Source organism: Meriones unguiculatus, chromosome 15 (assembly GCF_030254825.1).
Source record: "Meriones unguiculatus strain TT.TT164.6M chromosome 15, Bangor_MerUng_6.1, whole genome shotgun sequence".
NCBI lineage: Eukaryota > Metazoa > Chordata > Mammalia > Rodentia > Muridae > Meriones > Meriones unguiculatus.
The window spans coordinates 1380533-1438388 of NC_083362.1; the positions used below are offsets into that span (position 1 = coordinate 1380533).

Sequence of the window (57856 nt, forward strand, 5' to 3'; positions counted from 1 at the left end):
CGCGATGGCGGCAGAGACCACAGGCCTTTCTCTGCGGCACCCTACCCTCTTTGCCTCACACTGGAATGTCCATGAGCCTTTCCATCCCCAGCAACAGTTAAATTATCTCCGTTCGCCAAGGCCTGACCCTAACCCCACAGCCTTCTTGTAAGTTTTTAAACGGTGTTGGCAGGCACGGCCTGACTGCAGAGATAAAGCGCACAATCGCGTTCTGTCCCGGCAGTGTGAGAACACTGGTGATCGCAGCGTCCCGGGGCGGGGGCTGGGCAGAGGCTCTCGACAGTCGCTGGTTGAGAGAAAATCCCACATTCAAGTTAACTTCCTTCTCTGGGGCTTTGGCTCTGTGATGGCAGCAGAGACTCTTAAGACGCCTCTGGCCTGTCTAGGTTTGTATCACTTTCGTTTGTTCCAAGATGGGTTTTCTGTGAAGCCCTGGCTGCCCTGGACCTTGCTCTGTGGTCCAGGCTGGCCAGACTCCCGAGCCTCCGCCTCCCGAGCCAGCAGAGAACACTCTGCTGTAGTCGGTGATTTCCTTTCCCATGTGGGTGGCAGGGATTGAACTCAGGGACTCTGGCTTGGCAGAAGGCTGATGCCCTCTGAACACTCCTGCCTGCCCTGGTGGCAAGAATCTCTTCAGGACACTACATGAGCGAGCAGACGGTGGATGGTGTTTTGGGTGACATGAGCAATGGTATGGACACATGAGGAACTGGACCGGCTGCGGAGTGAGAGGAGAAGTCGCAGCCCTGAATCATGATTCGGGCAGGAAAGGCAGAGGAGAGCCGGGAGAGGCCAGAGCGGAAGGACAGAGCTCTGTAAGGACAGGGTGGGAGAATCTGAAGCAGTTCTGAATGGCAGCGGGGCACTCACCAAGGATGCTTAATGACCAAATGTGTGACGTGGGGGCTGGCAAAAGAGACTCTGGGCTGGCTCAGAGCAACGGGCCTTGCCATCCAGCCTGATGCTGGGTCCTAGGACCAAGGTGGGGTAAGGAGCAACTCCCTCAAGCTGCCCTTTGACCTCACACTGATGCCGCAGGGTGGTGTCACCCACTTACATGCAGACGTAATAAATAAACAATGAAAAATAAATAAATCGTATTAAAAATAATACCTGCCGGGCGCAGTGGTGCACGCCTGTGATCCCAGCACCTGGGGATTACAGAGGCAGGCAGATCTCTGTGAGTTCCAGGCCAGCCTGGCCCACACATCGAGTCCAGACGGCCGGGGCTACGCAGAGAAACGCTGTCTTGTTGCTCTTGCAGGGTCCCGTTCTCAGCACCCAAACGGCGGCTCACAGGCGTCTGTGACACCAGTTCTCCAGCATCCATCGCCCTCTTCTGACCTCCATGGACACCATGGACATGTGGTAAGCAGAAATATATGCAGATGCAACACCAATGTGTGTAAAATAAATAATTTTAAAGAACCAAATATTTATTTACTTAGTGTACTTTTATTGGTGATGTCATGGATCAGACTGTGAACCTTGTGCAAGCTAAGTAAGCTTTGTACCACTGACCCCTCACTGGGGGATTCTAGGCAGGTGACCACTGAGCCACACCCCAGCCCCTCACTGGGGGTTTCTAGGCAGGTATCTACCACTGAGCCACACCCCAGCTCCTCACTGGGTGATTCTAGGCAGGTGACCACTGAGCCACACCCAGCCCCTCACTGGGGGATTCTAGGCAGGGGCTCCACCATTGAGCCACACCCAGCCCCTCACTAGGGGATTCTAGGCAGGGACTCCACCACTGAGCCACATGCTTCTTTCTTAGTGTTTAGCTTCAGGCTTTACTTTCCAGGCCTGCAAAGTAAGATATATATAACTAAACACTGAGAATTTACTTTGGTTTTTAAACATGAGCAAAATAGTCTTACGATTCAAAATCCAAAACTTGTGAAGTCTATATTGTGGGAGATCTCTCGCCTTACCCCAATTTCAGTTTACAGATGGTTGCTTTCTTACATTTTACCTCCTACTCCTTACTCCAAGGAGAGATAAGTCATGAGATTTTTTCATGAATGAACATAAGCAAATGCGCAACTTTTAGACCAACAGCTCTTGGAATTCATTTTCTTTTTACTGTTAACTTATCTTGGAAATTATTCTGCAGCAGTCCTTGCAAGTTTCCTCGCTCTTTTTCATAGTCGTCTAGTGCTGTATGGGCATTCTGGAAGTTCTTGACATTTTGCATATATGTAACAGTAACCTGGGGCACTGATTTTAGTTACCTCCTTTTCTTGTCTTGTCTTTTTTTTTTTTAAGACAGGGTTTCTCTGTGTGGCCCTGGCTGTCCTGGACTCACTTTGTAGACCAGGGTGGCCTTGAACTCACAGAGGTCGGCCTGCCCCTGCCTCCTCAGTGCTGGGGTCACAGGTGTGCGCCCTCACTACCGGGTTAGAATTCTCTGTCTTGCTCTTGTCCTGTGTGTTTCCTTGAGACCCAGGCTGATCTTGAGCTGGTTATACAGCTAAAGACGACACTGAACTTCTGATCTTTCTGCCTCTCCCTCCCCACTTGCTGAGCCACCACAGCAGGCTGCTGAGCCCCTTTTCTCATCTGTTTTACTGTTACGTTTTATTTATTTAGGTGAATGGGCATTTTGTGTGCATGTGTGGCCGTGGCAGTGGGTACTTGGAACGTTTGGGTCCTGAACTCGGGTCCTCTGGGAGAGTAGCCAGTGCTCTTAACTGCTGAGCCACCTCATCAGCCCCATTGTACTTTTACCTATGTGGATGTGGGTTTCAGAGGTGCCAGATTCCCTAAGGCTGCAGTTACAGGGGTTGTGAGCTGCCTGATACCGGTACTGCGAGTTCATGTCTGGTCCTCTGGAAGAGCGGCCAGCACTCTTCACCTGACGCATCTCACCAGCCCCTGGATCTCTTACATTAGAAGGGGTTTGTGATCTCCATAAAGATAGTTGTGTTGGCAAAAACAATAACAAAACCACAATTGCATTTCAGTGAATTTGCACTTCCATTAATCTCTTATTTACATGTATTTAAGCTTTTCTCTGTGTATATAGGAAACATATAATTTATCGCTTCCATAATTGATGCCTGTGTACCATAGGCCCCAGTGTGGGCCGGCACTCACTAGTTTCCTCCTCCTGCTCTACCCCCATCGAAAGGAAGTGGCACCGGAGTTGTTGCTGGAGAAATTGGAGGTGGGAATACACAGAGGTGGCCTTGTCTCCACAGCCTTTGCTGTCACGGTAAGCATGACTCAGCCATGTGCTCATTACATCTCTCTTCCCTTTGACAAAGCACCTTAAGGAAGAAGGGTTCGATTTGGCTCGCGAGTTGATACAGTTCCCCAGGATGGCAGCAGCTCCAGGCAAGCTGGTCAGGTGGCATCCACACCGGAAGCAGAGAGAGGGGTGCTGGGTTGGCTTTCCCTACCTCTGCAGTCCAGGACCAGCCTTGGGAATGGGGCCACCCACGGGTGGGTCTTTCATCTCCATTATCCTAACCTAGAGACTCCCTCATGGATGTGGGCAGGGAAGAACCACCCAGGTGATTCTAGATCCTGGTTTTTTTCTGTTTGGTTTGGTTTTTTGTTTGTTCCTTTGTTTGTTTCAAGGGAGGCTTTTTCTGTGTAGCCCTGGCTGTCCTGGCCTCTCTTTGTAGACCAGGCTGGCCTCCAACTCAGGGGAATCCAACTGCCTCTGCCTTGCCAGTGCTGGGATTGAAGGCGTGTGCCACCAGCCAGGCTGATTCTCGATCGATCGTGTGGAATCAACATGGACCCTCACAGCCAAGCTGAGCCAAGCACACTTTCAGGATGTATACACTGGTTTCAGCTCTGCAGCCAATGCTAATGTCCTACGTCAGACTCAAGATGCCCCGGCCACACCTGAAGGATTTCCTGAGAGAATGTTGAAGGCGTTTCACGGAAAAGGGAGCTAGTTTAGACCGCACAAATTTTCTTAAGCCCAATGTCAGACACCAAAGGAAGTACAGTATGGGGCAGCGGAGACAGCTCGGTCAATAGAGCCATGCAAGCGGGAGCACTGTGTTTGAGCCCCACGTTCATTCAGAAAGCCTGGCAGTGCACGCCCACAGGCCTGGCACTGAGGAGGTGAAGACAGGAGGACCGCCACATCCCCAGCCAACAAAGTAGAGTTAGCTTCACCTGATCCCAGATTTGTTAGAATTAGAGACTCAGCTCCAACAAACAGTGCGTAAAGGAACTGACGCTCGGCGAGCGACTGCAGAGGTTGTGCCATAAAGGAAGCGGTGCTGGGCCCTGGGGTTTCCCAGTGCTGGCCGAGTGCCTCACTTCCTTTCCTTGTCGCTGTGACAAAATAACCCAACAGAAGTACCTTGAGGGCGAAGGGAAGGGGTTAATCTGGGCGCACAGCCTGAGGTACAGCCGCTGTTGCCGGGAGCCAAGGCAGCAGGAGCTTGAAGCAGATGGTAAACAGAGTCACAGCCAGGGAGAAGGCGGCAAGAGGTCCTGTGCTCAGCTCACTTTCTCCTACAAGAAATACTGCATAATTCCATCTAGTTAGTGGGTAAGCTTACTACGAGTGCAGAGATGCACACTCGAAGGTCAGAGGGCAGCCTGCAGGAGTCAGCTTCTCTCTGTCTCTAATTGTCTTTGTCTCTGTCTCTCTGTCTGTCTCTTTGGTTCTTTGAGACAGGGTTTCTCTGTGTAGCCCTGGCTGTCCTAGACTCACTCTATAGACCAGGCTGGCCTGGAACTCACAGATCCGCCTCTCTCTGCCTCCCGAGTGAGTGCTGGGATCACAGGTGTGCATGTGGGCCTAAAGGACCTCAGACTTGTCAATAAAACACCTTTATCCGTTAAGCCAATGGTTCTCAAACTGAGGGTCTTGACCCCCCACGAGGGTGGGTCGCATATCAGACATCCTTCATATCAGATAGCTGCATTACTATTCCCAGCAGGAGCAAAATCAGAGTTATGAAGGCGCAACGAGGTATCTTTGGAGGTCACCATGGCTGGAGGCCCCAGCAGGAGGCTGGCAGCGTTAGGAAGGTTGAGGACCACCTCATTAGGCTCACCAGCCCTCCACTTTCCTCTTCCTACAGTCCGAGATGCCTGGGGGATGGAACCTCCCACAGTGGGAGGAGGTCTCCACCGCCTCAGCTAACCGAAGGGAGCTAATCCCCACAGACTGCCCGGGGGCTCACCTAAGCAAGATAACCCTCACTGTGGTTATGTCAGGGGTGGCTGTACACAGGCAGATGAGCACGCCCAGCAAGCCAGAGGCCCTGGCTGGCAGTCTGTCCCGAAAAATAAGGGGAAGGGGAAGCGGTCGCCAGCACCCTTCCTTAACAAGGAGCTCGGTGGCTTGTGGGCGGCAGCAGATATGAAGTCTGAAGGACACTGGCGGATCCGGAAGGCGCTGGAGGCGGGGGAGGGAGGAGGGTACAGCCCAAACACCACGCTCACAGATGGAATTGCTGAAGAATTTATAACGCGGTGAATACGACGGGAGGCAGGAGAAGCAGCTCGGCAGCTAAGAGCACTGGCTGCTCTCGCAGAGGACCGGGCTTTTGGACCCCATGTGGCTGGGCACGACTCCAGGTTCACGGATCTGGTGCTCTCTTCCGACCCTTGACACTGCGCACACATGGTACGCTTACAGACACGCCGGGCAAACTCCTCAGATAAAAACAAGTAGATAACCAACATGGAAAGCTGTTAAAGACGCCTGTGCGCTCTCTCTCTCTCTCTCTCTCTCTCTCTCTCTCTCACACACACACACACACACACACACACACACACGCACACGCGAGGATGGGCGTAGGTGGTACTTTCACTGCGCTGTCTTGGGTCACCCATTCAGGGGAAAGCCAGCCCCGCCACATTGCGGGGACTTTTCAGACAGCCCGGGGAGAGGGCCACCCAGGAGGAGCCAGAGCCAGTCCCAACAGCCAGTCCCAGCCTGCTTGCCAGGTGAGTGAGCAAGTCATCGCTGAGCGGCCAAGCTGACCTCAGCCCTGTCGCCTCAGGACTTCTAGCTGGGCCTCAGACACCTCGGAGCAGGCCGATCCCAGCGCGCCCGGTGTGCGTTCCCAGCCCACAGGACCGTGAGACAGTCAGCGAGAGCTGTCATTTCAAAATGACTGCACCAAGCTTCGAAGCCGCTTGTGGTGCAGTGAAGATAAGTGACACAAAGAGAGCGGATGTGCGCTCAGCGCCGAGGGTGCCCAGAGAATAGGCACTTAGCTTAATTCCGAGGGTCTGGCAGGCTTCCTGTGCTTTGTGTGTTGCTAGGGACTTTTGTAGGCTAAGCAGTGAATCTACTGCTTAGTCACATACACACCTCCAGCCCCTCACTGACGAGTCTGGAGTCCAGGCAGTGGGGGCTGGGGGTGTGTAGCCCATGATACAGAACCTGCTTAGAACCCACCAGCAAGGGGCTGGGGTGTGGCTCAGTGGTTACAGCACCTGCCTAGAGTCCCCCAGTGAGGGGCTGGGGTGTGGCTCAGTGGTAGAGCCCCTGCCTAGAATCCCCCAGTGAGGGGCTGGGGTGTGGCTCAGTGGTCACCTGTCTAGAGTCCCCCAGTGAAGGGCTGGAGTGTGGCTCAGTGGTAGAGCCCCTGCCTAGACTCCCCCAGTGAGGGGCTGGGGTGTGGCTCAGTGGTCACCTGTCTAGAGTCCCCCAGTGAAGGGCTGGGGTGTGGCTCAGTGGTAGAGCCCCTGCCTAGAATCCCCCAGTGAGGGGCTGGGTGTGGCTCAGTGGTAAAGCACCTGCCTAGAATCCCCCAGTGAGGGGCTGGGTGTGGCTCAGTGGTCACCTGCCTAGAATCCCCCAGTGAGGGGCTGGGTGTGGCTCAGTGGTAAAGCACCTGCCTAGAATCCCCCAGTGAGGAACTGGGGTGTGGCTCAGTGGTAGAGCCCCTGCCTAGAGTCCCCCAGTGGGGGGTGGGGGGTGGCTCAGTGGTAGAGCCCCTGCCTAGAATCGCCCAGTGAGGGGTGGACTGTGGCTCAGTGGGCGCTCACTGTACCTGACGGGTACACAACCATCCTCAGCATGAGAGGGTGTGAGAAAGTCTCCTAGCAAGAACAAGGTAACAAGCTTTCTGCCAGTAGGAGCTGAAGATGTGATGTTGACCTTCTGGATGGGATCCGACTCCAGCCCAGAGGACACGGCACAGCTAAGGCCAGGGGATTCGACGAGCTGAATGAGACCTTCCCTGTCCTCTCCCTCGTTCACTCCCCTTCTCCACTCTGGGACCCCCACGCTTTGCTGCACTCCGGAGGGTGACTGACGGCGCCCTCTGGAAGAAGAACCTGGGACAAGGGTGTTGACATATAAATGGGAGCTGAAGGTCGAATCAGCTTTGGTTCTTTGGGCTCCAAATCAGACAGGAAACGAAACAACAAAGACAAAGTGACCTTGGAGGAAGGAGGAGCAAAACCAGAAGAAACTCTTTAAAAAATTAATATTGTTGCTTGCTGGGTTAGATAAGAATAGATGTTTTCTCCACGAAGCCAGTACCAAGAGCCACGGAAAAGAAGCATCAGAGAGCAGAAAGGGCTCTCGAAATTGGAAGTGTGGGCTTTTCTTTTTTCTTTTCTTCCTTCCTTTTTTTTCCTTTTCAGACAGGGTTTCTCTGTGTAGCCCTGGCTGTCTTTTGTAGACCAGGCTGGCCTTGAACTCACAGCGATCCTCCTGCCTTTGCCTCCCTGTGTGCTGGGATCACAGGCATGCACCACTGGGCAGGGCTCGGAAGTGGAGTGTTAAGAGTGAAGGAGCCAGGGTGCGGGGTTTGGTGTGAAAGGATGCTTGCTGGATGCATCTCCAGCCACTGTGTGCAAGGCCTCGAGTGTCTGAGTGCACCTGTAACTTCATCACTGTGAGGGGCAGACGCAGGAGGACTGCAGAGACACGCTGACGGCCAGCCAAGCTGTAGGCTCTGGGAGACCCTGGCTCAAGGGAATTCGGCAGACACTGAGAGAGCAGGACGCCTGATGTCTTCCTCTGGCCTCTATGCTCATGCGTATACCAAATGCGCCCACACTCACTCACTCACACACACACATACAAGCAAGCACACATGTACACACACAGTGAGTAGTAGTTTTAGAAGCCATGTGGGTGCCGGGAAATGAACCTGAGTCCTCGCAAAAAGAATGTGGTCTTAACCACGGAGCCATCTCTCTAGCCCTGGATTGTTTTTTTTTTGTTGTTGTTGTTTTTTTTTTAATAAGATTGCTCCTCCAGAAGACCCAGGTTCCATTCCCAGCATCCACATGCGGCTTATAGCATCTGTAACTTCAGTTTATAGCACCCTCTTGTAGCCTCAGCTGACCCCAGGCTTACATGGTACTCAGACATAAAAGAAAAACACCCACATGCATGAAATAAAAAATTTTAAGTGCAGGGGTCTGGGGTAATAGCTCAGTTAGAAAGGTGCTTGTAGTTAGGTGCAGTGGCATAGGAGCAGAGGCAGAGGCCAGCGAGTTCTCCCAGCTCAAGGTAGAAAGCTTCATTAAGAGGAAATTATACAAGACGGGCAGCCTAGAGCATCACACACACACACACACACACACACACCACAATGCATCATAACAGAACATATGCTCTACACAGTGAATTCCAGGCCAGCCATGGCCACACAGTGAGACCCTGTTGGCCCTGTCTCAGAAAGGAAATAATGAAAGGAAAGTGCTTTCCAGTAAGCACAAGAGCCACAGCTCTGTCCTCAGAACTCGTGGAAAAAAAAAAAAAAAAGCTGAGTTTATTCAGCAGTGGTGGCTCACGCCTGTAATCCCACGCTCGGGAGGCAGAGGCAGGGGGGCTCTGTGAGTTCCAGGACAGCCTGGTCTGCAGAGCGCGTTCTAGCACAGCCAGGGCTCCACGGAGAAGCCCTGTCTCCTTGGTAAGGTCTGGAATGCACCTGAGGCTGACTCCTGTCGTCCACGGCCATGTGCACAGATGTCCACACATGCAAACGTGCATACGGAAGCACAAGAATCCCACACACAGATAGACATGCAAAAAAAAAAAAAAAAAAGCAACAATTCCAGGAAAAGAACGCACAAGAGCAAAAATATAACCATAGTCGAGTACACGGATCAGTTGTAAATAACAGAAGACTATAACCGTAACAATAACACAGGCAGCTCATGCCTCTAACCCTGCTGGGAAGATGACACAGGAGGATTGCTGCAAGTCTGAGGCCAGCCTAGACTACAGGCCGAGACTCTGCACACGCACACGCACGCACACACACACTAATATTGTATATGCGCAGTAGTGTGTTATTGCTTAGTCAGGAAGAAGAATGAAATCACGTTGCTGAAGGGAAAGCAGAGGGAACTGGGCAGCAAGTTAATTAGGAAAGACAAGTGTTGCTCCGGCCAGGGGCACTGGTGACTCCGGCCGGGTGACCGGAGCTTGGTTCCCAGAACTCTCGTCAAGGTGGAAAGAAAACTGACTCCTCGGAGCTTCCCTCTGACCTCCACATGCGGTGATGGCCTTCACACACACACAATTTTATAAAATTCTTATTAAAGAAAGACAAATATTGCGTGTTTTCTCTTCTTTGTGCAATCTGGACTTTCAAAGGCACCAAGTCCCTCGAGCCTTTCTTTTTTGTTGTTGTTTTTCATTTTTAAAATACTTTATTTATTCACTTTGCATGCTGACTGCATGATTGCAGCCCTTCTCTCCTCGAGCCTCCCCTCCCCCCGCAGAGAAGGGGGAGGCCCCACGGGTACCAGCCTGCCCTGCTGCAGGACTGGGTGAACCCTCCCCCTCTGAGGCCAGACAAGGCGGCCCGGCTAGGGGAACAGGGTCCAGGGGGAGGCATCGCAGTCAGAGAGCCCGCTCCTCAGGAAGAGCACGCTGAGCACTGGTCACGTACGCAAGTGCGGGGCCTAGCACCAGTCTGTGAGCCTCATGGCCCTCAAGTATTTCTCTGCAACAAAAACTCAAGGCTGTCAGGTAGGTAGTGAGTTCAAGGCCTGCCTGAGCTACACGTGAGTCCAAAACAACACAAGACATTTTTAAAGATGGTCAGTTTTGGACACTGACCACTCCTGGTGGGGAAATCATTCACTGGCATTTGATTAGCAAAACCTTGGAACTGCAGCTTTAAGATTTTCTTTTTCCTTTTGAGACAAGATCTGCTGTAGCCCAGGCTCCTCTGGAACGTGCCAGGTTCAAAGCAGCTGGGGGCGGCCTGAACTTCTGGTCCTTCTGCGTCAGGCCGGCGCTTCCTCTCCTGCCTGGGTTTTGTTGTTGTTTGTTTGTTATTAAATCAGTCTTAGCTGGGTGGTGATGGCACACGCCTTTACTCCCAGCACTCAACAGTTAGAGGCAGATGGATCTCTGAGTTCGAGGTCAGTCTGGTCTACAGAGCAAGTTCCAGGACAGCCAGAGATACAGAAATACCCTGTCTTTAAAACAAACCAACAAGCAAAACAGAGTAATGATGTAGCCCTGACTGGCCTGGAATCCAGCTGTGTAGACCAGGCTGCCCTCAAACTCCAGCCTGCTTCTGTCTCTTCTTCTTTTAATTTTACTTGATTTTATTATTTTTGGTTTTTGAGTCAGGGTTTCTCTGTGTAGCCCTGGCTGTCCTGGAACTCACTCTGTAGACCAGGCTGGCTTCAAAGTCACAGAGATCCTCCTGCCTCCGCCTCCGGAGTGCTAGGACCACAGGCCATCACTTCAGGGCTCTCTGTCTGTTCTTGAGTGCGGGGATCAAATCCAAGGTCACATAAAGGCCCACAATGCTCCCCACCACCTGAACCACATCCCAGCCCTCTGGGAGCTTTCCTGGAGGCTGTCCTCGAACTTGTAGTAACCCTCCTGCCTCAGTCCCTGGGTGCTGGGATTGTGAGCCAGCACACTCTGCTTCTCAGCCTGTTAGTCGTGAAGTGGTGTGAGCGCGCGCAGACATCTCCCGCACCTGTGAGTGCTTAAACGGCGCCTTCCTGATAGCTGGCACGGTGACGCGGTCCGTGAGTTTAGTCAGAAGCTCGGGGCCCAGAGGCTTCAACACTACTGCATTGCAGGCCAGCTGAGCATTCATTGTTCTGTTTCGTTTCACATTTTTATTGGGGTGGGGGGAGGGAGGGAGACAGACAGTGGTGATGGGCCCCTGTGGATCTGAGTACAAGCCCAGGGGTCAGCCCTCTCTTTGCAAGAGTGGATCCTGGGAATGGAGCCCTAGTTGTTGGGATTTGTAGCAAGCACCCCTACCCACTGAGCCATCTTGCTGGCCCCATTTCCTGTTTTTAAAACCTCGCAGATTACATATAATACTGATATATCAAGAAGCAGATGCACATGGCTGGTGAGGAGGCGCACACCTGTGATCCCATCACTCGGGAGGCAGAGGCAGGCGCATCCCTGTGAGTTCCAGGCCAGCCTGTCTATAAAGCGAGTCCAGGACAGCCAGGGCAGCACAGAGAAACCCTGCCTCAAAAAAAACGAAACAAAGCAAAAACCAACCACACAAAAGAAGCAGATGGCAAACTTGTCACTTAAATAGGGAGGACCCTGACAGCAAGCTGAGGGACTCGGCAAACAGTCGAGTCAGGTCAGAAGTGTGGAGCGGTGGAGCAGGGCCCCGAGGAGGCTGCCAGCACGCTCCGGTTTCCAGCCTGCGCCTCCAACTAAGCTGACAAACACGCACGCGCGCGCGCACACGCACACGCACACGCCGACACACGCACGCACACATGCACACACGCACGCACACACGCACGCACACGCACACACGCACGCACGCACACGCACGCACGCACGCACGCACACACACGCACACGCACACACACGCACACGCACACGAATTCCTCAGCCGGCAGACCAGCAAGAAGGTGCGATCTGGTGGAAATGAGAGCTAGGTGGAGTCCCGGGACGCCCTGTGCTTCTGCACTTTAAATTAAGGGCAGGGCTGATCAAACTGCTTAACGTGTGCAGTGGATAGCGAAGGACGGAGGAGTTATTTGTGGCAAGTACTCAGCCAAGAAATGGAGGGACCAGCTGAGGTTGGAGGACAACGTGATAGCGGAATAAAGGACAGCAGGAAAGGGGCCACGGGGAAGCCGATGACAAGCCCGAGACGCGGCCCAGAATCTGTTTCGTGAACACTGGCTGACTGTTGGCTGCGCCAACACCGCGCCGTGGCCGAGAGGTCAGAGGACGACTTTCTGGAACTGGCCTCTCCTTCCCTCATCTGGTCCCTGGGGACTGAACCGTCAGGCTTGGTGGCAAGCCCCTTTGCTTGCGGAGCCATCTCGAAGGCCCACATCTCAGATTCTTAAACAGAAAGTGAAGGATGCCGGGAGACCAAGAACAGCCCCGCTACAGGAGACCTCCACGTGACGTCAGCTTGCGTTAAAGAGCCCGGACTGGGGTCTCCACAGCTGCGCTCTCCTTCACCTTGGCGAGAGTCGGCTTGGCTGGGTGTGGCTACTCAGCCCAGAGCTTGGGAGGAGGGGACAAGGGCATCAAGAGTTCAAAGCTAGCCTGGGCTACCTGGTGACACTGGGCGTGGTGGCACATGCGTTAACACCGATGATTGGCAGAGGCAGCCTGCTCTACAGTGCGCATTCCAGGTCTCATGAAACAAACAAACAAACGAACAAAACAGAAAAAAAGTAATTTATTACCACTCATTTGGCAATGGCGTGTGTGTGTGTGTGTGTGTGTGTATGTGCTTGCGTGTGCATGTGGGCAGGTGTGCTCGCACATGTGTAACCAACCGTTCATGTATGTACAGAGGGACGAGGGTGTAAGATGGGCTGCATTAATGCTCTCCAGGTTGTTCTCTTGAACAGGGCCTCTCCCTGGATCTCAGCCAGCAACCAGCAAGCCCCAGGAGCCTCTTGTTTCCGCTCGAGCTGGAGTTACAGGTGTGTGTCCACACACGGCTTTTTATGTGGGTTAGGGTTCTACAGGAACTGACCGTAAGTCCCCATGATTGTCAAGTAAGGACTCTTAATCCCTGAGCCATCTATCAGTGGCTCCCAGGCTACTCTCAAGGGCCTTTGTAATATCCTTATAGACTCCCAACATTCTTACATAGTTGAATTAAGTTGTTGTCATTTTTCTCTTAGCTGTTAACTTTCCTTCTAAACAAGGTATATGGGAAACAGAGGACCCAGGACTGTTCAATGAAGAACATTTTTTTTCTTTTCTGGCAGCCCTCAGTAATAGAACTCTACCTTGTACATGATAGGCAAGCACTTTCCACTACCTCACTGGGGAGTTCTAGGCAGGTGACCACTGGGCCACACCCCAGCCCCTCACTGGGGGACTCTAGGCAGGGGCTCCTCAGCTGAGCCACACCCCAGCCCCTCACTGGGGGATTCTAAGCAGGTGACCACTGGGCCACACCCCAGCCCCTCACTGAGGGATTCTAGGCAGGTGACCACTGGGCCACACCCCAGCCCCTCACTGGGGAATTCTAGGCAGGGGCTCTACCACTGAGCCACACCCCAGCCCCTCGCTGGGGGATTCTAGGCAGGTGACCACTGAGCCACACCCAGCCCCTCACTGGGGGATTCTAGGCAGGTGTTCTACCACTGAGCCACACCCCAGCCCCTCGCTGGGGGATTCTAGGCAGGGGCTCTGCCACTGAGCCACACCCCAGCCCCTCGCTGGGGGATTCTAGGCATGGGCTCTTCTACTGAGCACAAACCTAGCTCTTCTAGCATCTGAACAAAATGTCAGTTGTTTATACTGATGTCACCAGTACCTTTGGTTCTGTGCTGGCTGGTGGCAGTGTCCGCTGCATCGTAACAAGATCCCACCCTGCTGCACAGAAAGTGAGTTTTTTCTTAAACTACTGGGAGAAACTTTGTGAGTTGAGGACAGTTCCCCAGGATGTCAGGGACCGGGAAGGAGCCCGCGGCTGCTCTATGCATCCACACATCTGCCATGGACTGCTAACGTCTAGATGGCTCTACAAGGAAGACCCCCGTTTAGGTTAAATCGCTGTCACGTGGCTGTGTTTTGAAGCGGTTAAGCTGACACCCTCGTTAGTCAAGCGTGTATGAGGGAAGGGGAGCTCGGTCTTCCTGGGTGTCCTTTTCAAGGTGTTGCTATTGGCTGGGCAGGACATGGAGGAGGCTGAACCTCTGTAATGACGTCAAGAGCAGATGTGCTGTTTTGGGGTGGGCCTGTTCTTCTGCAGCTTAGGTAAGAGGGCGAAGCTGGAAATACTGGTGTCAGAACCACACATATATGTGTGTGTGTGTGTGTATTTTATAGGATGAGTTTTTAAAGTCTGTGTATGCCATCTACCTTGGGGGTTTTGTGCATCTGTGTGTGCACTGGGCAGGGTGTACCTAGATCTCCTCTGGCCGTCTTCGGTCACCCTCCTCCTCCTCTGAGGGGCAGCTGCTGCAGTGGGCCTCCTTTGTAGGGGGTCTTCCCCACCGAGCCCCATTTGAGGACTTTTGGCCCCTGCTGCGAGTAGCAGAGGCTAGCTTCCCTGCTGCTCTCCTGTATCCACCTCTCCTAACTCCAGAGATCTCTGAGAGTCTGAGGCCAGCCTGATCTACACGGCAAGCTTCAACTCAGGCTGTGCTGTACAGTTATTTTAAAACCTGGGCAGGGACTAGAGAGATATCCACTGATGCTTCTTCATCAGAAGACTTCTGGGGAGGCAAAAATCAGAGACAGGGACTTTCCATTGCTGTGTCTCTTTCAGCTACGGCGGCAGGCTGGGTGGGAAGCCCACGGACATGCAGAGGAGCGTGCCCAGAGCATCAGGAGCTAACCTGTCACGCACTCCGGTTGTTTTCTTGCCTTGGGGTCCTCTCTGCCTCCAAGTAAACTGTAAGACGATCCGAGAGCCGGAGAGACAGCTCAGGGGTTGCGAAGGCTGGCAGCCCTTCTGAAGGGCCTGGGTTCGTGCCCATGTTCAGTGCTTTCTAATTGCCTGTAATTCCAGCTCCGAGGGATGCAGCGCCCTATTCTCTCACCCATGCATACACACACGCACACGCACACGCACATCACTAAATCTTAAAGATGAAAAAGCAAGGCTGCATCCAGAGCCCTGTTGATTCACTTAGCTACAAGGTATGGCGGTGCACATCTGTAATCCCAGCCCGGGGGAGGCGAAGGCAGGAGGAGGACCAAGGCGGGCTTCGGCTGCGCAGCAGGTTGGAGGCCGGTCTGGACCACCGAAGACCTTAATCTCAAACAAAATACACCCCACCCGGGAGGGAGGTGTAAGAAAAGGAAGCTGGGTACGGTGGCTCCCACCTGTCATTCCAGCACTTGGCTGAAGGAGGAGGGTCGTGAGTTCAAGACCATCCTTGGCTACTTAGTGAGTTGGAAGTCAGTCTGGAATATGTGAGAATCTGTCTCAAAAAAAAAAAACCCAAACCAACCAACCAACCAAACAAACAAACCAACAACAACAAAAACAGTGAGAGAAGATGGTTGGTTTTTCCTCCAGATTTCTGCTCACCCAGCCCGACTTTAAAGTACAGAGAAGGGGGAAGAGGAAGTGTTCTCCATTATCTTTTTACTGTTCTGTCTCTGAGGAGATCGACCATGGCAGTTTATGATCCAAATGCAAAATATCTTTTAAGTGACTCGATGAGCCAGGTAAATTCAGATGGGAAGGGGCTGTGAACTAAATAATGCATAGATTTAAAACTTTCCCTCCGAGCCCAACTTTTCCAGGCCCCCCTCCCGCCCGGAGTTTCTGGACTGCGTGCACATCCCGCCCCACCCACCCATGAGCTCTAAGGAAGGAATGCCAAACGGCATCAGGAAGAGTCACCCTCTGGTCAGCGGAAAGTTTTCAGTACGGTGGCAATGCCATCTCTGGAACTTCCGACCTGTGGGTCCTGGCTGCCAGCCACTTTTGGTAAGCAGAGATTGCCCCAGGGTGGGGACAGAGAAGAAATGTGGGCTGGCGGGCCCTGACAACGCGCTGTACACCCTCACAGAGGTGAAGGAGACCTGGAGCCGGGCTCCCAGCTCGCTATGTAGCCAAGGATGGTTTTGAACTCACGACCCTCTCCTTCAGCCTCCAAGTCCTGGAATGGCAGGTGGGAGCCATCTTACCCAGCTGGCACATGCACAGAGGACACCAAAGCCTGAACAGGAAGTGCTGGTGTCTTCTAGCTCCCACTTCCTGTGAGCTGTGAGGTGTTTGAGGAAGCAACCAAGCTCAGGCAGGAATTCCATGTTTTCCACGGCAAGCTGGCCTACCTATTGTGCAAGCCAGGACACTGCGAACAACCCAAGGAGGTGGCTCATTCCTGTAATCCTGGCCTCAGGGAGGTGGAGGCAGGAGGATCTGAGACCCAAGGTCCTCCTCGGTGCACCGGGTGCTCAGCTCCAGCTACAAGAGACTCCGTCCTAAAGCCAAACAGCCCAAAGCTGTCACTCAGGAGTCCAGGCCCCTGCCACTGGGGCTGACAGCCATCAGGTGTTCTCTGCCCTCGCATCCCTCTGTGGCACGGATGCTCCCGCACACACACCCCCGCCCCCCGCCAAGAGTAAATACATAACAGCACAGTCCCAAGTACGGAGGGGCTAGAGAGATGGCTCGGTACAGAAAGTATTTGCTGCGAAGTGTGAGCTTCCAATGCGTGGAAATGTTGCTAAAAATTCCTGTCAGCATGTACCCTTGCCCCTGGGGTCCCAGTGACGGACCCCAGTGAAGGAAATGCGATTCCACCAAGGCTCACTCAGGGGAGCCGGTCAGCTGATCAGGCTTATTACAGAGCCACTGGGGCTGTGGACAAGAGTGCGGGTGGCCTCAAAGCGGGCACCCTGAGCTCGCTGCAGCAACTGTGGTCCCAGCACTCGGAGCAGAGGCTGGCGGATCTCCGAGATCCAGGCCGGGGAGGCTCAGGCCATCAAGGCTACACAGGGAAAGCTGGACTCACAAAATTTGCAGGGCTGGCAAAGGGCTCAACAGCGAAAGGCGCCCCACAAGCCTCGCAACTGAATTTGATCCCTGGAAACCCTGAGAGGAAGAGAGCTGAGGGCCGACTCCACAGAGCTTCCCTCTGACCTCCACACCTGGCACTCAAGGCCCTCCCCACCGCAACACCAACAAATAAATACACGAAGAATGACCTAATTTTGTTTTCGCTGTAAATACACATATGCAGAGAGTTTTCTGCAGTGTACAGTAAACCGTACCTTGTGGGTGGTGGGAATAGATTGTTTTAGTTCTGCTTTTTCAGCGCCTGGGACTTTCCTACTGAACACATACACGGCTTCTGTAAAAATGAAAGATGGTAGGGACTGGAGAGATGGCAGTTAAGAGCACTGTCTGCTCTTCTAGAGGTCCCGAGTTCAATTCCCAGCAGCCACCTGGTGACTCACAACCATCTATAATGGGATCTGATGCCCTCTTCTGTCGTTCAGGCACACATGCAAATAGAGTGCTCACATGTATAAATAAATAAACCTTAAAAGACAACACAGAACAAAAGAAAGATGGTAGCTTCTCGCCAGACACCGAGAGAGGGGTCCCACTGTGCTTAAGCAGGGCGGGAGCCCTGGGTTCAGCGCCCAGCATGGCATGGTGGCTTAGGCTTGTACTCTCAGGACTCAGAAGAGGAAGACAGGAGGATCAGGTGTTCAAAGTCATCCTTGGCTACCCAGCCATTTCGAGTCCAGCCTGGGCTACATCAGACAGTGTAAAAAAAAAAAAAAAAATTCTCTAGGGTTGTCTGGTACAGGAGGGAGGGACTTCTTCGACTCTATCTCCAACCCACATTTTTTTTTCCCCAAAGGAGGGAAAATTTTTTGGCTCGTCATACTGACTTAAAATAAACACTTGTGAAAACTGTGGAAAATTTCCGACAGACTCATTTGCTGACAAACGCTTTCAGCGAACACTCCTGTGCCCATTGTCCACCCTCCCTGGATCACTCCCGGGTGCCCTGGGCATCTTCCTCTTCCCATTTTATTTTGAAGCAAATGCCTCGTGCAAGTCATTTTGTTCACGCTTCGGCACCCCCGTAGGATGGTGGATTCTTACGGACACACAGCCACGACACGCCGTCACGCACCAAAAGCAACAAAGTCACTAAATGCCATCAAACACCCCGACCACTGGGCGGTCCAAGCTATCTCACGGACGCAATATGCGAACTTTTTTCTCCTTTGGTCTTTGGGAAAAGTTTATTAAAGGTCTCTACAGAGCAATAGCTAGCCCCAGACGCATCTGGCAGGGCCCTATTTAAAAGTAGGGGACACAGCTGGGCAGCGGTGGCACACACCTGTGATCCCAGCACCCTGTGGGGCAGAGGCAGGAGGAGTTCTGTGGGTTCCAGGCCAGCCTGGTCTACGAAGTGAGTTCCAGGACAGCCAAGGCTACACAGAGAAACCCTGTCTTGAAAAACTAAAGGAAGAAAACAAAAGTATGCACATTAAACACGCACACATAGCTTAGAAACACTTTAGATTTGGTCTTTTCATTGTCTCCGTATTTGTTATCTTGTTCTCTTTTATGTATTTTTAACTTACTGAGACACTGTCACCGTGGGTAGCTCAAGCTATCCTAGAACTCACTACACAAAGCAAGCACCAACTCCCAGCATCCTCCCTTCTCAGCCTCCGGAGCGCTGGGATCACAGACATGAGCCTTAACACACAACTCTGAGTTAAGCGTGTGTGTCTGTGTGTGCTTGCACCCAGTGTGTATGGGTGAGTGCAAAAGCTCCTGGAGGCCAGAGGTCACCCGAGGTGCCACCCTCAGGGGCCACTCACCTTGCCTCAGAGCTAGTCTCTTCATGTCCCGGAGCCCACCGGTTCACACAGGCTGGCTGGCCAGCAGGGAGCCCTGGAGTTCTGTCTTCATCTCCTCTGGGTTGAGACCAGAAGTGTGAACCACCACACTAGAGCTTTTTACTGTGGCCTCTAGGGGTCAAACTCCGTGTTTTGTCTGTTTGGTTTTTGACACAGGGTTTCTCTGTGTAGCTCTGGCTGTCCTGGACTCACTATGTAGACCAGGCTGGCCTCAACTTCACAGAGATCCACCTGCCTCTGCCTCCCGGGTGCTGGGATTAAAGGCGTGAGCCACCATTGCCCAGTATTTTAAAATTTTATTTTATGTGTGAGTTCATTTGTCACATGGTGCGTGGGCCATAGTGCTCCTTTGCATGCATGGATGTGTGCCATGACCCAGAGGAAGCCAGAAAATGAATACCAGATCTGCTCGAACTGGAATTACAGTATGGTTGGGAGTCCCCACGGGGTGCTGGGAATTGGACCCTGGCCCTCTGGAAGAGCAGCCAGTGCTCTCACCCACCTGAGCCATCTCGCCGTGCCCCTCCCCCATTAATTTTTATATTAGTTACGTCCCTTTTCTTCGAAGACTTCAAGAGTCACCGTTAAGTACCTGGTGTATTTCCTCCAGACGCTGGCCTTTGTCAAGGCTCACCAAGCTTTCTAGCCTGCTCCTTTCCACCCGCCTTGCCTACAGGTTGGTCCAGAATAGTCACGTCTTCTGCAGTCTACCCAGCAGCTTCCACCGCTTAGTCAGCGCTCCCCGATGAGCTCCGGGGGCCTTTCCTCGTCACTTCAAACGAGGCTGCAGTCGGCGCCCTCATGCATAGCACATCATAGAATCGTTTCCGTAGGACGAACTCGCTGAGATGGTGAGGGCTACAGCCTGCCTTGCCCCTCCCAGCTGGTTATTTGTTTTGAAGCAGTGTCTTGTGTAGCCCAGGCTAGCCTGAAGCTAGCTCTGCAGCAGCTGATGACAGCAGATTCTGATCCTCCTGCCTCTACCTCCTGAGGGTTGGGATCATAAAGACCCTGCAAGAACCAGCCGCTCCCTTCCAAACTGCTTTCTAACAGCCCTGCTCGGGAAGTGCCAGACGCCAGGGTCTCTCTGGGCTCCTTATAATGATGAGTTATTTGATAGCTGAGTTCTGTCCTAGGGCCAGAATGTTCTGATTTTATGTTGGAGCATTCAGGAAGGCAGGTCACCCTTATTCTGCCTCAGAATGTTCTGGTTTCCCCATTATTCTGGAAGAACTTTCAAATTTTATCAAGTTTCCCAAGTAATTCCCTTGGGCTATGGTAAATTCATTTGAAAACTGCCGGGGTTTTTTTATTTTGTTTTTTTCCATACAGAGTTTCTCTATGTAGCCGTGGCTATCCTGGACTTGCTTTGTAGACCAGGCTGGCCTTGGACTCACAGTGATCTGCCTGCCTCCCTGAGTGCTGGGATTACAGGCCTGTGCCACCACGCCTGGCTCAAAACTGCCATGTCTTTTATTAAGCTGTTTACAGACAAGTCAAATCTTACCTTTTAACTTAAAAAAAAAAAAATCTTCTCTCTGTGCATGTGTGTGCATTCATAACACAGTATTCTTGTCAAGCTCAGAGAGCGACTCTGTAGAGTCCATTTTCTCCGTCTGCCTGTTTGTGGGTTCTGGGAACCGAACTTAGCGCCTTAGACTTGGCAGCAAGCACCTTTACCCCTGAGCCATCACAGCGGTTTGTCTGCTTCATTTATTGAAGTTTTACATTTACTCACTTTATTTGTAAATGTATGTTTGCCTGTTTTGTCCTGTGCACACAAGGTCAAAAGAGGATGTCCCGTGCCTGGAGGAGGAGTGACAGGTGCTTGTAAACCTCTGTGAACCATGACGCTGCTAGGAGCCGAACCTGGACTACTCAAGCAAGCGCTGTCTGCCGAGTCAGCTCTCCAGCCTGGTGCTGCTTGAGCAGGGCTTTACTCTCCAGATTCCCTTTTTAAAATGACTTTGCTGGCTGTTGGTTTTATTACTGATCTGATATGGTTCTGTATGTTTGTTATTAAAGTTATTCCCAGACATGTAATTATTTATGTATTTTTTGACACAGGTCTCAAACTCACCACGCGCTCACCCAGGGCTCTGACTTTATCAGGTACCTTCTACCACCTGAACCACAGTCCCATATCATGAGTTGTTTGTTTTTGAGGCAGGGTTTCTCTGTGTAGCCCGGGCTGTCCTGGACTCACTCTGTAAAGCAGGCTGGCCTTGAACTCTGGCTCCCAAGTGCTGGGGTTACAGATGTGTGCCGCCACCACCTGGCCCATATTATTACATTTCTGATGCTGTTATTAATGCACTATTTACATTCACTTGGGCTTTTTCTTTATTCCTGTGTCTGTATGAGTGTGCATACCATAATGTATGTGTGGAGCTCACGTAAAGACCTGGGGAGGTAATTCTGTCCTGGGGATGAAAACCAGGCGCTCAGTCTTGGCAGCAAGGACCTCTACCTGCCAATTATCCACTGAGCCATCTCTCCAGGCTTCCCCGTTTCTTCTCAATGGGGTCTCACATAGCCTGGGCTGGCTCTGAACCAATAACCCTGCCTTGACCTCCTCGGGGCTGATTACAGGAGCGCAGCGCCATAGCCAGCTTCTGTTCGTTTTTCTCAGGGCATAAAAATGTCTACTGCTTGGGACAGGGCGGGTTGCTGCCTTTGTTTTTGGAGACGGGATCTTAGTGGATGGCTCGGGCTGGCCCTGACCTTTGGATCTTCTTCCCTCTGCCTCCCAAAGGTTGGCATTGCAGGGCTGGGCCCACACCATTCCCTATCTCAGCCCTCTCTCAGGCTAGGATTTCTTTCTTTACTCTTTTTTTCCCTCTGTGTAGCCCTGGCTGTCCTGAAACTCACTCTAAACCACAGGGGCCTTGAACTCACAAGGCCAGGGTTAAAGGCCTGTGCCCCTCCACCGCTGTTGATTTATTTCTAACTGGTGTTTTCTTTTTGTTTTTCAAGACAGCGTTTCTCTGTGTAGCCCTGGCTGGCCTTGAGCTCACAGAGAGCCGCCTGCCTCTGCCTCCTTGAGTGCCGGGATCACAGGTGTGCGCCACTGCGCCTGACTTGGTGTTTTCAATCTAAAATTGGTGTTTTCAATCTAAAAACCTGTATAGCACTGTCATTTTTTAAAATAATGTATATAATGCTTCACCATTATTTGTTTATTATTGGTGGCACAAGTGATTGAACCTTCAGGCTTACGCAAACTTAGCCAGGCGCTATGGCTGTCTGCAGACCCTCCCTGGGAGCCCGGGGCCTCTGGGCCTGTCCTGGGAGTCTCCTGGCCTTCCTGCCCGCTTGGGCGACCAGCAGCCCTGTTTCCTCTGTCTACCGCGGCCTGGGGGTAGACGACCAGCAGCCCTGTTTCCTCTGTCTACCGCGGCCTGGGGTTCCGGCTCCCACACGTGTCTAACGCAAACCTCCGAGTCTGAACACACCGCAGGGTCAGCGCACTGCTCGGGAGAGGTCGGAGCTGGGCCCGGCTTGGACCGAGCACTGCAGAGCCGCCTTCACGCCTGCACCCCAGGCGGAGGCAGGCGGTCAGGCCCGAGCTCCGCACTCGTGTGCACACACACGGCTACACACACACACGGCTGCACACACACACACAAAGACACGTAGGCAGTGGACAGCATGACGCGATTCCCACTTACCTGAAACTGCTTTCTCGGTGACAGGCCGCGGGGGCTCCCACCCACCCAGGGCATTGTGGGAAAAGGAGCAAGTGTAAAGACAGAGCACACCCGGGGGAAGAGAAGAAGCCAGCTCTAGGATCATGAGTCTTTTAATATATTATTCTGAAAAGAAAGGAATTTAAAAAAAGTTCCTGACAGCTCTTTTTTAATTATTTAAATAAATACCCCGCTCCCCGCCGCCCGCTCGCTCCCCTCTCCCGGCACCCTCCCGTCCCTGGCTAGACCCTTACCCCAGAACTAAATGACGCGCTGTTTTACAGCAGACCACACCGCTACCGGGCTCTGGGGACCGTGAGCACGGTCACCGCCTGGGCCGCTCGCCGACCGCCCAGAAGGGCCCAGGGTGCCCTCGGGACCGAAATAAATACCAAAATAAATACCCTTCCCCGCTCCCCTGGCTCGTGAGCGCTGCCTGCCTTCCCCGCGTCCCCGCCGACCTGCGGGCCCCACCCCGGCTCCTGCGAACCCGTCCCTCCTTCCCGCGCCCGCCACCCCGGCCCTGGCTGCGGGGCCCGCGCTCGAGCAGACCCGCGCCCCGCGGGCCCCTCTCCCGCCCCTCGGGCTCGGCGGCCCGGGCCGCCCCGCCCCCGCCCGGTGTCCCGCCGCGTCCTCAGATGGCCGTGTCCCACAGGACCGTGTGCTGCCGGCGGCAGGGCGGCGTGCCGGACTTGCGGGGCTCGGGGCCCCGCCGCCAGCTGGGCAGGATGGGCATGCTCTCTTGCTTGCAGAGCCCGCGGTCGGGCCGGTGGCGCGCCTTGATCTCCTTGCACACGCAGCGTTTCCGCTCGATCACCTCCAAGAGCTTGCCGTCGCGCTCCCGGGCCGGCTGGGGCGGTAAGGGCAGAGGCAGCACGGGGTGGGTCTGCGCCGGGAACCCCGGAGAGAGAGAAACACCGAGGGTCAAGGGCCTGTGGCCAAACCCTCCAGCCCCCGCCAGGCCCTGCATCCGTCTTCTCCCAGGCTGCGCAGGCGAGGGGACAGGTTTCCAGCCTGGGCACCCTGAGGAAGGAGCCCTTAGTCCTCCAACAAAACAAAAGGGCAAGAATGCGGGCCGCAGGCCCACGAGGAGGAGCTGGGGTACCGCCGGAAGCGGGAGGGAGATTATTGGGCAGGAGTGAAGAAAGTAAACAAAACGCATAGTATAGGTGTGAAATTATCAGAGAATACATTTAACTTAAAAAAGATCTTCTGGTGCTAGGAATGCTAATAGGGTGCTTGCCCAAATGCCCAGCACCTCCTAGCCCAGGCCTTGAAGCCCCTTCTTAAATCCCAGCATTCCGGAGTCAGAAGTCTAAGGCAGGAAGTTAATAGGTTGGAGCCTAGCTTGATCTACAGCTTGGGAGGCAGAGGCAAGGGGGTCTCTGAGCTCTAGGCCAGCCTGGTCTACAGAGCTCGTCCTACAGCAGGGTTTGTTCCGAAACCCCCTTCCAAAACTTGAAAAGAAACACCAGAACAGAGCAACTAAGCGAAGAAACAAAAGAGAGACTAAACTAGAACCAGGCACGTGGGTTTTCAAATCTGTCCAGGCAGGGGCTCTTTTTCCAAACTGCTAAAGCTGCCCTGGAGACAAGCCACTCCCCAGACTTGCCAGGACCCTGCTTCTGTAAGCTCGGAGCCAAGCCAGAGACCCTCACTGTCCTGCTGGCCTTCCGTCCCCGTTGCCCAAAGGCCGTGCAGGCAGCAATGGTTAGTCCCCAGCCTGACTTTCTCTCTTTCCTTTATTTTTCTGTTCATCTTCCTTCCCTATTTATTTACTAAGACTTTTAGAAAAGCATTTGTTTTGTGTGTGGGCGATGGCCGGAAGACAGCTTATGAGGGTCCCTCTTCCCCTTCCACCACGTGGGTTCTGAGGATCAAACTCAGGTTGCCAGGCTTGGGGCAAGTGCCTTTACCACTAAGCCACTTCACGGTCCGCTTTCTTCTTATGACTTTTCATTTATTTGTGCACGTGTCTAAGAGAGTATGTGCTGTGCGTGCGGACTTGGAGACCAAAAGAGGACGTCTGAACCCCTGGGGCTGGAATTACAGGCAGCTGTGAACTGCCCAGCGTGGGTGCTGGGAATTGAACCTGGTCCTCTGCACGCAACAAGCTCTAAACTGCTCAGCGAGCTCTCCAGCACCCTTTCTTTTCTTGAGACAGGCTGGCCTGGAACTCAGTATTTACTGCAGGGAGGAGGACCTTGAACTTCCACTTCCAATCCTCCTGCCTCCACCTCCCAAGTAGGCATTACAAGTGTGTGCCCTGACCCCTATTAATTATATATATTATAATTATATATGTATATATTTTTTTTTTCAGACAGGGTTTTTCTGGGTAGCCTTGGCTCTGTAGACCAGGCTGGCCTTGGACTCTCAGAGATCTGCCTGCCTCTGCTGGGATCACAGTGGTGCGCCACCGCACCCAGCCTTATTTATTTTAACACCCCTACCTCCCCGGATCACTGAGTTCCAGGGGCCGAGACAGCCTGTCTGTCTCTTCTTTCCATGCCCAAGCCTTCTTTTCTACCCGCTCCTTCAAAGAGAAAACAAATACCGGATCTTACCTGGCTCAGGGCATCCCTGGGCTGGCTGCAGGGCCGAGGGGTATGGAGCGCAGCCTGACGGACTCCAGAGGTGGAGGCAGAGCGGCCCAGGCGGTACCCTCCTGTGAAATCTAGGCCCAAAAACCAGAGATGAGAAGAGAGACCACAGCTGTCCTCCCTCACCTCCCTAAGGAGGCTGAAGGCTAACCTGTCCCCTGCTTCACCAAAAGAAGGGAGGAGGTGGAGGTGCAGTGTTCTAAGCTGGGGAGCCGCTCAGTGGTAGAGCCCCTGCCTAGAGTCCCCCAGTGAGGGGCTGGGTGTGGCTCAGTGGTGTGGCTCCTGCCTAGAATCCCCCAGTGAGGGGCTGGGTGTGGCTCAGTGGTAGAGCTCCTGCCTAGAGTGGCCCAATGAGGGGCTGGGGTGTGGCTCAGTGGTAGAGCCCCTGCCTGGAATTCCCCAGTGAGGGGCTGGGTTGTGGCCCAGTGGCAGAGCCCCTGCCTAGAATCCTCCAGTGAGGGGCTGGGGTGTGGCTCAGTGGCAGAGCCCCTGCCTAGAATCCCCCAGTGAGGGGCTGGGGTGTGGCTCAGTGATAGAGCCCCTGCCTGGAATTCCCCAGTGAGGGGCTGGGTGTGGCTCAGTGGTAGAGCCCCTGCCTAGAATCCCCCAGTGAGGGGCTGGGGTGTGGCTCAGTGGTAGAGCCCCTGCCTAGAATCCCCCAGTGAGGGGCTGGGGTGTGGCTCACTGGTAGAGCCCCTGCCTAGAATCCCCCAGTGAGGGGCTGGGGTGTGGTTCAGTGGTCACCTGCCTAGAATCCCCCAGTGAGGGGCTGGGTGTGGCTCACTGGTAGAGCACCTGCCTAGAATCCCCCAGTGAGGGGCTGGGGTGTGGCTCACTGGTAGAGCCCCTGCCTAGAATCCCCCAGTGAGGGGCTGGGTGTGGCTCACTGGTAGAGCACCTTGCCTCACATGTGGGAACTTCTGGGTTCCACTCAAAGTGCAAGAAATATTTTTCAAAGGTAGACATGGAGTTGGCAGTAGTTGGGCAGGGTAGTCCAGGGTGGACCCTGTCCGATTCCTGACCCACCCATCTCTGTGTATGGAATATGAGGGCAAGGTGTCACCTCCATTCCGGTGGCAGGCCGGGAACGTCTGGCAAGGGACCGGCAGCGCTGTGCGGCTCCCTCCTCGATCATGGTGGATCCTGGCCAGCAGACCCTCTGCCCCCTGGCTTCTCACAGGAATCCCCGATGCCACAGGGACCCTGTCCTCGTGCTCTGCTTTGCCAGGACCTTCCGTACTGCCATTCCAGGCCCGGGCACCATCCTCTTCTGCTGGGATAACAAAAAGAGCTGAGTGCCTGCAGGCGGGAGGGGCTTTTCTACCCAGCAAACGTGTACAATGCAGCACGGAGGCCCTTCCGAAAACCACAACAGGGATGGGCACGGCTCCGCCTCTCGTGCCCCCAGACACACACACACACCAGGAGCAGCCCTGCCGCCTCCTCTCGGCCCATGGCTCCCATCCGTGGGGCTCAGAGCCTGCTCAGGCCAAAGACTCTTCAGAGGCTTTCTCCACCCTGGCTCTCCAGGTGCAGACAGGGGTAGAGTGAGCACCTGAGCACCCTGGAAACGGGGGTGGGGGGGAGTGCTTCCTCTCAGTAGGGAGAGAATCCCAAATCCTGAACCCTGAAAGAGGTGGGGGCCTGTGGAGTGTATGGAGTGGGGGAAGGGCAGTATGTGAACTAAGCCCATCTCTGAGAGCAGGCCTGGCAGAGCATTGCGTTGCCTGGCAACGGCAGGGGCCTCCCTCTCCTCTCCTGTCTGGATGGGTTGCCATGGTAATGGCTGGGAGGCAGCTGTGTTTAGCTCCTAGTGTGCACACACTCACAAACACACACCCTTGCAGCCCAAGGAAGTCAGGGGCAGAGGGTGGAGCAGGAGGAGGCCGGATTCTACCCCAGGCCCTATCCCAGACCGTCCTACCTTTTCCTGGCTCCATTCAGAGACATCTCCCTCCCTGCCTCCATCCATTCTGCTCCCCATCCCCACCTTTCTGGTCTCTCACAAACTTCTCAGGTCAGGACAATAGGTCTGCAGGCTCTACATGGCCCTTCAACACTTAGCCCCGGCCGTCAGCGACACCCCCGGTCCCAGCTCCTCACTCACTGTCCGGTTCCTTTGCTTTCCTCCCTCCATACAGGACTTTTCTCTGCAGGGCCCAGCCTGCCCCAAAGGCGGCGCCCATCTCCTCTTCCTCTTCCGGCGTCCCCGCGCTGGCGATGACATGGGCGCAGGAGATGCTGGCAAAGGCGCCCCCGTCAGTCCCTTGCTCCTGCAGCTGGATCTTGACCATGGGGGACGGCGCCCCCATTCCGCAGCCCTTGTTGAGCACCCCCCCAGCCTTGAGACTGTCATAGGCGGGGGGTCTCTTGAGCCCAGCTGCCGTGGCTGGGTAGGTCCAGAGGGGGGCCAGGGGCCCTGCGGCGGGATCCGGAAGGCCGTGCGGGGAGGCCAGGCAGCTGCGGTGGTGGAGGACGCCGGCGGCCGAACCCATGGCCGCTGCGTGCGGGCTGGCCTTCCCCGGGACAGGGGGCCTCGAACTGGCGCACAGCATCCCGTGAAGAACCGAGATCTCCTCCGTCTTCGGCTCCCCGACCCCCAGGGGCGGCCCGGCCGGCAGGACCGAGTGCGTGGTCACCTTGACGGCAGAGTACACCATGGTGTAGGACACGGCCTTGTCCTTGGGCGGCCCGGGGAGCAAGGCGGCCGGGGCGGGGTGGGCCGCCGGCGCCCCTGCGGCCCTGGGGCAGATCATGCTGTGGGAGTTGGGGAGCTCGCGCTCCCCGCGGGGCTGGCCGGAGCCCTGGGGGGGCAGCGGCGTGGAGTGGCTCCGGGCCCGGCCGGACGGGCCCAGCAGCAGCAGGTTGGCGGCCGGAGGCGGAGGCGGCAGGGGAGGCGTCTCCCGCTCCCGAGCAGGCACTTGGGGAGCTGCGGTGGGCGCGGCCGGCTCCTTGGGGTGGCAGAGGACCGGTAGCCTGGAGCCCCCCTCGCCGGGGGCGCGCGAAGCGGGCTTGGCCGGAGGGAAGGCCAGCAGAGGCGGCCGGTGCTGGAGGAGGTTGGGGAAGGGCGGGGGGGATGTCGCACGGGGTGGTCTTGGTGGGCGTCCCGTCCCTCCGGCCGGGGAGGGCCGAGGCGGGGCGGCGGTGGGCGTGGGGCGGGAGGGCGTGAGGCTGCTGTGGAGGGGCCACCAGCGGGGGAGGCCCACCGGCCCGGCCCTCCCCGGCCTCTTCGGGCAAGGGGTACTTCATCTCCTCGTAGATGGCCTCGCTGTCCTCAGAGTCCGAATCGGCACCGGCCGGAGGCGTTGGGCCTCCACCGCCAAGAGGGGGGCCCGCCAGGCCGCCCCCGCTCCGGCCTCCGCCGCGAAAGACGTCCCCCACCATCTCGATGTACACCGGCTCCTCTTCCTGGGCGCCCGCATCCGGGTCCCCCGCGATTCGAGAAGCCCGGCTGAGGCGCTGCGGCGGCAGGTTCCCCCGAGGAGACGGCGCTGGGCCGCAGGACTCATCGAAAGACACCGACAGCTGGGTGTTGGGGCTGCGCCGGGGCTTTTGTGGTGGGACCTTCCGGCTAGACTCTCGGCACTCAGGGGTTGGCTTCTGGGCGCCTAAGTAGTGTGGGAAGGGAAAAATGGAGCTTATTCAATGCAGTGCATCTACCTTGCCAAGCAGGTGCCCCACCACTGAGCCACACCCAGCCCCTCACTGGGGAATTCTAGGCAGGTGATCTACCACTGAGCCACACCCCAGCCCCTCACTGGGGAATTCTAGGCAGAGGCTACACCACTGAGCCACACCCCAGCCCCTCACTGGGGAATTCTAGGCAGGGGCTCTACCACTGAGCCACACCCAGCCCCTCACTGGGGAATTCTAGTCAGGGGCTCTACCACTGAGCTATACCCCAGCTCCTCACTGGGGGATTCTAGGCAGGTGACCACTGAGCCACACCCCAGCCCCTCACTGGGGGATTCTAGGCAGGGGCTCCACCACTGAGCCACACCCCAGCCCCTCACTGGGGGATTCTAGGCAGGGGCTCTACATTGAGCCACACCCCAGCTCCTCACTGGGGAATTCTAGGCAGGGGCTCTACCACTGAGCCACACTCCAGCCCCTCACTGGGGGGTTCTAGGCAGGTGTTCTACTTTGGGACACATGCCTGGTTTTGTTTTGTTTCTGATTAATTTTTTTCTTTCTTAAGATAGGGCCTCTACGTTGCCCAGGCTGGCCTTAAACTCACTCTGTAGTAAAGGGGGAGAATGACCTCTTGACCATCTTCAAGGACTATTGTCCATTTACCCTTTCCATAACCTTGCATTTAGAGCCCAGTACATTTATTTGTTACAAGGCAGTCCCCAGTCTTTTTTCTTTTTCTTTCTTCCCTTTCTCTCTCTTTCTTTCTTTCCTTCCACCCAATTTGTTTGAGACAGGGTCTCAACTATGTAGCCTTGCTAGCCTGGAACTCCATATGTAGTTCAGGCTGGCTTTGAACTCACAGAGATTCTCCTGCCTCTACTCCCTGAGTATTGAGATTAAAGGCACATGGCACCACTGTCCGGATTTTGTTTTTAATTAATTTTTTTGGGGGGTGTTTTGTCTTTTTTTTTTTGAGACTGGGTCTCACAGACTACCACAGGCTCTCCTCTTCAGATTCCCACCCCAGCCCCGCACGGACTCCGGAATCTTCAGTTCCTTTCCACCTTTGTGCCCTTTCCTAAGGGCTGTTTCTTAGGGAGTGTCTCCTGCCCTTGGATGGTTCATCTGAGGTCCATCTAAAAGAACCCCCCTATTCCTTCTCACAATGGAATCTTCCACTTCCTTGGCTCCTGGCTGAATGAACCCTCCCAGGCCCCCCCCCTGGCATGGAATGGATCCTGCCGGCTGCCAGCTCCCTCTGAGGAGGGATGGGTAACAGGGTGGTTGTCTCACCTGCTTTCTTGCTTGGCGGTGTCTCTGCCCCGGATCCGGCCATGCTGAGCTTGGTGCTGGGGTGCCGCCGGGGCTTGGCCGGGGGTCTTCGGGCGCCGCTGTCCTCCGTGAGCACGCCCCCGCCTCCTGCGGGCCCACCCCCTACACTGTCCATGCTGCCTACCGAGTGGCAAGAGAGCGAGCGTGGGGCCATGGCGCTGCGGCAGGGGTGGGGCGTGTGCTCCTGCGACGCGGGCATGGTCATGAAGCCCATCCTGAGGGACCGGCGAAGCGAGGCAATGTCCCTCACTCGAACCCCGGGCGCTGGGACAGCCCCAGGCCCCACCGGGCCTGTCGGGCCTGCTTCCTTACTGGAGCTATGGGGAGAAGACAGGGTGGAACTGAAGTTAGACACCAAGCCTTGAACTTGCCTTTCTCCATCTCAGGAGATGGCCTTTTCAGGAGCTTCCCCAGGGAGGGGGACAGGAGCCTGGGAGGGAGAGCTGAAGGTCTAGGGTCGGGATGTCTTCAGGCAGATTCTCTGGACTTAGGAGAAGCCAGGCAATGGGTGGAGGGCAGCCTACGGTGCCAGAAGTGAAATCAGACAGTGTGCCCCACTGACCCCCTGACTAGTACACAACCTGCTCTGTGGAGAAAGATGCGATGCAGGCAAAAGCCACCGACAGACAAGCAGACATACCTGCCTCTATGGTACCTCTCACATGGGGGCCCACGGCTGGCCTTTGGCCTCCTGTCATGCCCAGCAAATACGGCCTCCTCCGTCACACCATAGGCCTTCCAGTGGCCCGGTGTGATGCCTGAATCACCACAGCAGCCTCCCTGGAAGCACGCTCTCTCTCTTGCTCTCTCTCTCTCTCTTCCTCCCTCCCTCTGCTGCCCTCTCTCTGTCATCCTCCCCAGCTCTCTATTCCCTTTCTCTGTCCCCAAGTTCTCTGGGTGAGTGAGGGGGGCGGCTGGCAGGGGAGGCCGCTATGGGGTGGGCTCTCATTAAGGCCCTGTCTACTACCCCTTCATTAGGGAGAGAGCGCTGTAGTGATCACTCTGATTAATCTAATTAACAACAAGAATTAAACTCCACAGTTGCGAGGAGGGAGAAGGGAGCTGGGAGGTGGTTCTGACTCAGGCTCCAAGAGACTGTGCAGTCAGAGGGAAAGGAAGAGGATGAAGCCGAGGCTAGGCCCGAGTTCCTGGGAGGGCAGGAGAAAGGGTTGGTGGGGCTTCAAGAGCGAGAGGCATGGGGTCTCCCCTTGGCCCTTCCTCAGTACTTAGCCTACAAATCTTCACCACACACACACACACACACCCCTGTCATTTAGTCACTCACTTCCTCCAATAGAGGAGGCTAGGAGGGGACTCTAAATGCTCTTTGAGGCCTCTAAAATGACCCTCTCCCTGGACCCTGTGAGGACCGTGGGGCCTGCCCTTTCCAAGGTCAGGTGACAGGAGAAAACCAGCCGCCAGTCTCAAAACAACAGAAGAGAGAATTGGGAAGGGGTGGCTTGGGCCCCCAGGCTCGGGGACAAGCCAACAAGGCTCTCCAAAGGCTGGAAGTCACCCCCTTGGCCATCCCCTCCCCCAGGAAGCCAGGAGCGGGGCTGGGACCAAGCATGTGCACTTGCAGCCATTCTACTGAGCAGAGAATCTGGGGAAAGAACTGTCATTGCTGACAAGGCTCGTGGGCCCCAGGAGGGGCTGTGGCTGAGCGAAAGGGGCAGGCCCAGTGCAACAGGCCCCAGAACAGCCTAGGGCCCCAGTCCTACCTCCGTTTGGCCTCCTCTTCTTTGTGCTGTCTCCACTCCAGCTTGGTTTTTCGGTAGAGAAGGTTCATGTCGTGGGGCGAGAGGTGGGGGCTGAGGGGCCCTTCTCAACGCCACCAGGCCCGGGGGGCGGCCGTCCCTGGGTCCCGGATCCACTTGAGAAGGGAACGGGTGAGGAGAACGGGGGAGAAGGATGGGCAGGGGTGAGTGAAAGGGAGAAGGGAACAGACATGATGTGGGTCTTCAGAAGAGGAAAGCAGGCACAGAATACGCACAGCGCCTATGGGCCCCCTCCCAGACAGGCACACAAGTGGGTGTGTGACTCCGTACACACCCTGACAAAGGTGCACAGCCACACGGCCGCTCAGAGGGCAGGGTGACACAGATTCCCACTCTGTGTAAATACGTCCCGAACCTCCACAGACACACAGACCTCACAAACAAACAGCAACTCCGCAGGCACACAGCACACCGAGACAGCACCAGCCAGACTTATCTCCAACAGGGGCAGACGCGAGGGACCCAGGTAAACACAGACCCAGGGACGGCAGACCCAGACGCTAACACCCACCGACACACCCACCGACACACGCAGCCCTCCGGCACACAAATCTGCCGTGGAATTGGCCACACCTACAGACAAGTTGTGCTGGGGCCTACTTGCGCACATTGCCCCCGGCCAGGGAAGAAGGGGGGCGGCGAGGCTTCCACCCGCTCTCGGGCCCTGGGGCCGGGCGGGGGTTCGTCAGGACCGGGTGGGGACGCTGAAGGGAGGATGGCGTTCGGAGCTGGGTACCCACCCTTCATCTACCTGCACTCCCCGGAGTCCTCGCTTTTCCCGTCCTGGGCCTGGACCTCGTCCACCTCTATCCAGCTCCCTGGTCCCTCAGCAACGGTTTCTGCCTCCCTCCTCTCGCTGATGGCCCACACCAAATCTACCTTCTTTCTGCTCGCGGATTTGGGAGAACCCCGGCGTCCCCCTAGTAGTCCCGCCCCCGAATCCCACCCCGGCAGGGGCGGGGGTCTCCAGTCTGGCCCCATAGCAACCTTCCGGGCTGCGGCCTCCTACCTGCGCTTCGGCGTCCCTTCCCCCAAACACACTCTCACCCTTTCGCCTTCAGCCTCACGTCTCCTCCCGGAGCCCCTCCTCACAGCCGTCCTCCTCCTTCCCCAGTTTGCTCCAAACCTGGCCCGCTCCATCCCTCCACCTCCCCCCCCTTTCCCATCCAAGGGCCCCAGGTTCCCGGGCACCCCTCCTCGTCCCCTTGTCCTGCTACCCTGGGTGTCTCCGCCTCTCGCCCCGCCGATCTTCCCTGCCCCTGGTCCCCCCATCCCCACCTCCCCGCAGGAAGCCTCCCCGCTTTCTACATCACCGTACCTGGCCTGCCGGGCGCCGGCCCCCCCATGCCGGGCTCCGCCCGGAGCAGGAGGAGGGAGGAGGAGAGACAGAGAGAGACCGGGGGAGCCGAACCGGGCCCTGCCGCAGAGCCAGCCCCGCCTCTGGGTCCGCCCCCAGACCCGCCCCCGGCCCCAAACCCACCCTTCCACACCCTCCAAGGGCAGAGCGGGAACGGCGGGCGGCGCTGCGCCCGCGGCCTGGGGTGGCGGGTGCGGGGCCCGCGGAGCGCGCCGGGGAGCGCGCCGGGGCCGTCCCGGGGTGCGGGAGCCCCGCTCCCCGGCTCTCGGGCGCCGGGTCCTCGCCGGCCCGCGCCCTCTATTCAGCCGGGCGGTGCTGGGCTGGGTCTCCCAAACCTTCGGCGGAGGCGCGCGGTGCTCGGCGCGCCCCCCAGCGGGCGCCCGCAGGTCGCACCCACCCGCGAACCCCGTGCGCCCTCGTGCCCCCCGGTGGGAGGCTGCGGCTGCGGCCCCCGGGTGCTGCCCAGCGCGAGGCCGGCGGAAGGACCCCCGAGTCGCCGGCGCAGGGGCGCGCCCCCACCCCCGCCACCCCGCCCCGGGCGCGGGGAGGGCAGGGGAGCCCGCCGGCTCGCGCTGGGCCTCGCAGCCTCCCCGGCGCCCGGACCTTGTTCCACCGTGTGGGGCTCAAAGTCTTCCGCCCGCCCCCGCGAGCCAAGTCGTGCCCTGCGAACCTTCGCCTGCGTGAGCGCCGCCCGCCGGCCTCTGGGCGCCCAGGCTGGCCTCTGGGAGACCACCCCGCGCATCGCCTGGGAGCGGCTCGGGATGTGACCTCACCCCTCCCCTCCCTTGACCTTTTCACAGCAGCCCGCTGACAAATTCCTCTCTTGGATTCGCTTTGACACAGAGCTCTGCGGCTGGGTGAGAAGACCTCGCTGTGCCCTCCAGGGCCTGGAAAATAGGATCCATGCCCAAATGTGCACGTCCTAATCCCGGTGCCTGTGGGTGCTTTTTAGTGCGGCACAGGCTTCGCCGGGGTGCTGTGTGTCCTCCGGCTAACAGCTAATATCGCTGCTCCTGTGAGCACGCGGGCCTCAGTTAGCCTCGGTTGGCTCGCTGCGGCTCACACCTGTGGTCCCAGCATGCCTCAGGTGAAAGCGGGAGCTTCTTCAGTTCAAGGTCGTCCTCAGCTACACGAGTTCGAAGCCAGTGTGGCCTACATGAGACTACAAATAAAGACCGTAGGCGTTGTAAGCACCCTGTAAGTCAAGAGCCTCGTGCAGGCACTCCGTCTGGAGGACTGGGGTTTTGCGGGGAGCTTTTTCCTGGGCGTCAGGACCTGGCTACTGCGGCCATTCTGTACTGAGGGTAATGCAAGACAGACAACACCTTTTTGTTTGTTTGTTTGGGGTTTTTTGTTTGTTTCCCAGTGTAAAAAGCCCCGACGGTCCTGAACTCGCTTTGTAGACCAGACTGGCCTCGAACTCATGAAAATCCACCTGCCTCTGCCTCTCAAGTGCTGGGATTAATGGCATGTGCTACCTTGGCTTGAGTAAGGATAGATTTTTAATCAAAAGATAAAGAATAAAAGAGAATAAATAGGTGAGGTAGGAATTTAGTTTGTCTTTGTTGTTTAATACAAGGCCTACCTGTGCATCCGAGGCTGTCCAGGGACTCAGGCTGTCGACCTGGAGTTCAGGCTGGCCTTGAACTCAGAGATCCTTCTGCCTCTGCCCCCCAAGTGCTGGGATTGGTCATTTGCCACCAAACCATCTAGGGATCTTTTCTTCTCCTCCCCCTCCTCTTCTTCTTCCATTTTAACGTTTACCTAACCTTAAAGGGGCCGGATATGGTGGTGAAGGCCTTTAATTTCAGCACTGAGGAGAGGCAGAGGCAGTTCGATCTCTGCGGGTCCAGCCTGGTCTACAAATCGAGTTTGGGGCTTGTTACACAGAGAAACCCTGTCTGGAGAAACCAAACCAGACCAAGGCAATCGGAGGGACTAGGGGGATGGCTCGGCAGTTAAGGGCACACAGCGCTTGTGCGGAAGACTGGAGGACAGTTCCCAGCACCCACGCTGAGCGGCTCACAGCTGCCTGTGACTCCACCCCTAGAGCATCCGACACCTCTGGCCTCCTCGGGCAGCTGCACACAGACGCACACAGTAAAAATAAACTGTAACTCGGCACACTAGTAGTCGAAGCCGAGGCGCTGGCTTGTAACCGTTATCACAGGAAATAAAAATGCTGCCTGGGTTGCCCTGCAGCTTCTTCCCAGGTCATCCTGGCCCCTTACTGAGAGCCTGCCTCAGAGAAGTAAGATAAGCCAGGGGGTGGCTGCGCACGCCTGTGATCCCAGCGCTCGGGGGGTGGAGGCAGGCCGATCAGGAGGCCGCGGCCAGCCTGGTCTACAGCTCAGCAGTAGAGTAGTTAACTCTCATGCCTGGGACCTCTTGGCACTATCACCAACACCAGCACACTAATGAGAGTCAGGCATGCTGGCTTGTGCTTGTAGCTCTTGCATTCAGAGCTGGATCACGATTTCACTTGGCTACCAGCTTGGTAAAGACCTTATTTAAAAAAAGATATATGTATATATATACATATATGTATACACAGGTGTGTGTGTGTGAGTTAAAGCACATCGTCTAGACGTTCCCACAGAAGCCTAAAATCCCCGAATGTGTCTGTTTCTTTCACTGAATCTCTGTATTCACACGGTCCTTCTTCCCCGTGAGACGATGTGACGGAATCTCGTGTAGTAGCCCAGGGTAGCCTCTTATTCACCAGGAAAAGCCTTCACTCTAGGGTGCTGGGATTTCAGGTGTGCACCATTATCTGTGCTTTGGATGCTAGAGACAGAGTCCAGGGCTTCGTTTACATGAGGCAAGCACGCTGCTAAACTCCATTCCCAGCCCAGCCAGCAGCTCCTCCTTCCTTTCTTCCTCTTGTCTGTCTGTTGCTGTTGACACGATCTCATGTGGCTGAGGCTGGCTTTGAACTCCGCATCCTCCCTCTTCTGTGCCGTCCCCCGGGATCTGGGGTTACAGCGCGCTGCCACACCTCGCCAGGACTTTTTGAGTAAAATCAACGAGGCCCTATCTCCTTCCACGCCCGTGAGTGGCAGCACATGCCGCCTCCTTTAGAGCCTTCTTTGGCTGGAAGACTCCTGCTCAGCATGCCAGCTCTGGGTGCCAAGAAAGAAAAATGGCAGCTGGGAGTTTGTTTTTGTTTTTTCCTGCCAGGCTCAGAGTAGACCCTTTACGTGTGTGCATTCTCCTTCATAATGATGGGGGACAGTACAGCAGAGGGGGGAAAGGGTCGGGACTGGGTCTCAGGTGCACCTGTGGGGTGGTTGTGTGGACTTAGGGGGAAACAGGGGTGAGGAAGTTCATCTTCAGGTCAGGCCACGTGCTTACATGATGGACAGAAGGACACAGATGAGTGTGTAGCAATACCTATTGTGGGCTGAGGAGCTGGCTCCGCGGGTGGAAGACCTGAGTTCAAATCTTCAGCACCCCCACAGAGCCCGGCACATGTGCCTACCGCCTCAGCGCTGTGGAAAACGGAGAAAGGGGGATTGCTGGGCCTGCTGGCCGCCAGCCAGGCTGTGCCTTCAGTGAGAGACGCGGAGAGGGACACCCAGGGTGCTCCTCGAGCTAGCACACACAGGCGTGCAGCTGCACATGCGTGTGTCCTTATGACACACACTCGCAGCCTCTCCTGCTGCCAACAGCTTTTTCGGATACTCTGCTTCGTGTGACTGTCTGAGAAGGGGAAAGCACCGTATGAGAAACTGGATTGCAGACACGGGGGCAGGACAGATGCCGTGGCTCGGCGGGTAAAGGCCCTTGCCACCAAACCAGACGGCTGACACTTTTCCATCCTGGGCCCCACAGGGTGCAAAGAGAGAAGCGACCCTCCCCGTGGACCTCCAGACGTTTACCCCCCCCCCCCACATACGTAATTAAAAAAATTCAAACACCGCTGCAAAAACCAAGAAAAGGTATTGGAGGGATGAAGAGCTGACGATTGTTTGGAGGAGTCCGTGACGGCGCGCGTGGGCGTTCATCATCCTATTTCCTCTACTCTGGGGCACGTTTGAAAGTTCTCGTACGCACTCGCTGTTGCGCGGGAGTGGGGCGCGGGGAGGTCTCCCGCGACGCTGCGGTGGAAACCGGAGACGCCGAGCCCAGCCCCAGCCGCTGGGGACACTCCTGGGTACCCGCGGACGGCCAGGTGCCCACAGCCTGTCTGGCAGTTCCTCGCGACTCCTCCGCGGGGCCTGCAGCGCAGGAGCCCGCCAGCGAGGGACCCCCGCGGGCTGCTCCCCCGCCCCGCCCCGCCGTCGGGAGCCCGGCAGGTGCAGGGTTAAGGCGAGCGGTTCGGGCGGCGGCGGCCACCGTGCAGCGCGGCGGCGGCGGGCCTGGCTCGGGGCCAGCTGGCAGCCGGCCTCGGCGGGAGGAGGGAGGCGGGAGGCGGGAGGAGGAGCAGCGAGCAGTGAGCAGGCCCGAGAAGGCAGGACTTCCTGGTGTGGGGGTTGTCAACAGCCCCGAGCCCGAGCCCGAGCCCGAGCCCGAGCCCGAGCCGCCGGCGGGGCCACGTGGGGGGACCGGAGCGAGCGCCGCCGCGGGACCCCGAGCCGCCGCCGCCGCGCCGCGCGGACCCAGCGCGCCCCGCCGTGGAGGCGCCGCTGTCCTCTCGGCTCCCCGCCTCCCGCCTGCAAACTTTGCGCCGCGATGCCGTCCCGGGCGGGGCGCGCACGGTCGCGCGCCCCCGGCCGCCCTTGACCGCCGCCCGGCCCCGGAGGCCCGAGGGCCCGACGAGAAGGGACGTCGCCGGCGCCCGGGGGCGCCCAGCCCGGCCGAGGCCCGGGAGGTAGGTCGGGCTCCGCGCGGGGCGGGGCGGGGCGCGCGGCTCGGCGGCCGGCGCGGGGGGCGGGCTGGAGCGGGGCCGGGGCCCGCGGAGGCCTCGGGGGCCCCCTCCCCTCGGCCCCGGCCCCGGGGACCCGGGCCGCAGGCGAGACGGGTCCGCAACTTTGGGTCCCAGCCGCGTCTTCCTGGTCCCTCCCGGCGCCCCGAGTTCTGTCCCCGTCGCCCCGCTCCGCCGTCCCACTTGGATCTGGGTCTCCAGTGGCTTCTTTCCCTGCCCTGAGTCGCCCCCCGAGAGGACGCCCCGGAGGTGGTTGGGCCCCTGCTTCTCTTTACACACACACACACACACACACACACACACACACACGCACGGCCCCCTTCTCTCTCTCTCCCTCACTCTCTGTCTCTTTCTTTTAACAGTTTGCAAGCTCAGCTCTGGGGTTTCGGCAGCGACAGCAGCAGGAAAAACCTGCCTCTGCCCACCCCCACCCCGCCGCCTCCCCTGCGCTCCAGTCACTAACCAGGCACCCCCAGTTCCCACAAGGCCCTCCTGCCATGTCGGACCCGGACGTCCCCGGGGGCCCCGATGTCCCCGCCATGTGGCCCCCCTGTTCCAGAGGTGCCTGAGCCCCTCTCCAGGAGCCCAGCCCCTCCCCCACCCGAGCCCAGGCCGGAGCCCCAGGGACCATGAGCGGTGGGAAGAAGAAAAGTAGCTTTCAGATCACCAGCGTCACCACGGACTATGAGGGCCCGGGAAGCCCAGGGCCTTCGGATTCCCCTGCCTCCCCGGCTCCCCCCGGGCCCCCGCCGCGCCTCCCCAACGGGGAGCCCAACCCCGATCCAGGCGGCAGGGGCACCCCCCGGAATGGCTCCCCGCCACCTGGAGCCCCCGCCTCCCGTTTCCGGGTGGTGAAGCTGCCCCAAGGCTTGGGGGAGCCTTATCGTAGGGGTCGGTGGACGTGTGTGGATGTTTACGAGAGAGACCTGGAGCCCCCGGGCTTCAGCCGCCTCCTGGAGGGAATCCGAGGGGCCTCGGGAGGCGCCGGAGGCAGGTCGCTGGATTCTAGGTTGGAGCTGGCTAGCTTGGCCATAAGCACCCCTATCCCGCAGCCGGGCCAGCATCAGGGCCCAACCTCTTGGCTCCGCCCGCCCCCCACTTCTCCTGGACCTCAGGCCCGCTCCTTCACAGGGGGGCTGGGCCAGCTGGCAGGACCTGGCAAGGCCAAGGTGGAGACACCCCCGCTCTCAGCCTCTCCGCCCCAGCAGCGCCCCCCAGGGCCCGGGACTGGAGACGGTGCCCAGCCCCTGCCCGCTCTGAGGTTAGACTCGGAGTCTGGGGGTCCAGCAGCCGGAACCCCTCCATTGTCGCGGAGGAGAGATGGGCCAGTTCGCCTGAGGATGGAGTTCCTTGCTCCAGAGGAGACAGGGAAGGTAAGAGGTGGGCTGTGGGGGCAGGGACAGCCGTGGGGGCGGGGCGAGCCCCGCTGTACCCAGTTGTCTGACCTGTATCCTGGGCCTCCTTGCCTCAACTTCCGTCCTGTCCTCCTGCCTCCTCTGTCACTTGCCCGTCGGGTAGGGCATCAAGTCCCCTTGCCCCTTCTGCATTTTGTGCTCTGAAATCTTTTTCTCTCCCAGCCTTTCTGCGTTCAGCATCCCTTCCTTCCTTTTCCCCCCTTTTCCTTCTCTTTCCCTTCTCTGTGGCCTTTGCATTGTTGCCCTTGGCCTTGGCTGTTTCCATAAAGCCTGTCATATGTGACCTGCCCACTTCAGCCTTTACCTCCTCTGGCTCCAGGTGATGAGGGCGGAGGCTCCAGCTGGGTGACTGGCTGGGCCCTTGAGGGGAGGGGCTGGCAGGGGTTTGGGGTGGCCATAAAAGGTAGGCATTCATCTGGGTCTTCATTCTGCCCAACGGCTACTAGCCAGCCCCAGTTTCTGCCTTATTGCAAAGCAGTTTCTCTGAGAAATTGGGGTGGGGACGGGGTGCTCCTGTCACCCTGTCATCTTAGTTCTCTCTACCTGGGCTCCTGCAGGACTGTGTCAGATGCGGTGACCTCACCCACCATGGGGTGGGAGGCGGGGAAGCAGGAGAGAAGGAGTTAAATCCTTGTGCTTTCAGCTTCCTGTCTCCAAAAGAGGAAGCTACCCACAAGTCTGGGCTGGGGGCAGGATGCCTGGGTCCCTGGGGTGTGTGTGTGTGTGTGTGTGTGTGTGTGTACACGCGCATGCGTATGTGCGTGTGTGCAGGAGGTTGGGGTGGGCACTTAAGAGATGGAGAGCTGGATGTTTCTGCTGTGGAGAAAATAACACCTTGGCTGCCAGGAGAAGGCAGGGAGGGTGAGGGTGAGGGCCCTGTCCCTTCCTGGCCATGGGCTCAAACCACAGTGTAAAAATATCTTGAGCCCGAGCCCTGTTAGAACTGGTCAGGACCAGCTCTCCCACCCGCCCCCCCCCCCTTCAGCTCCTCATTTGGGGATCGAGATTTCCCATCTTAAGTTTTGTTGCTTTAATTTAGTCTCCTGGATGAGCTGCTGGTGCCTCGTCCTTATCCCCGGACTCTCCAGTTTCTCAGTGGCTCTTTGCCTCACTTTCATTACATTTACTTACGTGTGTGTGTGTGTGTGTGTGTGTGTGTGTGTGTGGGCACGTGCGTGCCTTGGTGTGCATGTGGAGGTCAGAGGACAGTTTGGGGGTCAGTTCGTTCTTCCATGTGGGTCCCCGTGTGAGAGCAAGCTCGGGCTGTCAGCCTTGGCAGCAGAGCCCTCAGCCGCCCGCCGGCCTTCTCTGCTTGAGGTGCAGCCCGAGCTTTGTTGGCTTTGTGGACCCTGCCTCTCAGCCCACAGTGTCCCCAACCCCCTCTTCCTTCCTCCCCGTCTGCCCCGATCATTTCCTGTGTGCTTGCAACTGTGCCGTTTCCCTGCCTCAAGAGTTTCACTCTCCTTCTGTCCCCTGGTCTCAAAAAGGGAGGTCGAAGGAGGGCAGGGTGGCAGATCCCTGGGCCCCCGTTCCTGTGCTGTCCCTCTAACCACTGTCTGCTCTTAGCTGGCTTTCCTGAGGTGGGGCCTCCCGGGGGCCCTCACAGAGGCTTCTTGTCCAGTTCCTGTCACCTCCGCCCTTTTAAGGCCTCCCCAGCTGCTGCCTGTTGGGTTCTATAGGCCCACACCCAGGCTCCCCCTCCCCCTCCCATTTTCACAAAGCCCCTCACACCCCTCCCGCCAAAGGCAGAGTAGAGACTCTGAACTTCACCCCAGGTCCTGAGAAGTTTGAGAAAGGAGTGTCTGAGGATGCATTCATTCTGCAGACAGCACAGAACAAACTCCCCTTCCAGCAGGGGTGACACAATAAATACTTTAATTTCAAATTATGTTAGATGCTATAAAAAGTGAAACTGTCCAGTGGCCTAGTACACAGTGAGGAAGTGTCTCTTTAAGGAAGTGACATTTGAGTGGCTTTAAGAAAGTATACAACTGGGGGTTGGCAAGTTCAAGGCCAGCCTGGCCTACATAGCAAGTTCTGGGTCAGCGTTACAAGTGAGATCTTGTCTCAGGAAGGTTGGGGAGGGAGGGGCCCAGAGAATGTAGCTCAGTTGGTGTAGTGCTGGCCTAGCCTTCAGCGATTCCTGCGTTCCCGCATCTCATAAGCTGACTGTGCTGGGGAACCCATAACTCCAAGCCTTTGGGAGATGAGAAAACCAGTACGTAGTTCAAGGTCATCCTCAGGTATAGAGCCAGTTTGAGGCCAGTTTGAAACCTTATTTTAAGAAAAGGTGCCCGCTGCCAGTTGGTGGTGGTGCACGCCTTTTAATCCCAGCACCCGGGAAGCAGAGGCCGCCGGACCCTGATGAGTTCGAGGCCAGCCTGGTCTACACCGAGAGACCCTGTCTCGATACTAAGTACAATACCCTGTAATTGTACTTAGTAATTGGGAGTCCTGGCTCTGAGGGAAGCATGGGTGTCCTTTGGCACCCCATGTCTCACCCTAACACCTCTGGTATCCGAGTCTGGAGGAGGGGAGCACTAGAAAGGGCAGAAGACGCCTGCACAGGGCGCATTGTAAGGTGGGGCCCCTGCTCCCATCCCTAGTGTCTCCCCCAGCCCCCATCTGACTTCTAATTGCAGTGGTGGGGATGGCACCAGGAATGCTGAGCCGGCATTCTCCCGCCTGGGCTGTGTCCCCAGCCCTCACCCACATGACAGTTCCCACTGCTCTGCCTCCAGGTGCCTCTGATCGACTCTCGCCCCAGCTCTCCAGCCCTCTACTTTGATGCCAGCCTGGTCCACAAGTCTCCAGACCCCTTTGGAGCCGCAGCAGTCCAGAGCCTCAGCCTGGCACGGTCCATGTTGGCCATCAGTGGCCACCTGGACAGTGATGAGGAGAGGTAGGTGGACTCCTTTGTGTGGAGGGGGGCAGGAGGTGTCAGGCCCGCCTGCCTGGTGTCTGTCCTCCCTAGATGACCTTGGGAAGGGTTAGAGGTAGCAGCGGCCGGCGGCCGGGTGCAGCTCGCCTGGGGCCCATTTCTGTCTGTGGAGAGCTGGGTGGGCCTCGTTGGCTTGGGCCTGCTGAGGTGGAAGGGAGTCATTGTCGTCAGGTTCTGGAGCTCTCGCAGAGCCCTCTTGCCAGCCTTAGGGATCAAACCCATTGGCACATGGATCAGAGACCATAGGAAATGGAGGGGGCACAGCTGGGGCTGAGGCTCGGGGCGGGGGTAGAGCAATGGCTTAGCATGCACAAGGCCTTGGGTTCGGGCTCGGGGCTACATGAGCCCCCTCGGGGCCAGTGCAGGCTCTGTCATACGCTCTCCGAAAAATGAAGACAGAGCGAAGAGGTAGTTGGTGCACCCCATCTGCAATCCCTCTGCGCCTGTCACCAAGGGGAAAAGGGTGCCCTGGGCCCCGCCAGGACTGTGACAGGACCGCCCAGGAATCCACACCAACTACTGTAGGGCCCACGAATCTTTAGTGCCAAGACAGCATTGTGTGCCCAGGGTGGTGTCTGCCCACCTGTGATCTGGAATTCGGGAGTGGAAGTAGGCTATTTCAAGGCCAGCCTGGGCTCTCTGGGAAGATCCTAGCCCAGGAAGGTTGGGAGGAGCTGGGTGTGATGGTGGCTCGAGGGGTGATTTAAGGTGGTCACCGTGGGCTTAGAACCGCCCCGGAGCTTGCTGTGGTCGCGCATGCCTTTGATCCTGGCATTTAGGAGGTAGAGGTAGGTGGATCGCTGAGTGTGAGGCCAGCCTGGTCTCAAGTGAGTTCCAGGACAGCTAGGGCTGCGCCCAGTCTCAAAAAGCCAAAGTAACCAAATAGACAAACCAATTTGGCCTCTGTAGCGAAGTCTGGGGCCTCGTGAACTACAGGCTGCAGTGCAACCCTGTCTCAGGACAGCACCAACAGACGTGCTGGGGGCCGGGGCTGCTCAGCCGGCAGAGCCCCGGCCCAGGGTCGGCAGAGCCCGGGCTTCTTCCCTGCACTGTCATGAACCAGGTTGGTCGTGCGCGCTTTGTAATTCCAGCGCTGGGAGGCAGGGAGATCCAGTTAAAGGTCATCCTCAACTATATAACAATTTTAGGGGCTAGCCTAGGCTATATGAAACCATGTCTTTAAAGAAAAATGGAAAAGGGGTGGGCGGGAAGAAAGAAGAAGGAATTGATTTAAAGTTGATCTAAATTTAAAATCTTAAGGTGGTTTAAAGAGGATGTGACCAACAGACCTGGGAGCCCATAGAAACCCACACAGCAGGCAGCACAGAAGGGCAGGTCCCGGGCTCTGCCCAGGGGGTCGTGTCTTGGTGGCACGGTAGGCAGATTTTTGCTTTCGATGTTTATAGGAACGTTGACCAAGTCAGAGAGCTAGGCTCTGGGCAGGAGAGCTAGCAGGCGTCCGCCGTTACTGGAGGGAGAATGGACTTCCTGTCGGAGGCCCTCGAGGGGCGGGACTTCCTGCTGGGAAGGCGAAGAGGCGAAGGGCTGCTTGCGTGGGTGTGTGTCTCCGGGAGACCCATTGCGGAGCCGTGGTGTCTTCCTACCTTCCCCCCTAGGTGTGCCACCGCCTGAATTAGACGCTGGCTCACAAGAGAAAAGAAGCCAGAGCGTAGTGAGGGAGGGCCCGAGGGGGAAGGAGAAGGGTGGCCAGGAGCGTGCGAACTGGAGGGCCCTGGGCTAGGGCCGGCCGGCCAGGGCAGGGCTGGAGCTCTGAGCTGCTTTCCAGCTGGCTCCCTGGAATGTGTGAGGTGTGAGGTCAGCCAGGGCCGACAGTCACCTGCCCCCGTCCGCTTCTATTCTCAGCCCTCCCCACCCCCCAATCTGGGAAGTTCCCTGGCAAAAAGGCTCCGTGTGCCGCCTCTGCCCGTTCTCCCGAGCCTCCAGTTTGCTCTCTCACAGGAGCTCTGCCTGTTGAAGCCTCCGTTCTCCTGATTGCACCCTCCTCCCCCTCTCTGTCCCACCCCTCCGCACGCCCTAGTCTGACCGGTTGCTCCCAGCCTCCGAGGCTCTGGGGCTCCGGCCCAGCCCAGCCCCTCGAGCCTCACCCTCACCCTGCTGGGCCAGCGGGTTTGGGTTGGGCCCTCCTCAAGCCCCTAGGAATGGGGTGGGTAGACCCCACCTCACCTATCTGATGCGTCAGGGAAAAAAGGGTTGCAGTGTTAAGTACTGGGGTACCAAGTTGAGCTGGGGGTAACTTACCAGTCCTTGGGCCTGGAGTGGGGAAACGGGGCACCTGGTGAATTCAGGCTCTGTGGTCCCGGCTGGAAGATCTGTGGTCCCGCAGAGCGTGCGAGGTATTTGGTTAGGTGAGAGGCCAGGTGTCTAGCTGATGGTTCAAGGCCTGATGGAAACGGATCCTGGAGACTTCAGGGAGAAAAGCCACGGTATTGTCTGAGGTTGTCCGCTGGGTTCAGACCCTGCTAGTTGCTGCCTATCACTGAGCTACATACCAAGGCCCCGCCCCTCCCCGCGTCCTCGCCCCTACCCGCGTCTTCTGCTTGTGCTGTCAGCTTGTGCTTGTGCTGACCGGGCGAGTCTTGAACTTTCGGCCCTCCCCCTCCCCAGCCTTCGGAGAAGCTGAGACAACAGGCTTGCCTGCCAGCCTCTCTCCAGCGCTTCTGCTTCCCGCTTGTGCATTGGTGTGTTCCTGGTGTGTGCACTTGGGTGTGGGCACACACAGCATGGCTGTGGTTATCTCACCTTGGAGCTGTCCGCCTTCTGTGGGGGTCTCACTGGCCTGGGGCCTGTTGAACTGGCCAGTCTGGCTGACCAGCTAGACCCATGGGGTTTCCTGTCTCTGTCACCTCAAGAGTTGAGGTTATAAACTGTGCCACTACCCCTGGGTTTACTTTGGGTTTGGGGGATTAAACTCAGGGCCTTGTGCTTGTCGCCCTTTACACACCGAGCCATCTCCTCAGTCCCTGCCAAGTGAAGTTTGTTTTTATTTGTAAATGTGTGTATACATACACATTAGCACATGTGCTGTGTGGGGAGGTAGAGGTCAAAGGTCAGAGAGCAGTTTGTGGGAGTCTGTTTTCTTCCACCATGTAGGTCCTGGTGAGCCAGCTCAGGCCTTGACGCTCAGTGGGAAGTGCCTTTCTTACTCATTGGCCATATGGACGACCCCTCCACCCTTACTCAGGAAGCTGTACAAGCAATCCCATGTGACCTCACCTTCCAGATGAGAACGATGACACCCAAAAGAAAAGGGCTTTTAGAAAGCTGCCCAAGGTTCCTCAGCCGGGCAGTGAGGCTGGCTCCCTCCAAAGCCCCTCTCTCCTGTTGGGGTGTGCCTCCTGGGAGGTCCTTTCGCCAAGACCGAGGCAGGGCCCGCTCACTAGCTGGGGTTAGGAGCCAGCCCCCCACCCCTGGCCCTGCCCTGCCTGCCCCCAAAGGCACTGCGGAGTCAGATCTGGGAGGGCCCGAAGATGGGGCAGCTGGATGCCACTTCCTTGGCCTCAGGCCCAGCCTCTGAGGGCTCCCAGAACATATGTGGGGAGCTGAGCTGGCTGGTGTCCCCAGCTCCTCACAGTCTGTCCGTGTCCCATCCCTGAACCCCCCCCCCACACCTAACCACCCTAGGGGGTACTATTGACATTTGAAGTCTTGGCCTGGCCTGTGCTAGAAGTTGGAGCAGTTTTCAGGACCGCGGCCATAAGCGCCGTTGGAAAAGGGATATTTCATTCCCAGTTACACAGAGTTGCATAGGGGTTCCGGGTGCCTGTTCTTCTGGTTCCCCGCCTTGTCCAAGAATTTGGCGCGGTAGCCCCTCACTTGGGGGTAACCAAAGGGAAGGCTTGGCTCTCTGGAGTGCTCCTCCCTTCAAGTGTTAGGGCTGGAATGGCAGAGGGAAAGTGCTTTCAAGATCCCCTGAGCTCAACAGAGAGCAGAGAACCATCAGTCAGCCAGCAAATGTTGGTTGCTGCGTTCTTCCTTAGTTCTGGCAAGAGTGGAGGATTTAGCTTGGCGTCTCTGCCCAGGTGCCCGCCAAGCAGGGCTGGCGCTTCTGTTTTGCTACATCTGCCCATCTTTGGAAGGAGGGTGCTGGCTTTTCTGTAGTCTCCCCCCTCCCAGGTACTGTATGGAAGTATCTTGAAAACAAATTGGATAGTGGCTAGTAGCCTTCGGGAGGTGTGTGTGTGTGTGTGTGTTTGCACATTTTTGTGTGTCCAAGTGCAATATGGGGAGGTCAGAGGACAACTTGGGGAAAGTCTGTCCTTTGCCTCCACAATGTCGGGTCTGGGTATGGACCTCAGGCTGTTGGCCCCTGAGCCCTGGTGCCCTGTCACCCCTCTGCCCCGACCTCCATTCTTAAGCATCTCCCCTGTCCCCTGCCTGTGGAGGCTCCGTGTGTCTGCAGTCACGAACATCCTGCTCTTTCTAGCCTGCCCACCCTGTGGTTGTCCTACCTGTGGGCCCCTCCTGCACTCAGAGCTTGGCCGGGAAATGGAAAATTCCCAGCTGCCTCTCTGACGCCAGGGCCCCATGCGAGGGTCACCTTGGACCCGGTAGAGATGCCCCTGTAGGGAAGCAGGTTGGAGCTGGCAGCGGGTGGGAGCAAGTACGGAAGAGCCAGCATACATGAGTGCAGCAAAGTGGCACCCTGACTCGGGGAGGGGCGGGGCTGGAGACCCCTGTGTCCTGGAGGAAGCAGAAGGGAGGCTTGGGGAACTGAAACAAGAACCCGCCTCCCAGCTCAGACGGCCAGACAGAGGTTATTGGGGGCTGCGGCAGGGCAGGGAGACCCTAGAAAGTCCTGGGTGCGCAGAGGGGCTTGAGCAAGGACCAGACTCTATCCTGGTGGCAGTTGAGAGCCTGGGCCCTGGGGCATTGAGCCGGGCCTGAGTTGCCCTCTGGTGGCCAATGGAGAAACTGCAGCCAGGCCTGCCCTTTAACAAGGGGCTAGCTGGTCCCTGCCTCTGTCCAGTGTCTATGTCCAGCCTCACCTGGTCTGTTTTTGCTGTTGTTTTGCATTTTCATATGACCCGTCCGGGTCTCATTGCACACAGGCTGCTGCTGACTTACAGGGCTCCCAGCACGGGAGTGGGCCTGGATGTTTCTGTTGCCGTGGTAACCGTTAATTCTCTCCTTCCCTGAAGTGGGGTCCCCTCTTTCCCGGGTTGCAGGAGCCACCTAAAATGTATACATTTCCACCCAGGCCCCTTGTTTGGTCCCTTTCTCAGAGTTGAGGCAGGCCACGTTGATTGGACGGGGCAGAGAGGAAGGCGTAGGTCATGGGCAGGCCCCGTGGGTCTCACCTTCAAGCCCCTCCCCAGGCCAGCCTTCTCGCCCCGCGGCCCCTCCTCTGCCCATCCACCAGCTGACTTCACCTCCCCTTCCCCTCCAGTCTGGGAGTGGTGCCAGGGTGAGAAGGGGACACTGGCACAGACCATGTGTGTCTGGGAATTCCCGCCCACTGTGGAGCCAAGGGAGGGGGTCCCCATGTCCCCGAGGGACCAATAGCAGCTGTGCCTTGCCCTGAGGGGGAGGGCAGGCTTGAATATCTCCCAGGCCAGCACGGGGTAGGTCCTGTCTCCTCCCTGCCTGCCTGGCATCCACAGAACCCCACTCTGCCTGGGGGCTCGAGCCCCAGGCGCCCCATCTGACACAGCCCTTTGCTCGGGAGTGGGTTCTGATGACCCTTCCCTCAGGGATGTCCCAGCCAGGGGTCTCTGTGAAGTCCCTGGTGTCGTCTTACGAGACGCGAGCGGTAGGGATGGTGCCAGGGGCACCCCGGAAAAGGGTCTGTGCATCTTCCCCGAGCTCCCCACGGGGGTCATCCCCCATCCGGGGGGCATCGGGCCCTGCTCCCCACCAGGGCCTGGGGGCCCCCGGGCAGCGACCTTCACCCCGCCCGGGGATGGACAAAAGCCTCCTCCCTCTGATCCTGTACTGTCACAGGTACTGGGGGGTGGGGCGGGCATAGGCCAGGTCCTAGAGCAGGGAGCACCCGGAAGGCGTAGCTGACCTGGGGGACCTCCTCAACCTGTTCTTTCCCGTGTCTCTCCAGTGGTTCCGGAAGCCTGGTTGGCATTGACAACAAGATTGAACAAGCCATGGTAAGAAAAGACAGGGTGGCCCCTCAAGCAGTCCATCTGTGCGTCTGTCCTCTCCCATTACTGCAAACTGCAGTCGCTCTCGCCCTCCGTCTCTGCTTCGTCCTTTGGCTTCCCATAAGCTCTGCTCCATCCCTGACCGGAGCCTGTCCTCTCCCGGCCCTGCTCATCCTTTCTCCGCTGTCCGCTCTGGGCAAAGGGGCAGGGTTTCCTCCTGACTACTCCCGGTCAGGAGGCGCAGTGGGAGGACGGTGGGAGCACTGATGGCCTGTTTGCTCCCGGGCCTCAGGACTTGGTGAAGTCCCACCTCATGTTTGCCGTGCGAGAAGAGGTGGAGGTGCTGAAGGAGCAGATCCGAGACCTGGCCGAGCGCAACGCGGCGCTGGAGCAGGAGAACGGGCTGCTACGCGCCCTGGCCAGCCCGGAGCAGCTGGCCCAGCTGCCGTCCTCGGGGCTCCCGCGGCTTGGGCCCTCTGCACCCAATGGGCCTTCCATCTGAGCCTCCTTTCCCTCACCATGTGCCTTTGGGGGGCTGCCACCGGCTGCTGCGCCTGTGCCAGCGGCCTGCCCCTCCTCCTATTAGCTTTAATGCCCGCACCCAACCCCAGTGCCCGGGGATGGGAGTCGAAGGCTCAGTTTTGGCCTGTCCCTTCCCACCTGGTGTCCCAGAGTCCTGGGGCCTTTCGGGGAGAGAGAACACCTGGGAGGGTGCTTCTCTGGAGCCCCTCATCCACCTCCTTCCCAAGGTGTCAGTCTTCTGGGGACCCCCCAGCAGTAGCTGGCCTGGAAAGGTTTGGAGGTTCCCCGGCAGGCCCCAGCCCCACCCCACTGTGCTCCTTCCAAGTGCCCCCTCTCTCCTCTACCCAGGGGAGGGTGTATGGACAGTATCGTCAACTTCTGGGATTCAAGTTGTTATTAAAATAATAATTATAATTAAAAAAAATCTGAAGAAACTTGAATATGGAGGTTGGTGCAGTGTTGTGCGCGCACACACTCTCCCTGAAGATACCATGTGCGTGTCCGTGGGGAAGGCTGGACTGGTCCTCGTCCCTGGAAGGGCCTGGCAGGCCGGCCTGAGGAAAGAGGTAGGGGCAGTGTCTACCCACGTGCCGGTGGTTGGCAGTGTGAGGGGGTGGGGATAACAATGAGGTCTTTGGAGAGTGAGAGGATCCACCCCCAGCTTCCCAGTGAGTCCCCTCCTGTGGGCTGGATCTGCGGGCCGCTGGGAGGCAGGGCCGGGAACCCTGAATGGGCCCCTTGTCTCGGGGCTGGCTGTGGGCCAGGCTCCTTGGGCACATGGTGCCCTCGCCAGGCCTGGCAAGCCGCCTTGGCTTCTACCCCACCCCTGGCTGTGCGAGGTCCAGGGCCGAGCCGGCTCCTCCCTTCCAGCCTGGGCTTCTCTCCCGGACAGATGGACAGCCGTCCCCATCTCTCGGGGAAAGGCAGCGGCACTGGGAGCCTCTCGGGAGAACCTAACCCCTGGGCATCAGGGAGGAAGGAGCTCTAGAGCCAAGTCCAGACTGGGCCTGGATCTTCTTGGGGCCCGGGGTGTCATGAGACCAGCCCGGCTGCTAACGTACCTCCGGGAAGGATCTTGAGTGCCTGGTCTTCCTGTGTGCCGGGATCGCCATGCTGGGCTTCGGCCCTTGTCTGGTGGTGGTGGTGTGTGTTCACCGTGTGCCCTGGCCCACACACCGGAGGATAAGCTGGGGTGTCAGCCTTCACCTTTGACCTTGTTTGAGACGGGGTCTCACTTCTTGTTCGTTGCTCTGGATGCCAGGCCGGCTGCCCTGCCTCTCCGCCTCTCACTCCCTTGCTGGAGCACCAGTGACACACGTGGGTGCTGCTGTGTCTGTAGTTCTGGGGATCCGGACTCGGATCACTAGGCTTGTATAATCAGCCATTACCCCAGTCTTTTGTTGTGATAGGGGGGTCATCTAACACGTGGAGCCCAAAGTTATCTTCTTTGATCATTACTTCCACAGTTTTTGCTTTTCTTTTTTCGTAACAGGGTTTCTCTGTGTGGCCCTGGCTGTCCTGGCCTCACTCTGCAGACCAGGCTGGCCTGGAACTCACAGAGACCCCCGCTTCCGCCGCCTGAGTGCTGGGATCACAGGCGTGCACCTCCATGCCCGGCCCTCAGTGTCTTTCGAGCAGGCCTCTCTCGTTGGCCCAGCACTTAGGCTCAGCCAGCAAGCCCCAGGGACCTCTGTCTCCACTTCCCATTAGTACAGACGTGCACCACAGGAGGGTGCTGAGGACCACACCAGGTCTTCACTCGTATGGCAAACCCTTTACAGGAGTCATTTCCCTTACTGGCTGAGGCTGCCTTCCGACTCCTGATCCTCCTGCCTCACCTCCCAAGCGCTAGGATTCTAGGCAGATCCCACCATGCCTCGTTCAAGTCCAGTTAACTTTCTTTTTGTTTTATGTGCATGGGTGTTTTGCCTGCACATATGTTTGCGCCATGTGGGTTCATAGTACACGAGAGGCCAGAAGAGGGCGCTGGAGCCTCTGGAACAGCAGTTAGAGACGGCTGTAAACGGCCATGTGGGTGCTGGCGTTAGAGCCCAGGTCCCCTGGAGGAGCAGTCTCTTAATGGCTGAGCCATCTCTCCAGCCCCTTCAAATGCAGTTTCTATAATATATTTTTTTTAATTGTTTGAGACCGGGTCTCTCTGTGTAGCCCTGGCTCTCCTGGACTCGCTTTGTAGACCAGGCTGGTCCCAAACTCACAGTGATCCACAGTGGTCCGCCTTCCTCCGCCTCCCGAGTGCTGGGATTAAAGGTGTGACATCACACCTTTTAATGAGTTTTAGTTCACTCTCCAGAACACTTACCTTAAGGCAGTGCTTTAACAATTTTCCTAGCAAAATCCAGGGAGAATGCCTGACTGTCTCGGCTCTTGATCAGTGTTGGTTTTGTTATCCTGGATATTGGGCCAGAAGGGGACAAGGGCATCAGTGATTGGCTCTGAAGAGCTTGGAAGGTCCTGGGGAGGGGGTTGGGCCAGACAGCTCTCACAATGATCTAGAATCCTGCTTCACTCCACATTCTCACCCACTTTGACTCCTCTCCCTGTCCCAGGGAGGGGAGGAAGGGCCTGGCATGAGTCCCTGGGGGTCACACCCCCTTTGGCTTTCTTATTTCTGCCTTAGATACTGTTCTTGAAGCGCCTTCCTACCCGAGGGTCCTCTCAGGTGGTGGCTGCTGCCCTGCAGCCTTTTCCCTTCTGTACCCCGAGGGCCGGCGTTGCACCTGCTTCGGACTTGTGGTGTGTAGGGTGATGACCATGGCCACTCGGTTCTTGAAATGGGTTAGGCGAATTTGGCGAAAGATGACTAGTTGGGTGAGTTTCACGGACACGACGTGGCCCTGCGATGGGAGTTGTTCTGGGTCATGACATCTGAGCTGAACAACCCTCCTTCTCGGTCCTGACACAGAGCAGGAAGTGAGGGTTTAAGATGGCTGGGGAAGGGCGTGGGGAAAGCCACCCCTAGCTTCATTGTCTCTCCTGCATGCTCCCCCCACCCTGGGCCTTATTTCTATTATTGTTATTTTTGTTATGTGTAGGGGAACCCACATTACATGACACAGACAACCTTTGGGAGCTGGTTTTCTTCTTCCGTCCTAGCAACCGAGGACCTGCCTCAGGCTGTCAGGCCTACATGGCAGGAGCTGTCACCCACGGCTCTACTAGCCTGCCCCGTGTCTTATTTCGTAGGTCCAGTTCTGGAAACACAGAGCCAAGCCAAGCATGTATGAGCCCCAGAAGCATCCACTGAAGGGAGCAGAGAAGGTCCCCTCGGACCTGGACGTTAAAAAGCTGGACAAGCTCTACAAAGAGCCCAAGGTCTCCGACCTGGACGTGAGCCTAGGGCTCCTCGAACCCTGCATGTTGGCCACAGTCAAGGAAAGCCCTGCTGTGCACAGTCAGGAGAGCGGGGAGAGCCATGACAGCCGCTCGTTCAGGCAGCTGTCCCAGACCGTGGCCCACTCAGTTTCCACGCTGATGGTCTCAGTGTTGCAGTCTGGCTGGCGGCTGTGCAGGTGGAAGGTGGGTACCATTCGGCTCCTACCCTGAGACCCATTCTCTCCCCCCCCTTCCTCCTCCATCACAGTTTTTTTGAGGCAGGGCCCCGTGTGGCCGAGTCTGGCCATGTTGCTGAGGATAGACACTCATTCCTGTGTGCATTTATTTCTGATCAATTTTTAATGTTATTTATGAGTCTGGTGGTGGCGGCACACACCTTAATCCCAGCACTTGGGAGCCAGAGGCAGGCAGATCTCTGAGTTTGAGGCCAGCCTGGTCTACAACATGAGTTCCAGGACAGCCAGGGCTACACAGAGAAACCCTGTTTCTAACCCTCCCCCCCCAAAAATTATTTATTTGTGTGTGTTCCTACTTCTCTGTATGTGCGCCACATATGTGCAGTTGTCCAAAAGAGGCCACAAAAGATTGTCAGAACTTCTGGAGCCCGGAGTCACAGGTGGCTGTGAGCTGCCTGATGGCTGTGGGCCTGCAGGAAGAGCAGATATTGCTAACTGCCGAGCCCTCTCTCCAGCCCCGAGATTTTTATTCTCTTTGTCCGTTTTTATTTTTCTGAGACAGGTTCTCAACCTGGAATGGAACTCTGTGTATGCCAGGCTGGCTTGGAACTCACAGAGATCTTCTTACTTCTGCCTCCCAAGTGTGTGTGTTCCAGGACAGCCAGGGCTACACAGAGAAACCCTGTCTTGACAAACCAAAAACCAAACCAAACCAGCGAGTGCTCTTGACCAGGACACATCTCTGTATCTCTGCGAGGTCTCTTGTTTAGTGTAGACTGCTGTAGACGTCTGCTTGTCCTGAGAGTTTCCGGGCATTCTGCCGTCTCCTTTCATCTCAGTAGTGCTAGGGTTACACATATCTTGCTTCAGTAGCCAGCAGTTTTGGTTTTGTTGGGGTTTTTGGGGGGAGGGTCGTTGAAACACAGGGTTTCTCAGTATAGCCCTCGCTGTCCTGGAACTCAGTCTGTAGACCAGGCTGGCCTCGAACTCACAGCTCGGCCCTCGAGGGCTGGGATGCACTACCGTTCAGCTTGCTATCAGGCTTCCTTCCTAAAAGATGTTATTTTATGTCTGAGTGCTCTACCGGCATGTGCACCTGCATGCCAGAAGAGGGCGCCAGATTCCAGTCTAGATGGTTGTGAGCCACCATGTGGTTGAGCTGGGAATTGAACTCAGGACCTCTGGAGGGGCAGACTGCTCTTGGCAGCTGAGCCATCCCGCCAGCCCAGTACCCAGCTTTCAACACAGGTTTTGAGGATCTGAACTCAGATCTTCACGCTTGCATGGCAAACACTTTACCAGCTGGGCCATCTTTTCCTGGCCTCGAACTCCTGATCCTCCCGCCTCCATCTCCTCAGTGCTGGGATTACCGGCAACTGCTACCCGGGCCTTCGTGCATGCTAGGCAGGCACCCTGCCAGCTGATACGTGTCCAGCTCCTGAGTCCTGTTCAGTCATTTGCAGTCCTCTTCTGTGGAACTCACAGCCAGGGTGACAGGCTGGGCTGGTTTCCCCCCTGAAGGGAGCTCCGTTCAGGTAGAGAGCATTTGGGTACCAAGAGAGGGGTCCTATGAAGAACTGGGCGTGGAACAGCAAGCACTGCCTCCAGAGAGGAGGAAACAGGGAAGTGGGCCTGATGGAGCTTGATTGGCGTGATGAAAATTGAGGTGAAGTGGAACAAGTGTGCCTGTGTGTGAGGTGACGGCAGGGAGAAGCGGGGAAGAGCTGTCGGGTGGGCGCTGTCTGAGGGACGAGAGCACGGTGGTCCCTCAGCGGAAGACCTACTTGTATACAGCAAGATAGATGGCCAGGTTGGCTGTAGAATTTGAACCCAATCTAGAGCCTTAATGATTTTTTTTTTTTTTTTGAGTCAGGGTTTTTCTGTGTGATCTTGAGGCCAGCCTGTTCCAGGACAGACAAGACTACATAGCAAGACCCTGTCTCAAAATAACCAAAACAAAACAACAACAAAAATCCTAGGAATGTCTGCATAAAATCAGTGAATCTACCAATACCAATTTTATGATTTTTTTTTTTTTGAGATGGGGTCTCATGCAACCTAGACCGGCCGTCAGCTTACTCTGAAGCAGAGGTTGACCTTGAACTCTTGATCCCTTGGTCAGCCTCCCACATTCTAGGATCATAGGCAGGTGGCACCAGTCCAGTTATAACAGGGTTAAAAAACAGCAATTTAAGCCAGCACATTAAATACGACACTTTCATATGACACAGCACAGCGATTTGCTCATCTCTGCTATCTCGCTGCTCTCACATTGGCAGTATAGTTCTTGCTGCTGCTGGTGGTGGTGGTGGTGTGTGTGTGTGTGTGCGTGTGCGCATGCGTGCGTGAATGTGGGAGCCTGTGTACCCTCATACGCGTGCAGCGATTACAGTATTGGCTCACGCCTGGAATCCCAGCATCTGGGAAGTGGACACAGGAGGACGGCTTCAAGTTCAGGGTCAGCCTGGGCTCCATAGCGAACTCCGGGACAGCCTGTATTAACAGGATAAGACTTGTCTCAAAATCAAACAAAACAGAAAGATAAAAGTGGATGCAGGAAAGCTGGGCATTGTGGCACACACCTGTGATTCCAGCACTTGGGAGGCAGAGGCAGGCGGATGTCTGTGAGATCAAGGCCAGCCTGGTCTACAAATCAAATCCAGGACAGCCAGGGCTACACAGAGAAACCTGTCTTGAAAAACAGAAACAACAACAACAAAAAGTGAATGCAGGGAGAGAGGGAAGGGGAGAGGAGAGGAAAGGAGAGGAGAGAGGAAGGAAAGAAAAGATGAGGCTGAGCAATGGTTCAGCACTCAGGCCCAGGCGGGAGGATGGGTTGAGAGCCAGCCTGGGCGTGTGACACTGTCAACAGCCCACACCGGGCGGCTCTGTGGCTCCGTTTTCTCTGCTTGCCTGGATGAGACTGTCGGGTCCATCCCCAGCACCGCATGGTGGAGGGGGTAAAGGCAGGAGGATCAGGGATTCTAGGCCACCCTCGACCACATAGCAATTGTGGACTGGAATACGTGAGTTCCAACCTCTAAATGAAGAGAGGGAGGGAAGGAGGAAGGGAGGAAGAGAAGGCAGAGGAAACATGGGACATTAGGGCAGCCTTGAGGGCAGGAAGGACCATCACCTAGGAAAAGCTGAAGGGACCTCCTGGAGGAGGTGGCGGCCGGGGGCAGAGCGAGCTGAAGGCCAGCTCTCCTCCCTTGACGTGGCCCCGTGTGTCCTTTGCAGTCTTCTGTGACTTCCGCCTCGGTGACCTGCGTGAGGTCCGGGTCGTCCCTGAAGACGCCGGAGGCCGAGATGCTGCGGGAGGTGTACCTGGTGCTCTGGGTCATCCGCAAGCAGCTGCGAGAGCTGGCCCGCAGGCAGGAGCGCCGCCACAGGCGCCGCATGCGCTCGCACGCCTCGCACACTTCCCGCCACTCCGACCCGGTGCAGGGCCTCAAACAGGACGCCCGAAGCCCCCTGTAGGCGGGGAGCCCCACGTCCTTAGGAGCCCCCACCTCGCTTGCAAGGAGGGCGACAGGAAGGGCGCGCGGGCCGCCGGGCCAGAGCTGCTCCACAGGAGACGCTTGACCACACTGTCGCCTCTTACGCGAAGCCCGAGGCGGGGCCTGGGGTCGAACATACTCCCCTTCTCCGTGTTTATCCAATTTGTAAAGAAAAACAAATTATCTAAATGTTGAGAAATAAACACCATGTTTCTGAGATGTAGGCTGTGCTCGTGAGGGAGACAGGCGGTCAGGGGAGTTGGCCGGGCTGGGGCTGGGCCCTCGGGGTATGTGTGTGGAGAGAAACAGGAGGAACCTGAGGTGGCTTTTTGCATGCCAGAGGTGGACGGGTCCTGTCCCTCCATCTCCTCCACCTACTCCCGGGGAGTAATCTTGCCTTCCGCTGCGCTGCCTAGTCAGTCACCATGGCAACAGCATCCATTCACGGAGCATCAGCTTTGGCCACTGGGTGGCGCCCTGGCATCTCTCCCTAGCAATTCCACAAGATAAGGTGTTGGAGGGACTCATCCAAGGCCCTCCAGCTAAGGACGTGTGTGTGCGCGCGCGCGCATGTTGCAGCAACTGGCTCTCTCTCCACGCAGAGCACAGGGGTGGAACGCAGGCGGTCAGCTTTAGTGGCAGGCACCTTCACCCAGTAGGTATGTGCAGCCCAGGCTGGACTCAAGCTCAGCACGCAGCCTGCACTGAAGAGCCTGCACTGAAGAAGGACCTTGGCTGGTCCTTCACGTCAATGTCCGTGTGCTGTGATGACGAGGGTGTGATAGCGTACCAGGCTGGGAAGCCTCGGTTGGGGGATGCCCATGCCTGAGCCCTCTGCTGGGAAGAGAGTTGGCCCCACTGCCTGGGGCCTGCCGAGAGGGTGGCAATGATGTCTGGAAAGCCGTGGGCTCTGAGCAAGGCTGGGAAGGATGAAGTCAGGGTGGGCTGAGGAGGCCACGGAGGAGCTATGGCTCTTTAGCTGAGACGGGGGACTGTCCGTGGAGGAAGTGCATAGTCGTTGGGAGGGAGGCTGTGTGTACCTGAGGTGATGAGGGGGCGTGCTGGGTCCCAGTTCTGTCCCACCGCCCCTCACAGGCAGAGGGAGCTCCCCAAGGAAACAGCTAGAAATGGGGCTTGAGAGTCCTCAGGGCTGGGGTTGACAGCCAGGCTTGAAGCTTAGAGAGCAGAGAGCTCTTTGATTAGAAGAGGGGAGAAGGGAGGAGGAGGTGGGGGGAGGGAGGTGGGGAGGAGAGGGAAGGAGGAGAGACAGGGAAGGGCAGGCAGCCGATCTGGGCGGTGACCCCGGAAGTCACAGGCTGGGGCTGCCGCGCAGAGCCCTTAGCTGGCATGCACAAAGCCCAGTACTGCGCAAGCTAGGTACGGACACCTGACTGTAACCCCAGCGCTAGCGAGGTGGGAAATCTGCAGCGCAAGGTCGTCCTCAGCTACCTACCACGAGGACCTGAGTTTGCAGCCCCAGCACCGTGAAAATGCCAGGCACAGGGGCACATATCGGCCAGTCAGCCTAGCGGGATGGGTAGGCTTCAGCTTCGCCAGAGACCCCGTTTCACAAAATCCGGCGGAGGGCCAGTGGGATGGCTCAGCGGTGAAGGCAGCTCCCACTGAGCCGGCCAACCTACCCATAATTCCTGGGACCCGCAGGTCGGGAGGAGGGAGGAGAAACGGCCCTCACAGCTGTGAAGAGCTGTCCTCTGACTTCCAGACGTATATGCTTTGTGCGTGCTCACACACACACACACACACAGTGTAAAAACGACTTTAATGTGGGGAACAGCTGAGGGAGACCTCGTCCCGGCTTTCATCGCCCCTCTTCACACACAGGGAA

At 57.0% G+C, this 57856-nt stretch overlaps 3 protein-coding genes and 1 long non-coding RNA gene across 4 annotated transcripts; 3 read left to right on the forward strand and 1 right to left on the reverse strand.

Annotated features, from left to right (window-relative positions):
* The first annotated feature begins 339 nt into the window (after positions 1-339).
* On the forward strand, positions 340-3330 carry LOC132647954 (uncharacterized). Its single transcript, XR_009586282.1, has 3 exons — positions 340-1368; positions 3134-3169; positions 3270-3330. It is a non-coding gene; the product is annotated as an uncharacterized LOC132647954 (long non-coding RNA).
* A 19188-nt stretch (positions 3331-22518) lies between these two features.
* Nyap1 (neuronal tyrosine phosphorylated phosphoinositide-3-kinase adaptor 1) lies at positions 22519-33239 on the reverse strand. Its single transcript, XM_021650724.2, is given in 8 exon segments — positions 22519-23305; positions 24987-25096; positions 26086-26292; positions 27130-28096; positions 28098-28630; positions 29949-30304; positions 31709-31860; positions 33084-33239. Coding segments are annotated over 7 exon segments (2493 nt in total). The 5' UTR covers positions 31777-31860; positions 33084-33239; the 3' UTR covers positions 22519-23053.
* A 5379-nt stretch (positions 33240-38618) lies between these two features.
* Positions 38619-49420, forward strand: Tsc22d4 (TSC22 domain family member 4). The gene is made up of 4 exons (XM_021650702.2): positions 38619-39362; positions 42146-42306; positions 48416-48464; positions 48751-49420. Exons 1-4 carry the CDS (start codon positions 38619-38621, stop codon positions 48958-48960), a joined length of 1164 nt encoding a protein of 387 aa, XP_021506377.1. The 3' UTR covers positions 48961-49420.
* A 140-nt stretch (positions 49421-49560) lies between these two features.
* Spacdr (sperm acrosome developmental regulator) lies at positions 49561-56227 on the forward strand. Its single transcript, XM_060367931.1, has 3 exons — positions 49561-51809; positions 52185-52517; positions 55751-56227. Exons 1-3 carry the CDS (start codon positions 51747-51749, stop codon positions 55988-55990), a joined length of 636 nt encoding a protein of 211 aa, XP_060223914.1. The 5' UTR covers positions 49561-51746; the 3' UTR covers positions 55991-56227.
* The last annotated feature ends 1629 nt before the right edge of the window (positions 56228-57856 follow it).

Coding starts and splice junctions, on each gene's coding strand:
- Tsc22d4 (XM_021650702.2), top strand. CDS start 38,619: ATGAGCGGTGGGAAGAAGAAAAGTAGCTTTCAGATCACCAGCGTCACC. Junction 42,307..48,415: donor CTGGACAGTGATGAGGAGAG/GTAGGTGGACTC, acceptor GTGTCTCTCCAG/TGGTTCCGGAAGCCTGGTTG. Junction 48,465..48,750: donor ACAAGATTGAACAAGCCATG/GTAAGAAAAGAC, acceptor CCCGGGCCTCAG/GACTTGGTGAAGTCCCACCT.
- Spacdr (XM_060367931.1), top strand. CDS start 51,747: ATGACCATGGCCACTCGGTTCTTGAAATGGGTTAGGCGAATTTGGCGA. Junction 51,810..52,184: donor GGCGAAAGATGACTAGTTGG/GTGAGTTTCACG, acceptor CTTATTTCGTAG/GTCCAGTTCTGGAAACACAG. Junction 52,518..55,750: donor GGCGGCTGTGCAGGTGGAAG/GTGGGTACCATT, acceptor TGTCCTTTGCAG/TCTTCTGTGACTTCCGCCTC.